The sequence below is a fragment of the Triticum aestivum genome, chromosome 1B (assembly GCF_018294505.1).
Source record: "Triticum aestivum cultivar Chinese Spring chromosome 1B, IWGSC CS RefSeq v2.1, whole genome shotgun sequence".
NCBI classification, from domain to species: domain Eukaryota; kingdom Viridiplantae; phylum Streptophyta; class Magnoliopsida; order Poales; family Poaceae; genus Triticum; species Triticum aestivum.
The window spans coordinates 440445442-440517530 of NC_057795.1; the positions used below are offsets into that span (position 1 = coordinate 440445442).

The 72089-nt window shown below is 45.1% G+C and overlaps 2 protein-coding genes and 1 long non-coding RNA gene across 3 annotated transcripts; 2 read left to right on the forward strand and 1 right to left on the reverse strand.

Annotated features, from left to right (window-relative positions):
• Window positions 1-39851: 39851 nt before the first annotated feature.
• On the forward strand, window positions 39852-40894 carry LOC123129829 (NDR1/HIN1-like protein 1). Its single transcript, XM_044549835.1, has one exon. The coding sequence runs from the start codon at window positions 39952-39954 to the stop codon at window positions 40711-40713; it is 762 nt and encodes a 253-aa protein (XP_044405770.1). The 5' UTR covers window positions 39852-39951; the 3' UTR covers window positions 40714-40894.
• Window positions 40895-41467: 573 nt separating this feature from the next.
• On the reverse strand, window positions 41468-43985 carry LOC123129840 (uncharacterized). The gene is made up of 3 exons (XR_006463681.1): window positions 43459-43985; window positions 42901-42965; window positions 41468-41865 (listed from the first exon to the last, which is right to left on the reverse strand). It is a non-coding gene; the product is annotated as an uncharacterized lncRNA (long non-coding RNA).
• An 11230-nt stretch (window positions 43986-55215) lies between these two features.
• Window positions 55216-57633, forward strand: LOC123092345 (uncharacterized). Its single transcript, XM_044514115.1, has 2 exons — window positions 55216-56416; window positions 57045-57633. The coding sequence occupies exons 1-2, from the start codon at window positions 55232-55234 to the stop codon at window positions 57390-57392; spliced, it is 1533 nt and encodes a 510-aa protein (XP_044370050.1). The 5' UTR covers window positions 55216-55231; the 3' UTR covers window positions 57393-57633.
• The last annotated feature ends 14456 nt before the right edge of the window (window positions 57634-72089 follow it).

Consider the following 72089-nt stretch of genomic DNA (forward strand, 5'->3'; position numbering starts at 1 on the left):
CTAAAAATTCCTGAACGTTCGGGATTTATCATTTGCGTCCCAAAACTAATGAGATCGCCTTACGAAACAAAAATTATACTCCTCCTAAAAGCCACGGCGCTCGCAGGAGCGCTTGTGGCGCGCCACGAGTACCCTCATGCACGGCCGTTTCCCAGCGCACCGACACAACGTCTCTTCCTCAGCCTCGCAACTCGCGAGGTGCTGATTGGCGGCTTGCCGGCGAGCGAGCGCGACCTCACCGGTGTGGTGAAGCGTGCACCCGGTCCATGTACCGCCAAGCGTAAATGAGGTGCTTGCGCCCGACTGCACTCAGGGCGTCGGCACGGGCGTCCTCCACCACCCTCACGGCCCTCGCACGAGCCTTCTGCCAAAGAACCAATTGCTTGACTCTCTCGGACGCGACATAGATCTCCCAGAAAGCTTGTTGCACGGTGCGCTTCTCTTTCTCGGCCTTCTTCTCTGCCTCTATTTTGGCGCGCTCTGCTGGAGGCAAAGCCTCCCACAAGGCGACATCCATTTCTTTCCAAAGCTCCTCAAGGCTGGGGGGCTCGGCGGGCGGTGCGACATTCTCCTTGTAGCGAGGAGCCGATGCGTCCTCCGACGTGCGTGCTAGCGAGATTGGGAATGCCGACGCGTCCACCTCGACGCGTCGCGGTGAGGAGCGGAATGCTGATGCGTCCTCCTCGACTAGTGGCGGCGAGGAACAGAACATCGACGCGTCGCGTCGTGGCGAGGAGCAGAACGCCGACGCATCCTCCTCGGCTAGTGGCGGCGAGGAACGGAACGGCGACGCATCACGTAGCAGTGAGGAGCGGAACGCCGACGCTTCCTCCTCGACTAGTGGCGGCGAGGAACAGAACGGCGACGCGTGACCGTCCGCGTGGTGCAGCAAGGGGCTCCTAGGGCTTTGGAGGGGTGATGCCATGGTGGTCGACATGAGAGGAAGGGGGAGGAGATAGCGATGAACGTGAATGTGAGGGGGAGGAGATAGCGATGTCGTGGGAGGCGCAGTATTTATAGCGAGCAATGGCACACCTACGTAAGATATGGACTGAGCTGCACTGACTTAACTACAGGTCTAGTTGCATCACTGACATGTGGGCCAAAACACTACTGGGCCCTTATGTCAGTGACCCAATGCACCTGAAGTTAAGTAAAAGCTACGTGGGCATATTTGTGGGAGTAAATTACGGGGGAGCGAAGGGTTGGAAATATTGCTGGTCACAACGGATTGGACGAGTGTGGGGGAGAAGAGTCATGCATGCAGATTTTTTCACACGGGGTGGAGTGGTGCGACCGCCGGAGGGAGAAGGATAGTTTGGTAGGCATATTGTTTCCACACATGGAGAGGAAAAGATTTGGAGACGAACGGGCTTCCTGCAGGTATGGGGAATGGTGCATACTAAGTCACCTTGCATGCCGGGCTAGGTATAGTCTCAAGTCATTAAAAACATACATGCCCCACACATGTTCATATTTCAAGGTGCACTAAATTATTGCATGCGATGATTAAGGCTGGCCATCATGGTGGTATCTATCTGGTATCATGCACACGGGAATAGCAAACATGCTGATGTGGCAAAGAATTAAAGAAGACAGGGGGGTTAGAGTAACTAGTGTTCATGAATGCATTGGTTAACACATTTTTTGTGAAGAACGACATCATTAGTTGAGTACTTTTGCAGACTTCAAAAACTATTCAACCGCCTCTACTATATTGCTAAGAGTAGGTGAAATTTTTGAGTCGAGCCCTTTAAACTAGAAGGGAGGTAGTGGTACTCTAATAGCTAGGTGTGTAAGTCATCTTACAAAAACCAAATAATCTCAAAACACGTAGGTGCAGTGCATTAACTTCTACCTCGTTTCTTGTTTCTTGACAAATCAACCAATAAGAGATGAGGGTGTGCATGCTTTTAATGACCTAAGACTATCAAACATGACATGCAGTGGTTAGTTCATTGCATGCAATACTATTTAATTAGAAAATAAACATTAATGTCTCTCGTTTTCCCCTCCTCCTTGGTCTCGGTGCACAGCCTAAGATGACTTACTCACCTAGACGGAGGGAGTATCAACATTCACAATGTCAAATCAATATTTTTACACTCATTATAAAACGTAGTTCTTATACTCATTATAATCAGTATTGTAGATATTGATATTTTTAGTATAAATTTGGTCGTGGGATTTCATTGATGCCTGTCAAAGCATGGAGGAAGCGGAGCTTAGGGCTTGCATTGTCGGTCTCTACATAGGTATTTCTCTTCATAATCCTGTAATTTTAGAGACTGATTGCGCTTTTGTGGTAGCGTCTCTTGCATCGGGGGACTATGACAGGTCTGCTATGCGTGACCTGAAGATGAAAGCGTTGAGCATCTCGAAGTTGATCAACAATCTTCAATTGTCAAAGATTAGCCGTGTGTGGTGAATATTGTATCGAATGAGTGTACTGGTGTGGCTGGTTAATTAATATAAGGTGGTGTTCAAAAAAAGTATATATTTGGTCAAACACTTTGCAAACGGTTGACGGGAGTAAAAAGGACCAGAGGGAGTATCATGCATGCGGAATAGGCAAAAAAATTTGCTCATTTATAGCCGGTCGAAGTCTCAAAGGGCACGACCGCGCGAGGGAGGCGAAGGTCGTGGGAGGCGCAACGGTTTACAGAATTAAGTGAAGTTACATCCACGCGCCGGCATGGCATGCAAACAGGCAGAAGCTATACCGTCAGGCCTACGATATGGGTCTAGTAGACATGACATCTAGTGGGTCCCGCATAGTTCCCGAGAACTCTTTGGGGGCTTGGAGCCATTTATCCACCGGGCAAGCCAGCAACCCCACACTGTTCGCACGCCCTACTCGTCCCCGTCTTCTACCTCACAACAGTTCGCTCCCAGTCGTCCCGTCCTTTCACATTAGTTCGCTCCCAGTTTTTGCGGGGTACAACAGTTCAACTTCTCCTAACCCTCCTCCAAAATCCATGGCCTCCCAAATCTCCATGGTCGCCGCTGAGTACCAGGTTAGAGCCATCACCGGCGATCAGTTCATCATCATCTACACACGTGGATCCGCGACGGTGAAAGCATGGCTTGCTCGCTTCCTACGCATGTTCAACAGTTCAACGGATGAGTGGGTCGCTGGGCTAGATGTTGAGTACACCACAGTCCTGGGACGAGAGAAGGATCTAAAGGAAGAAGAGAGGAAGAAGCCCGCCGTGATCCAGGTTTGCGTACATAACGTTTGCTTGGTCTACCACATATGCCATGCCGACGTTGAGTGCCAGGATTTTAAGAACTTCCTCAAGGACAAAAGAGTGAAATTCGTTACTGTAGGCTTTAAGAACGACAGGGATGTCCTGCGTCGGATAGGTCTCGTTGTAGGCCAGCCCTTCGATCTCCAGAAGGCAAGCCTGGTGTCCTCCTCTCAACCTTCAATGCTGACCCTGGCAGCAGCCATGATTGATCCTTCGTACGCTAAACTGAAGAAACCTCATCACGAGTTTCATCATGCATGGGAGTCGAAGACATTAGATGAAGATCACATCCTGTACGCAGCAATGGATGCCTACCTTTGTTTAAATATCTACATGGGTTGGATGAAGAAGCAGAGCCCAGTGTCCGGTTCAAGCAAAGAAGCGTCGGCGAAGAGGAAGAGGAAGAGGGACGAGGACGAAGTCGAGGACGTGGACTCGGACTCCGAGTAGGTGGCAGTGCCGTCGCTCATGCTGGTTCTACTGCAGTGTCAAGCGGACTAGTTGCTTAGTTTATTTTCAAGGGTGTGTTGTGCTGAGGCCCCAGCAGAACTATGTTTATGTTCTTTCTCGTTATTTGAACTCTTTAGTACGTAGAGTAGTACTAGTACTATGTCTTACTACTGTTCTTCTTGCAGTTGGTACTACTGCTCGTACCTTCGTGTTCCTACTGTACTTAATACGTTCGTCCTAGTAGTGTAATTTGGGTCAGTCGATTTGTGAAAGAAGTTCGGCGGAGCCAAGGAAGAAGACGGCAGAAGAGGTGGAAGAAGCCCTTCTAGCCATCCATGTTGCATCAAACGGCTCACATGAGTCGACTGACCCAAATTGCTCCTTCAGATTGGAGGATCCACGTGGCATTCAAGGTCTCGAAGGTAGATTCCGCGTCCGCACCCGGTTTGCGGGCTCGACGCGCGCGCGACCGGCTTCCGCCGCGACAGCCACCATGCGCGCCTCCTCCGCGCGGGCGGAGACGACAATGACACGCTAGTTCCTCCTTGCCGGCGTGCTGGAGCACGCGCTCGTCCTCCTCTTCATACGTTGCGTGCATAGACGCGGCTCCACCAGCTGCTCGCGTGCTTGGCAGCGCGGCGGCATGGCGACGAGGGACTACAGACGACGTGAGCGGGCAAGCCTTCGGCTTCATGGCACAGGGCTGGCAGCGACACGGCGGTGATGGGCGAGAAATTGTTGTCCGGAGTAGGTGGGCACCGGCATGCGCAACGCCGGCGGCGGCATATTGATGAGTGCGCGTATGGGAGCTTACTTTAGTTTTATTTGAGGTTGGTCAAACTTAAAAGAAAACCGTACTAGTACACGTAAACATTAGACTTAGGCAGCGCTTTTATTAAAAAAAATTGAAGTTAGTACCACAGCCACGATACGGAATCCTGTACAAGCGCGTGAACCACAGCCGCGCGGTCGATCGAACGGTGCGTCGTCGTGTCGCGCTCGAAGGACATCCACCAAACCTTTTTGTGTGTGTGAAAACAATCCTCGAATATTACTCAACTTTTTTTCCTGGGAAAGTTCTTGACGCTGCAATATTTCCATATATTTGAATTTAGCTCCAGTTTGTGTTTATTTGGATTTGGACGTTCTAGGTGCGCCCTAGTTTTTTCAATACTTATTTTGTGTGTGTGACTGTGAGAGAACGTGTGTATGTGTCCATATGTGTGTTGTGGCGGAAGGGCGATGTGGAGAGGGTGTGCGTGTGATACAGACATAGAGAGGTGTGAATATGCAAATGATCATGCATGAGTGAGACATAGACAGATGCCGATACGTTGTGTATACATGAGAGAACAGTCTTCTAGTTTACTTGTGTGTGTGTGTGTGAGAGAGAGAGAGAGATAGAGAGAGAGACGAGCATCTGTAACACAACAACTATCTCTCTCGATTCGTCCGTCCCTCGCACGATCGCATGCAACATATGCATCCACGCGCACATTTTGACACCCTCACTCGGCCCCTGCCCACCTCAAGGCCCGCACAATCTCTTCATGAATACCCGTTTCTCTCCTTAGGTTTGTTTTCGCTCAATATCTGACACACACACACACAAACACACACACACACACACACACACACACACTCCCCCGAGCACACAATTCATCCCCATCCAAGGTTATACGGCGACCCTGCCCACCTCAAGGCCCGCACAATCTCTTCGTGAATACCCATTTCTCTCCTTAGGTTTATTTTCGCTCAATATCTGACACACACACACACGCGCACACACACACACACATGCGCGCGCACAGCACAACACACACACACACTCCCCCGAGCACACAATTCATCCCCATCCAAGGTTATACGGCGACCACTATCGCTTGTGCTTCTTTGCACCCCAACATGCACAACACCTCAATCTTCAAAGAGGGCATCGAGCAGATCGAAGACGGCGACCACACCGCGCTAGAGAATGCGGGGTCATTTGGAAGCAGGGTGATGTGACGACGGCTGACTGACTCCTCCCCCACCCTCTCTCTCTCTCTTGCACAAAATTACCAATCCCTCTCTCCCCCGCACAAAATTGTCAATCCCTCAACCCATGAGATCCTTCCCCTCTCGTCCATGTTTTTCCAGCTCTCTCATCAAACATGTTGTCTCTTCTCCTTCCACGTATACAGAATCACGTATATTACATGTCTCCATCTTTCTCACAGACCTAACTTCTTCCTCTCTCTTTCTCTTTCTCTCTCTCTTTCTTGTTATGTTTGTCTCCTACTCTTTCGTCCACATACATACAATCTTTCCCGCCCTATCTTCTCCATCTTCAAAAGCTCTCTCTGCACGTTTCATTCACACAACGGGATATGCCAAAATGTTGCTTCTATAATGGATGATGTAGAGTTTTGTTTGTTTTTGTTGCATCCTACAAAGTAATAACGATGAAATGCATTTAGATTCTCATTTGACTGGGATTATGTGAGTTTGAGCATGTTGTGAAGTACTATAGACCTTGTATACATCTTGGGATTCGACAATGATTGTAACTATTGAATTGTATAGACCATTAATCGAAGTCATAGCCTATATATTTTCACAATTTCAACAAATGATTAGTTCACTACAAACTAAGAAAACAAATGTGTACTCCCTCCGTTTTTATTTTAGTCCGCGTATTAGCATTGGTCAAAGTCAAGTTTTGTAAACTCTCAGAAAGCTTATAACAAAAAATATTAACATATACAATAACAAATAAATACCATTAGATTCATTATTGAATGTACTTCCACATCATACATATTTGTTATGGTAAATGTTTATATTTTTATATAAACTTGGTCAAACTTTAGGAAGTTTGACTTCGGTCAAACCTAATATGCAGAGTTTACTACTACTACTCGCTAGTTGCTTAGCCGAATCACTCAACACGCCACACGGGGAGTCCAGTGTCACAAAATTTTGAGGTCGGCGGGAAAATCTCCCGCGACCCTGATTCGAGGAGTGGGAAGTTACCATCATAGCCTTCGGAACAGGCCTACAGACGACGCTTGGTAGGGGGCTGTTTTCGTAACTTCAGGTTCACCCTACCCAGCCAGCCCCACCCCGGCACCCAGAGTAGTACACCTGAATACTCCCCATTTTCTATCCCCACCGCAAAATAGACTTCTCCATGGCACCGCAGCCTTCGTGCTCCTCCCCTTTACATCGGCGCACTCGTCCACCGCAACGCATCTGCCTCATCGACGACCTCGTACGCCGCACTGGAGCCGGTCCACCGTCATCGTCGTAGACGGAGCCTCTTCCCCGGCATCGTCTTCCACGGTCTCGGATCTGCTTCCCGGAAGCCGACGCCAAGCGCAGAAGTACCACCGTCGTGGACAATGAACTGACTCCCGTTGCCGACCATGACTCACAGAGGTCGCCGCGACCATCGTTCTCCTCCTCGATTGGTAATGTGTGTATTGAATCACTTAGCAGTACATGTGTAGTTCCAATTTTGTTCATACCTACCCTTCAATTTTCCTGGGTGCTATTGTTCCCGTAAAAGTAATTGGTTATAGCCTCCATTGTCCAACAGAATATCAGCTTGTAATTGTGCGTCGCTCCTGTATCGCGCTGTGCTTGGGTAGGTTTTTCATCTGCAACCAGCAGTGTGGCAAATGATGGAAAGGTTTTTAGAACTAGCAAGATGCCCATGCGTTGCACGCATCAAGATGCATTTGTATGAGTAGTTTATCTTGTGGGAGAAAAGGATGAACGAGGGAAGGCCTTATTTGCAAATCTGGAGAGGGGTATGGGTATCTTTTTTATCTATCTATGCTGAGAACTATCCTCTACTCTCTAGTATCTACTTCTCGATCTCAGCACTGTAAACACTTTTTTAAAGCGCCGCGCGTTGCGATTCTGTTGGAGATGCTCTAACATGGCAGACGAGTGCTTTAATGTTGCCCACAAGATGAGCGAGTATTACTAGTAGTATTTTTCTTGCCATGTTGAGATTTTAAAACCACGAGTGTGAACATGCAGAGGAGCAGTGAAGACCAAACACGGGATATTCGGGACATCTTCAAGGAGCGTCGCAAGTTAAAGAGGAGCTGCACCGAACCTGTAAAATGAGCTTTGGTAAGTAACACCCTTTCAATTACTTTCGTTTAGCCTCGTGTTCTTCGATGTGTATATGTTGTAGTTTCTGTTTCTCTTAAGCGTGGTGTTCTTCGATGTGTAATAAGAAGAGTCTTAATCGTCCTAATGCTTTCGTTTTTAACTTGATGTAGGAAGTGGGTGTTCTCACCTTGTAGTCTGTTTTTATATTTCTTTTCCTTTTGAATTCACTTCTCCGAGTTCTGTTTATCTGGCTTCTACTAAATGGATCTAGGTTTCTCTGAGTATTGATCTAAAAAAGAAGTAACTTCATGTCAGGATGCAGTTCCTGCGAGGAGGGAAGTATGGTCAACCTCGAGATCATGTTTCCAAAATGAAGCTGGATTACACACAAGGTGCCAGTTCCCTAATGATGCTGGATTAGACACAAGGTGCAAATTCCCAGATGATGCTGGATTACACACAAGCCAGGTGGAGTCGTCAGCTGTTCGTGTCCTCGTGGCATTAGTAAAGGCTGAAAGAAAGCGTGCAGCAGCCCTTGAGAATGTAGCTGAGTTCCTGAAGAAGCGAAAAGAGCAATCAGATGCTCTCTTCACCCAAGCCAAAGAAGAGATGGAAGAAGCCAGAAATAAGCTAGCAGAGGCAGAGCAGGCTAGGCGTCTCCTGCTATCTAAAACTGTTGTCAATACAAAATTTCCTTCATAATAGCTAGGTTCAAATGTTTATCCAGTCAGCATGCCTGTTGTGATGTCTGTGCATCTACTGATGTGGCACAAAATGTTTTTTTGGGTCATGTAATAACAACAATTACTTTCCAAACAATAACAGACGAAGCATTGGACATGGTATAGTTCACGCACAAGCCCGACATTCCAAGTTCAACTTCCACATCAAACCCATGTTCACAGATATCTGCACATTCATACATAATGTCCACAACCATGATTCACTTCAAAGCCAAAAAAATGTGAGGAGAGTTATAAATAAAGAAAAACCTCTACTAGTTCCTGCTACCAGTGCGAGCACAACAAGTCAAGACCATGCGTAAATTAATTATATTTTAGTCATTCTTTGTGTTCTAAAATGCCTGCCGGCTCGCGGAAGGACGTGTTGCCGGCACACGCGCGGATTCAATGAAGGCAGGCGGGGCAGTCTTAAGCTGGTTGCACGCGGCGAGGAGGCGTGCTCAGCCGGGCCTGCAGCGAGTGCGGCCCTCTTGGCCGGCGCGCCGGTTCAATGCCTGCGCTATGAGAGGTCGCGTCCGTGTCAGAGCAATCACTCCCTCCAGTCCTTTTTTCTTTGGGTATAGCAAAATCTCGTTTTCCATTCACATTTTACAAGTAAAATTCATGGACAAACTTTGACCCAAAGTGCGATGGGGACTAGTAAACTAGAATGGAGGTAGTAATTTTTTTAATCAAAGAAGGGTTTCCCCTTCCGATTACTGAAAACCAGCATCTAAATCTAAACCATAGTATTTGCCCTAGAACTACCAGGTTCAACATCTCGTAACATAAACCCATACAACCATACGCCAAGGAGGTACGTAGTACTATGAATTCCATTTTCGCTCCATACCAATCATTCCAAAAACTACTTACTACTTATAACGTGCCATTGAAAATCGGAACTCTTAACCCCGCTAAAAAACAATATTTTAAACGTGGCTACTCGATCTGTGGCAACTGGCGAGCCACCGCGCTCCAAGTCATTCACCTGTGGTCCCGACCATCAACTCCTACAAAGGTGCTCCACCACGTACCCGGTACCCACGAATGCAGCAATCATGCACCTAGGGTTTTAGGGTTTATTTGTTAGCATCGCCTTTACGTAACACTCATGTATATGTACTCCACCGTTTATCTGGTGTCCAAAAAATTATAATAACTACTAGCAATGTGCGAATGCATTGCCACACGATCAAAGTAGATTAATACATATTCACCGATTTGATAGAAAAAAAAGTCTAGTTTTGAAATACGTATATCACTAAAAATATGTTATGTTTCACTCAAAATATATTCATTTGGCAGTTTTGATGAGATAAGGGAGGAATGTTGTTGGTTTCAAGATTCGAGAAGTGGTATATGTCTAATTTCTACTCTTACTAGCAAGATGCCCGTGCGTTGCATGGAACATCAAGATCTTGTGGGAGAAAAGGATGAACGAGGGAAGGCCTTATCTGCAAATGTGGTGAAGAGTGTGGGTAAATTGCCATATTTTCCTTCCTATCCGTCAGATATAAATCGGACGACCTACATTGCAGGATGGCAGGCCCACCATCATCACCAACTCTATTTTTTATCCCTACTCTTATAAAAAGCATTGTCGGTGATGATCGTGTGGCCGTCCGATCTATATCTGACGGATAGGAAGGAAACTATGGCAATTTTCCAAAAAGATACCCACACCCCTCTCCACATTTGCAAATAAGGTCTTCCCTCGTTCATCCTTTTCCCCCACAAGATAAACTACTCATACAAATGCATCTTGATGTTCCGTGCAACGCATGGGCATCTTGCTAGTTGTTGCAAAAAGCCCATGTGTGTGTGAGAGAGAGGGAGAGTGGAGGAGGATGGAGTGCATGTGTGACAAAGACACAAGTAGTGTGTGTGCGATAGGTATCAGCTTAAAATGAGGCGATAGTGTGTGTGTGCACGATCGAGAGGGCGTGTCTCAAGAAGGGAAGAAAAAGCTACATAGATACAAGGAGCGGGAGAGAGACATGTATGCGATGGTGGAAGCATGAGTGTGCGGGTGTATAAACCTATCTAGAGGCTAGCTAGTCGATAAATGTTTGTGAGAGAAATACGAGTCGGGGTGCGAAAGCAAGAGTTTTGTGTGTGTGAGAGAGAGAGACGGTAGTCGGGAAGGGGAGTGGAAGCAGGAGTTGTGTGTGTGTGTCTGTGAGAGAGAGAGAGAGAGGAGACGGTAGTCGGGGTTGTCTGATCGGTGTCAGTCTGGGATGGAGACGAAAAGGAGACCGCAACAAATGTTGTGTCTACAGGAGAGAGAGAGAGAGTAATTTTAGTGGTATGAGTCATATGTAGAGACATATAGGGTGTGTGAGAGAATCCCATAGAGAGAAAGACAAAGTGAAAGACGAGTGGAGACTGTGTGTGTGGCGGTGAAAAAGAAAGCTTAGGTACCGAGTGATACCAGAGAACAGTAGAGACGTGAGAGATAATGAAAACCGTGTAATGTATAATGATACGGAGAGTGTGACACTTCTCAAGGGAGACGTCGAGAGACCATGTTTGCGAGGATAGGAGAAACATGAAGTGAGCGTGCGGGTGAGCTGGAGAAAAGAGAGTGATAGCTACCTGAAGGAGCATGCATGCGAGAGAGATGGGCGTGAAAGGAGTGAACAAAAAAGGGATTCAAATATTTGAATTCGAGATGATGATACATGTAATCCATACTCGAACCAAAATTGATCTATCAAACATGCATACTCATATGAGTTCACGCACATCTATGTTATTTAATATGTAGATATTACTGATCCATACATTTTAGTAGAACATAATTTGGTTAAATTTTTTTGAATTCAACCTTAAGATTTCGAGATCGTTGTATTTGTAAATCATATTATACATATAAAGGAGCAGAATTCTTTGTTGTGCTTTTGAAAGTATATATAAAAAATGATGTATATAGTATGTAATTCCAATTGAAAATGGATCCCGCCCGGAAAAAATAGTAGAATACAAACGGGATTCGAATTGAGTTGGCACGGTAAACGTGCACTGTGCAAAATTTGAACGAAGCGGGGAAAGTCGCAGTAACCGCCCGAAACCAAAATCTGTGAGATGGAAATCACTACTGCCTATCCCTGCCACGCAAAGCCTATCTGCTGGATATCTATAGGTTTCGATAGGGGTAGGTTTGTAATTTCACCCAAACATGACGTAACCGCCTCTCACCCGGATTCATACATGGTGGGCCCCAAAACATAGTGTGCCCTCGGCCGAAATCGACTCCCTCCCCGATTCATATTCATACACGGTGGGCGCCAAAAACAAACTCTCGTCGGCAAATATTTGGTGTATGCAAGATTACCGTCCTATCCCCAACCGACTAATGTTGTTGTGATGTAGTAGAAATTTGAAACAGGGGCTAAGTTTGTAAATTTCCTCGCATTTGAGACAAGCACGCCCTGAATACATGGTTCCCCCCTTCCTCTCTACCTCCCTTTTCCCCATTCGTACTCCGTGGGCGCCAAAACACCCTCTCCACCCCACCCTCCTCCGTCCGCCGCTGTCCGCCACCCCATCCACCGCCGTCCTCCTCCACCATGCCAGAGCTGATACCCCGACACCTCCATCCATTACAAGAGATCGACCTCCCTCATCCATGCCTTCGGACCGGGATCCTTGCATCCCGTCCTCTCGCTTCATCCCCGCCGTCGTCCACCTTGTCGGCGCCCCTCCTACGACCATCTTGTCCACCGCGCCCTGCCGCCACCGTCTGCCCTCCTAGATCTGCTTCCACGCCACCGACAGCCATCGCTACCGCAGCACCGTCAAATTCTCAGCAAATGCATACACGGTGCTGCACCTGAGGCGGTACTCTTTTATATCTGCTCAACTTATTTATCGCAGCAAGAAAATAGATCGCCACTGCTTTACTCTGATTTCTTGTCTTGGTTGCGAAGTTGCCTTTGTCCGGTTTGCACCTTTAGATCTGCCATGGCACGCTCAACACTATACACCCAATGCTTATGGTTTTCCCCTTTTATATTCCACACTAGTTAAATCACAGTAGACTAAATTTGAAAATTGGGTCAGTCAGTTTTTCAGAGCTCGCCGGAGTTTGTCGGTGCAATCCAAGGGGCTTGGGTGGTTGTGGGGCCTCGCCGAACAAAGAAAACTCTACGCGGGTGGGGGTGGGGGTGGCGGAGGAACACAGGCGGTGGGGGCCGGTGGTCCGGCCGGCGGCCCGTGTGGTGTTCTGTATGGGAAGAATCAAAGATGAGGAAGAAGAAGGGTTAGGAGACGTAGGATCTTCATCCAACCGCCTGAAATGGTCGAGAGACAGCTGGGAGTTGCATTCTTAATGCGCTCTGGTTCATCATGTGTGGGCACTGCGCAACCAACATTTTATTATCCAAAATCTTCTTGCTCTTCTTTACCATGTTTGATAGTGCTGGCATGTACGTGATCGATAGGCTTTCAATTACTAGCGGCAATACAACACCGTATTTTCAAGCCAGTTCCACTTTCCCGATTTATATATCGTGGTTATGGTGTACCCCTGTTATGTACACTATGATCTGCCTAGTTGTTCTGTGCTCTTGTTATCATGGTTTGGCAATAAACTATCTATACGGTATATTATGAACCTATCATCTGCCAGCTATCCTTACTTCTGGAGCCTATTTTTTTGTGTACTTGTGCCAGATTATATAAATGCACGCACGATATTATAGCACACATGAGCTCTCTCATCAGAATCCAGTGATAGCACATAAGTGTTTACAGGGGCGCCCCTATATTAGAATATCATCTGCATTACAAAGATAATCTCACAACTATTTATGTTTTCATGGTTCTCAGATATTATACGCAATTACAGTGAATATCAGAATCCGCGCATCAGAAGAATATTGTGGAACACTGCAATGACTTACAAAATTGGCACCAAGGCATTGAGTGCCATTCTGGAAGCAATGAAACTCGTATGCTCCTCACCTATTGATTCTTGTTTAGAATATCATCCTAATGACTATTCTAACCTCGAGGAGTCAAAGGCAGATGGCATGTCCTGTTCACCCATCAAGGTGCCTGTTCTAATTTGGCAAGGTTTTATTGATTGCGCGTATCTTGCATATGTTGTCTTGCATTTCTTCTACTTTGTTGCACCACCATCTGCTTAGTTTACTCATCATATAACTCGAGATGCCATGCCCATCCATTATCAATACATATTCCATTTGTCGTCATACCATGTTTTTCCACTCAAATGTTGTTCTTGTGCATCAGACATCAAAAAGGAAGAGGGTGATTGCCAAACCTGAAGGAGCACGAGCGTAGTCATTGAAAAACGTGGTGGTGCTGGAGAAATCAGACAGCGCCCCACTTATATTGGATGTACAACCAGTGACACAAAACATAGGACCGACTCCAGCAGACTATACCCATACTTCACTGGCCACACCACTATCCCCACCACATAGGACCTGCACTCCAGCAAAAGGTATACCGATTTCATTTGCCATAGCACCGGCCATACCACAGAAAAATCCCACTCCAGCAAAAACTACAGTAAGTCCACCGGCCGAAGACCTATCCCAACTGCAGAGACGGCCAATTCCTGTAGATTGGAACCCCATTCCATTTATTCCCAGTTTAAAAGACAATGCTTTCAATGTTGTTAGGGACTACATGCATATATTCCCATCATGGGAAGATTATAGCGAAGACAAACACCATTTTCACATCTTCCTGTCCAACTTACGTGTAAGTGCTATTATTCATGGTTATTATTTTCCTGTTTTCTGCTGATCGAACACATCAATGATTTACATTACATTGTTGTAACTAGGTGAGGGTCAATCTGGATAGTCATGACAAGCAAAGCTTGCTTGTGCTTTTCAAGGAAGCATTGCAGCAGTATCGGTGTTACCTGAGGAAATCACACTTTGATGGCAAGTCTATAAACGAATTTCCGGTGAAGTCTGTTGTGCTAAATTTAGAAGACATTGAATGGAAAAACCTTGTTATGCACTGGTCTCATTCCCAGGATGAGGTACTGTCTATGAAATCACATGACAATTTGAACTTCTACTTTTCCGCATGTGCCTTACGGATCTTTTTTGCAGGAAATCAGCTCGAAGAAGAATTCCAGTTTGAAAAGAACGACAGGATATTGCAAATATGCTGCCCGCTGCTTTGCTCCTGTTAGTACATGTTGTCCTGTATCACTATACTTGCATACATACCTGGTTCATTATGTGACAGCAGTATGCATGATAGCTTGCTTATCAATTGTTCGCTCCAAATTATTTGATCTGTATGAATGGTTAAATTAGTGTAGAATATATCCAATGCCAATGAAGTTTTTTAGCTCTGCATTGTTCTTGTAAGTACATGTTGTCCTTTATCAGTGTACTTATATTGACAGGTAGGTGTTCATGTACCATCACTCTGCAGCTTATTTTCCTTTGCCCTCCATTTTCTACACATCAGATCTATATTTACTCTTACCATAAGGTTGGTACTGAAGAAGTTTAGCTGTGCATTGCTCTTGGCTGTGCCTTTTGCCTATATCGCTGCACATACATTTATAGCTACTTGGTTATATAGCATCACTCTTCATCTTATCTTAAATATTCTCCATTTTTTCGTATATTATCACATCTATATTTACTCTTAACAAAATGTAGAATAAAGGCAATGCTTATGAAGAAGATTCTGTGCTAAACTTCTTGAATTCCCCCCCCCCATCAGCATGGACAAGGGCTTTATAGAGCCTGTCTTCACCAGTAATGTAAGTTTGTCCTTCTCAAGCCTTCAAACTTTGTTGTGTATATTTGGTTAGGCATGACTGCAACAGCTGTTTATTTTTGGTGTTTGCATCAAATTGCATGTTTAAAGTTTATTATGTAGTTCATAAACAAAAGTTTGTCCTTCTCAATTTAAGTTTTCAGTTGTACAACCAAGTTCCTTCTTCATACCATGTAAATTAAACTATTCAGAGCAAGTGATCTTCTTTTGCACTGCATGTATGCTTCTGTTCCTCATCCGTAATCCAGTGGTGTGGTGAACCTACCCACTACAACACAATGTCATATTCTGCAATGTCTTAACTATGAACAATGTCATATCATTCTACTATTATTTAAACCGTCTCTTTATTTGCCAATCTGAAATGGGATAAATTGACAGCACACTAACCATTGATACTTATGAGTTCTTGATCTGTAATCCAGTGGTGTCGTGAAGCTGCCAACTCCTTCACAATGTCATTTCCTGCCATGTCTTGACCTGAACAATACCATATTGTGTTAATGCAATTTTAAAATGTGTCACTTTATTCATCAGTAAGAAATGTGATGAATTGTCAGCACTGATACTTTTATGTGCGAAGCCTATCATCTGTCTGCTTGTTTATCTTTCAGAGTGAGGAAGATATAAGTGTTGAACAAGCGCAGTCTCATCATCTTGCTCAGCTGCTTGCGCTGCAGCTCCCCAGCAGGGCTAACCTTTCTTGAACTCTATTGAAGTGATGTCGGTTTTGTATATTATTTTGTCAGTGTGTTTATTTGCACTGGTGGCGATCTTTGATGCCCAGTGTATGTAATATGTTGTCTACTTGTGCTTTATTATCGTAGTGGCGAACTTTGATGCCCAGTGGATGTAATATGCCATAATTTCTTTATGGTATAGTCTAGGTTTTTTCTTATTCACGATGCTACAGTTATTTTATTGTATATATGTCCTGTCTTCGCAGTAAACCGGCCAAACCGTAAAATTACGGTACATAATTGGGCCGTCATGCAATCACGATGTATGATCCGCATCATGGGCCCGGTCAAACTGGCCCACTAGTAGATTCGGGCCTTTAATAGGCCGAGTAACCCCTGGTCCTCTTTTTGCAAGAAAACTCAATGGGCTTTTAGGAGGCTGGGCCTGCAACGTGCCGAATAGCTCACGGGCCGGCGGCAGCCCGAAATGGACCCCGGCCCATGATTGTGCGAATCAATTCACGGGCTTTTAACAGGCCAAAGTTGTCACGGTCATTGTTTGGCCCAATCAGATATCGACTCGAGCAGGCCGGATGCAAACCGGGCCGTAGTTAGGCCCAACTATATGACAGGCTTTTAACAAGCCGAAATTAATATAGGGCCGAAATGTTAAATGGGCCCTTAATAGGACAAAACTAATATCAGGCCGGATTACTAAATGGGCCTTTAGCAAGTGGGCCCAAAAGCATAGCGTCCAGTCAACGGGCCGAATCTGATATGGGCCATAATTGAGCCCAAAGCCTCTTAAAGGGCCGGACCTGATCTGGGCCGTGATTTGGCCCAGAAAGTGGGAGGCTTTTAACGGGAGGGATCTTATATGGGCCATTATTAGGCCCGGAATGTGGCAGGCCATTAATGGACTGGATCAATTATCGGTCGGCATTTGGCCCAAAACATGGCAGTTAGTTAATGGGTCGGCCTACTAGGGTCCTCAAAATCTTGTGGGCCTACAGCTGGGCCGACCCATTAATATCGGCGCAATCTCGTGGGCCTTTAGCTGGGCCGGCCAATTATGATTCGCAAGAATATTGTGGGCCTTTACCTGGGCCGGCCCATTATGGCACACAAAAATCTTGTGGGCCTTTACCTGGGCCGGCCTATTATGTCCCGTGAAATCTTGTGGGCCTTTAGCTGGGCCATCCCATTATAGTCTGCAAAATCTTGTGGGCCTTTAACTGGGCCAGCCCATTAAGGGCCGCAAAATCTTGTGGGCCATTAGTTGGGCCGGCCCATTTAAACTTGTTGGGTCGTGCCATGTGTCGACGTATCATAGGCGCCTTCTGTCCAGTGAGTGGATGACATCTGTCCCAACGATGAGCCGACACGTGTTTCCTCTAGCCAATGATGATTTTACACGTGGAAAATCCCCATTGGTCGGGGCTGTTAACGGGTTATCGGATCCAAAACCCGACCCGATAGCTTAACGACGTTCCGTTACGGTGGATGCCACGTGTCGGTCACCCTTAACGAAAGCACTTTTGTGACGCACGATTTATCGTCATGGAAGTGGACACTTCCGTGATGATAATTTTGGTAATGTCATGGAACACTCCTACGACAGCACAGGTATGACTATCTTGATTATGTCATAAATTTGTCATGGATGTACATGCATGACAAAAAACGCGATCTACTGTGACAAACACGTATCATCACGGAAGTGTTCTTTTTTGTAGTGCCATTCTCGGCGCAGCCGCTTGGACTGTTGAGCGGACTCGAAATAGAACAAGGGCGTTGCCAATAGCGGGAGGGTTCCCTTGCGTGCAGGTTATCCATACAAGGAGCAAAATCATTCGAGGAAGATAACCCTATATAAAGGAAGTTGCTCAAGGTTTTGCATGACTTAGCTTTTTGTCGCCACGCGGATGGTTGTTGCGGCTGTAGACGACACCGCTCGCCTGGCTGATGGCACCAGACTGATGGAGATGACTTTGACCTTCTCTGCCGCCAGCGTCTGCACTGTCACTTTCCTGCACTAGTGTGGACAGACTGGCTCCAGACGAGCCGACCGCTGGGGCCTTCTTCTTCTTCGGATCCATCATGACGAAGGAGTCGATGTGCTAACTTCTAGACCAGATTTTCACAACCTCACGCCCCCTACCTGGCTCGCCAAAGATGTTGGGGAAAACGACACCTATGGGATCCCAAGGAATCCCTTCTACGGTTGGCGGGGGTGAAGAGCTGCGCAAAGAGCAGGTCCATACGATCAACGCGAGGGGATTTTTACCTAGGTTCGGGCTGCAAACGATGCGTAATACCCTAGTCCTGCTTGTCTGTGTTTATTTGGTGTTCTTATGTTCTTGGACTAGCTACTATGCGTGCATAGTTCCAAAAGTCCGAATCCTTCCACAGTATGCCTCGGGCCTTCTTTTATATGTCAAAGGGCTCGTCATAGTGGCACATAGAAGGTGGAAAGTATATAAAGTATACAGGTCTATCACCTGGAATCATAGGACAAATGCATTTAATGCGCCGCCTACATGTCCTCTTGCTTTATCAGGGTCGGCAACAAAGCTCACCCCGTCCGTCGCGGCCTCGCCTTGTTTCGACGCACGTCCAAGCTGATAAGGCATGCAGCACCATGCTGGATGGCTGGTTGTTGTGCTGGTGCAGTGGCAGGGTCTTCATGAAGATCTGCATGCCACGACGCACGTGCTTGAATGGTTGGCCTAGAAGCCGCATGCTGCCACATAGGCGCTTGCCCAGTTGACGAGCTGGTTGCCGCGTTGGAACGGCCACAGGGCAACAGAGCTTTGGTAGGTGTGGGCCTGGCTGCGGCCCTGCAGATGCCCCCGGCAAGGGTCTTGCCGGGGTCTCGTACGCGTCCCCGGCAATGGTCCTGCCAGGGGTCTTCGGCTCTCCCCAGCAAGGATCTCGCCGGGGGGTCTTCGTCTTTTGGTTCTTATCTAGTTTTGTAGGCCTCTGCCCACAAAGATCTGCATGCCACCACGCAGGTGCCTCCAGAGTCTTGGTTCCGATGTTGACGATGGTGTCAAAACTCTTAGGCTCGAGGGTGGTGGCTTTGCTGGTGTTGGGCAAGTTACCCCGGCAAGGCTTTTGCCAGGGCTACGTAGGCCGCCCTGACAAGGGTGTTGCCAGGGGAAACCCGTCTTGTCGCTTTGCTCTTCATGCCTCTGGCTTGAGTGCTGCTTTGGCAGTTTCGTAATTTTCCTTGCTCTGCCCCGCCAAGCATGGCCGCAGGTGTGGCTATGACTGCCCGTGCACAAGTAAAGGGGTACAAAAAGGCCCCTAATTTTGTACACCGACACTAATTGAAGGAGGATGCATCATTAATTGGTCGTTCAACATTTCGGGAACCGCTACCCTCTCCCTCGTCTGCATTAAAGCCGTATCTGGAACTGCACCACCCGTTGTCAAATCGAATTGTACTGCACCGCCCGCTGCACGCCCGGCTAAACACGCCTTCTCGCCTCCATCTATGCCTAGTTACTGAATTTTAGTTGCAAAAATTAGATACTGCTAGCATTTTTTAGCTTCATATTTTGACAAATCGCAGTGTTACAAGGTTGACAAATGGCAATGTTACTAGATTAACAAATGTCAATTTTTTCAGTTTGACAAATGGCAACATACCCAATATGACAGATGCAAATCTTACCAAATTGTTTGTAAGAGGTAGCACATGGGTCATCCAACAGAACCGTTTGCGTTCAAGAGATGCACAAATCCCGCTCTCACTTTGCATACGGGTGTTCTATCTAAAACGTTTGTGATCAAGAGCCATTATAACCAAGACACGTGGCGTCACGTGAATGGTTAACAGAACGCACACGGTTTGAATTATACAAACGTTTGAGATATTAAAGTGGCAGCTATTTTTTCAAAATGCCTTCGTTGGCTGTTATTCGAGTGCGCCTTCTCTCAAATGGACACGAAAAATACCACAGCATGTCGGGGGCCATTCCATGATAGCATGCCAAGTTTCATGAATTTTAGACGAGTTTTGTATTTACTAGAATTTAAAAACAAAGTATCTCAACGCTTTGCCATCAATCAACGGTGCCCTGGTGTTTGAAATTCATTCACATTTCTTGCATTGTACCTAAGCATGCACCCAAGTACAAAGATTTGATTTTTCAACCAATTTATATGCACTGGAGCATGTGCATGTATTCCAAATTTGAATTATGCACATAAATGCATTAAAAACTCAGTTAATGCATAAAAATGTCCAAATGAACCCCGAAAAATCACAAAAATTGACACAACACTCCTGTTGTTCTATGTTGACACGAGAAAAAAAATTGAAAGCAATAAGAGGCAATGGATATCGTTTCGTCCACAAAGGTGGGACGTTCCCTACCGAAACCATCATGATTGTTGTGAGAAGCTCTGGTTTGTGAGAAGCATATACCCAAACCTTCCCCAAATGGGACAAAAATTTACCATGGCATGTTGATGCCGCTCCATGATAGCATGCCAAGTTTCATGAATTTCAAACGAGTATTGGATTTACTAGAATTTAAAAACCAGGTATCTCAATGTTTGCGGTCGAGTGACGGTGGCAGGGTGTTTGACATCCATTCCCATTTCTTGCATGGGACCTAAGCATGCACCCAAGGACAAAGATTTGTTTTTTCAACCAATTTATATGCACTGGAGCATGTGCATGTTTTGAATTATGCACATAAATGCATTGAAAACTCAGTTAATGCATAAAAATGTCCAAACGAAGCCTTAATAATTCCAATTCTTTTACGATACACATATAGTTGCATGTTCACTGCAGATAAAAGGTCTAGCAATTCAAACACCGTCCATTGCCGTTGTGACCCCATTATGTAATTCAAATCAAGACGAAAAATCAAGTAGATCCCACACAGTTTATTATAACCAACCGTGTGAGATGCAGCATAAAATATCTTGGAGCACCGCCAAAGTATAGTACACATACGGCTTATGCGAGAAGGTGCGACCGCTACAGTCCACAGCCTGCTCTAAATAAGGGACCGTGTCTGATGACACTTTGCGCGCCCATTTTTTCGCTGAAGCGATTCCAAATTTTCGGCTTCCGCAAAAATATCTACCTTCCCGCCCCTCCCCCTCACCAAGAGCCACATTTCCCCTATTTCCGCCTTCCTTTCCAAGTTCAAACCTTCACTCCTTGCTTGCAGCATCGCCTCCTCACTGGCAACCCTCCTTCACGCTGCTCAGCCTCGCCTATCCAAGCAGGTAATCCACACCTGACCCCCATCCTCCTCCTCCTTCCACATCCCACGTGATCTGACCGCCGGCGCGAGCGCGACACCTTCCACCCAAATCACCGACCCCTCCACCAAATAAGCGCCGCCCTAAGCCATGGTGCACACAGTATAGCCAGGATCTCAAGGAGCATTTGGCAGCGGAGAAGCAAATCGTGGCCGCATGCACGAATGAGGTCGCGATGGCTGCCATTCGTGCGGACCCCCAGATCTTGGAGGAGCACCTCACCATCGAGGCCACCGTCCACGCCTCGCGCGCCGATGCCATGATGCGGTTGGCTGCTTTAAATGACAGTTCGTGGTGTTTTCTCAAGGCCACCATCGGTGCCTTCAACGAAGACTACGAGGTGTTTTCTTAGCGTGCACATGCTTACCTCATCTCGAGAGCCAGCAGGTTGGTGCTCGGAGTGGCTCAGGCAACTCACCACTACGAAGAGGGCACCCACGATGCGGAGGCCTCGCCCTCTTCCATGTCCAAGGAGCCAATCATCAGCGATATCTCCGACAATGAGGAGTAGCTTGTCTTATTAGCTCACTATAAGGACTCATGTTCAGTTTGCTAGCTACTGCCTTTCATTAACAAATTCTAGTGGATTGTGCTACCTACTTTTACCATGCAATCTTCTGCTCTAGAGTATATGTTCCATATGTCGTGCAATGTGGTGTTCAGTTAACTATTTGGTTCAATTCTGCAAATGTGATGTTCAATTCTTCAGGGTGCAATTTTCCAAGTTGTCAAGCATGCTTGGTTTGGTTAACTGTCTGATCTTCTATTAGGAGTATGTTATATTGTGCAATGTGGTGCTCAGTTAAGGTTTGGTTCATTTGTTGTGATGTTTAGTTAACTGGTTGGTTCAATTCTGCAATGTGATGTTCAATTGTTGTGGGTGCATTCTGTATTGTATACCATGTGAGAAATAAATCGAATTTGGTTGTACTAAATACATGAGAAACAAATACAATTGCTATATTTCCAAGTTGTTAAGCATGCTTGGTTTCGTTAACTGTCTGATCTTCTATTAGGAGTATGTTATATTGTGCAATGTGATGCTCAGTTAACGTTTGGTTCATTTGTTGTGGTGTTTAGTTAACTGCTTGGTTCAATTCTGCAATGCGATGTTCAATTGTTGTGGCTGCATTCTACTATTGTATACCATGTGAGAAATAAATCAAATTTGGCTGTACTAATTACATGAGAAACAAATACAATTGCTATATTTCCAAGTTGTTAAGCGTGCTTGGTTTGGTTAACTGTTTGATCTTCTATTAGGAGTATGTTATATTGTGCAATGTGGTGCTCAGTTAACGTTTGGTTCATTTGTTGTGGTGTTTAGTTAACTGCTTGGTTCAATTCTGCAATGCGATGTTCAATTGTTGTGGTTGCATTCTGTTATTGTATACCATGTGAGGAATAAATCGAATTTGGCTGCACTTAATACATGAGAAACATATACATACAAGTGCTATATTTCCTAGTTCTTAATCATGCTTGGTTTGGATAAATGGGTTTTCCATGTGGCTTGAATTAATCTGATGAATCTGTAATGTGCTTATTTATCATCAACATATTTTACTCATAACATGCGAACCCTTACTTAACCTGATGACTAACTACCTTATATGTGTTGCAGAAATAATGGGAAGCACTGGGGTTTACAAGATGGTACTAACTATTATACCTTGCCTTTTTTTATTCATTTGCCCCATTTCCAATATAGAGAAGATATTTATGCACATCCTTGTTTTCAGGCCTTTCCAAAGCAGTTCACTGATGATTACCTCTCAAATCACCTCTGTGGTCAAGAGGCGAGGAAAGTTTTCATACAACACCCACAGTTCAATATTGAAGTGTTCTTGAAGAGGTCGAAGGATGGACGGTCAATCATCCATAGGCACTAGCCTAAAGTTGCAAATACCTTCAACATGAATGAAGGCTCAATATTCGCCTTCCGCTTCAGCAGTTTTCCAAATGAGATGCATATGTCTATGTACCGTCTATGATGTTAATTTTGGAAGGTTCTAGATGTTGCATGTGAAACTTGGTGCTGGTGCAGTTGTGTAATGGGGTAGCTGAGTGCTGAAGCTATATCATGTTGTACTCGGATGTATTTCAATTATGAAATCCTGCTTCCTTAATATGGAAATGAAATATATTATGTGCTTCATATGAATGTCTGAAAGTGCAACTATCCCTAGGTGGTTTTGGTAATTCCTAACAACATATAGCTCATTGGGCTAATACTATTCCAAGGAAAATATTTCAGGAAAGCTCAATGAATGGCATGGCATGGATGAGGAAAGTGGATCCCTCAAAATATTTTAGTGATCCAAGATCACATTGAGTCTATAGGAAAAGCCAATACTATCAAGGAGGGATGAGGTGTTGCTTAAGGAGTTTCTTGCTCCACAGTGCTTAGTGATATGCTCCAAAAACCTTCAACTACTTTCTCATATCCACATATGACCCAAACCAAAAGTCAAACTCGGCCCCACCGATTCTTTCTATCTGGTGCCACCGAGTTTAGATGTCATAGCCACTGCCACAAACCCTAGGCAAATCGGTTTCACCTATAGGGATCTCGGTCTCACCGAGATGGGATTGTAATCTCTCGGTTTCCCTTTGTAACGTTTCGGTCTAATCGAAGTGAGCGATCGGTCCCACCGAGATTGCAATGTAAACTCTCTGTTTCCTTTTTGTAACATTTCGGTCTCACCGAAATGAGCGAATCGGTCCCACCGAGTTTACCTGACCAACTCTCTGGTTAGCTTATTACCAAAATCGGTCTCACCGAGTTTATGTAATCGGTCTCACCAAGATTACGTTATGCCCTAACCCTAACCATATCGGTCCTACTGAGTTGCATGTCGGTCCCACCTAAAACCCTAACGGTCACTAGGTTTACTGAATTGGTCTGACCGAGTTTGTTGATTCGGTCCCACCTAGATTGGTAAATTGTGTGTAACGGTTAGATTTTGTGTGGAGGCTATATATACCCCTCCACCTCCTCTTCATTCGTGGAGAGAGCCATCAGAACAAACCTACACTTCCAACTTACCATTTCTGAGGGAGAACCACCTACTCATGTGTTGAGGCCAAGATATTCCATTCCTACCATATGAATCTTGATCTCTAGCCTTCCCCAAGTTGCTTTCCACTCAAATCTTCTTTCCACCAAATCCAAATCCTGTGAGAGAGAGTTGAGTGTTGGGGAGACTATCATTTGAAGCACAAGAGCAAGGAGTTCATCATCAACGCACCATTTGTTACTTCTTGGAGAGTGGTGTCTCCTAGATTGGCTAGGTGTCACTTGGGAGCCTCCGACAAGATTGTGGAGTTGAACCAAGGAGTTTGTAAGGGCAAGGAGATCGCCTACTTCGTGAAGATCTACCGCTAGTGAGGCAAGTCCTTCGTGGGCGACGGCCATGGTGGGATAGACAAGGTTGCTTCTTCGTGGACCCTTCTTGGGTGGAGACCTCCGTGGACTCGCAGTCGTTACCCTTCGTGGGTTGAAGTCTCCATCAACGTGGATGTATGATAGCACCACCTATCGGAACCACGACAAAAACATCCGTGTCTCCAATTGTGTTTGAATTCTCCAAACCCTTCCTCTTTACATTCTTACAAGTTGCATGCTTTACTTTCCGCTGCCCATATACTCTTTGCATGCCTGCTTGAATTGTGTGTAGATTGCTTGACTTGTGCAAGAATAGCTAAAATCTGCTAAAGACTAAAATTGGGAAAAGGTTAAGTTTTTAATAGGTCAAGTAGTCTAATCACCCCCCCCCTCTAGACATACTTCAAGATCCTACAAGTGGTACCAGAGTTTTAGTCTCCATTTTCTTTGATTTCCATAGCTTTTGGTGGTCATAGCCTTGGTTTCACAACCTAGGAGAGTATGGCGTCTAGCGAGGGAAATTATCACCGTAGAGGTCCTTACTTTGATGGCACTAATTTTGCTAGTTGGAAGCATAAGATGAAAATGCATATTCTCGGGCATAACCCCGTCGTTTCAGCTATTGTTTGTATTGGCTTGCAAGGTGAATTCTTTGATGGGAGAGAACCAAACCGTGAAGCTAGCGCGGATGAGTTGAAGATGCTGCAATACAACGCTCAAGCTTGTGATATCCTCTTCAATGGATTGTGCCCCGAAGAATTCAACAAAATCAGCCGTCTTGAGAATGCAAAGGAAATTTGGGATACTTTGATTGATATGCATGAAGGTACTGACTCCGTCAAGGAATCCAAATTGGATGTGCTCCAAAGTCAACTTGACAAATTCAAAATGAAGGATGGTGAAGGTGTCGCTGAAATGTACTCTAGGCTTGCTCTTATCACAAATGAGATTGCGAGCTTAGTAAGTGAAGAGATGACCAACAGATTCATCATCAAGAAGATCCTCAGAGCATTGGATGGAAAATATGATACCGTGTGCACATTGATTCAAATGATGCCAAACTACAAGAATCTCAAGCCAACAGAAGTAATTGGAAGAATTGTTGCTCATGAGATGTCACTCAAGGACAAAGAGGAACTTCACAACAAGTCAAGTGGTGCTTACAAAGCCTCATGTGAAGCCCCTACATCATCAAGTGGGAAACAAACCTTCAATGAAGAATTGAGCTTAATGGTGAAGAACTTCAACAAATTCTACAAGAGTAGAAGCAAAGAAAGAAGCTCCAAGTCAAGGTCCTACAATGACAAAAGATCTTCTAGTCGAGAGCGCAATTGCTACAATTGTGGGAGACCCGGACACTATTCCAATGAGTGTACGACACCCTACAAAAGAAGAGAAGATTCTCCCAAGAGAAGAAGTAGAAGAGAAGAATCACCGCCAAGAGAGAGAAGGAGTAGAGATGATCGTTATGAACGAAGAACATCCCGGAGAAGCAAGGATTTAGAAAGGAAGGACAAGTCATCAAGGAGCTACACAAAACGAAGACATCAAGCTCATGTTGGTGAATGGGTATCCGGTTCAGACTCTGAACATCACTCCGAGAGAAGTTATCACTCCGACTCCGAACATACTCAAGATGAAGGTGTTGCCGGTCTAGCACTTGTGTCAACCAACTCCTACGACATATTTGATTCACCAAATGAAGGACTTGGAAGATGCTTCATGGCTAAAGGCCCTAAGGTAACACACCCCGAGTATGTTGATTTCAATAGTGATGAAGATGACTTGTTAGGTGATGATGATTTACTTGTTGACAACTCTAGTGATGAATACTATGATGAAACGTCAATTAATCATGCTAAAACGAATGACAATGATAAGGAGAAGATTGAGCTTCTAACTAAAGAACTAAACACTCTTAAGTTAGCTCATGAAACTATCTTTGAAGATCATCGAGAACTTTTAAGGGCTCATGAGAAGTTACGCTTTGAAAAGCTCAACCTTGAGCAAGAGCATGAGTTCTTAAAAGCAATCAATGATGATCTTCGCAAGAAAAGTTCTTCTTATATTGCCAAGCGTTTACTCTTATCTACTTACATGCCTCAAGTCAAGTCTAGTAACAAAAACAAGAAGGATTCTTCCTCTAGTAGTAACAATCATCATGCTAAATCTAATATTGTTGCTTCTAGTAGTTCTCTTGATTCCACTAATGATTCTCTTAGCCAAGTTACACTTGAGCACGAAAATAGCTTATTGAAGGGAATTATACAGAAAGGTGTGTACAAGAGCCTTGACGGGAGTAAGCAATTTGAGGAAATTGTACGCAAGCAAGGAAGGCACCGGAAGAACCAAGGTGTTGGTTTTGAACGAAAGTTCAATGCCAATGGAGTTGAGTGGGAAGAAGATCAATACCCCAAGACGAAGTTTGTTCCTCAACAAGAGAAGTATGATCCTACTTCCTTTAAGGGGACACAAGCTCAAGATGATCTTCCACCACAAGACCACAAGCAAAAAGGCAAGGACAAGCTTCAAGAGGAAATTTATGCATTTGAAGAAGCTCCTAAGGCCTTCGTCAAGTGGGTTCCCAAGACTACGTCAAGTTCTACTTCATCAAGTTTGACTACAACACCAAGGATTCCCATCAAGATGATGTGGATACCGAAGAAGATGAACTAGAGAGTTCTTGAGGGTGACTCCGCCAACATTCTTCACTCATATCATTTTGGCAAGGACAAGTGCAATCAACTTCCACATCTTGCACTAGTTCAAGGAGTCACAAACCCTCTTGTTGGTAAGACAAGGGACAAGGTAACCTAATGCTTTCATGGGCATCATCTTGTGTGTGCATCATTCTATGTCTATGGATATCCTTGTTTGTTCCTTGTGGGACTAACCCGTATAGGTATTGAAAGTGCAACTCACTCCAAAGGATTGCTCCAAATGATCTTCGTCAACATTGAGCATCCACATCTTCAACACCTACATGAAGTCATCATCGACAAAACCCAAGGTTAGTTCATCCCTCTAAGGGGGGATCTCACATCCAGGGGGAGCTTAACTCTAAGAATTGAGTCAAAGCAACTCTAATGGTGTGAACACATTAATGCTTTATGTAAAAGTGGTAACCCCACTTGAGCTTAAACGATGAGTATGACCTATGATCAAATGTTCTCATTTGACTCCTAAGTCAATATACTCTTATATAGATGACCTAGTCATCGCCAATTGTTTGATAGATGCTAGAATTGGTTGTGCATGCTTTGGCACATATTTCATTTGCCATTTTATTGTGTGAGCATGTTGGTTGCATATTTAACTCATTCAAGGACATCCACTTGTTGATTTGATTGTTTGGTTTCTTTTATTTTTGCCAAGTGGATGAACAAGAATGCCTAAGAACCTTCTTTAGCTATCTATGCTTTTCTTGTCTCAAACTCTATTCATGCTACATCACAAAATTTGATCAAGTCAGATTCGAACCACTCTGTGTGAGGAGCACTCGGAGTCCCTGATTCGTCATGGACTTAAACTTCCAAAACTTCTTTGTGCGTTTCGGTCTGACCGATTCCTCCATTTCGGTCATACCGAGATCACTCAGTCGATCTAGGTTTTCAATCTCGGTGCAACCGATTTGAACTTTTCGGTCTCACCGAGTTGCAGTAACTGTCAACAGTTATGCATCTCGGTGCCACCGAGTTGTTCCACTCAGTCACACCGACAGGGTCGGGCTATATATACTCACGGGCAAAAAATTGGAAAACTTTCTCCAAAACCCCTTCGCCCGCGCGTAGCTCGCTCTGCCACCTGGGTCTCCGGATCGTCGACTTCGTCGCCAGCCACCTCCTGTCGCTGGTCTCCGCCGCCATCAACGGAATTCAACCCCACCAGTCCCGCCGTAGCGAGTTCATCACCAAGCTAGGGTATGGACTCGATCACAGTGCTATCCCCATCCAATTCCTAGCACATTGTGTTCATAATGATTCTTGCCATGATTCAAACGACTCTATCCACTCAAAACAATCGTTAGAATAGATGCGATTTGGAAATTTAGGGTTAGGTTTCCGCCGAAACCATCTCGGACCCACCGAGTTGTAAAACTCGGTTCCACCGATTCGGCTAAGGCCATTGCACAAGTGATTCTCGGTCTGACCGAGAATTGCAAATCGGTGTGACCGAGTTTAGAACTTTGTGAAACCTTAGCAGTCTCGGTGCCACCGAACTGTGACTCGTTTTGACCGAGTTCACTAGTTTAGGTTCCAAAAGCTGCTTCGGTATCACCGAGTTTGCAAATCGGTTGATCCGAAATGCTTTCTGTGGAAAACTAAAACTAAGTTTTTGAGTCTTTTTTTTGCAAAAACCTCTGTATTTTGTGATGCTCATCCACTCTATCTCATCTATAACTATTCACAGGGTCAGCAGTTAGTGTTTGCAGTATGTCAGACCAAAGTGATAGCCAGAACAAGTCATAAGAGCAGATTCACATGAGTGAGGGCACTAGTCCCTCTAGCACTTCAGATGAAGGCAGTAGGAGCACTCCAAGCAATTTGCCCAAAGCTGCCACGAGGGCTAGAAAGAAGAAGACCTCAGAATCTGAGGATGAAGACTATGTGGCAGCTGAGGATGAAGCCACTTCTAAAAAGAAAGTGCTCAGAAAGGAGTATGGCACAACTGCAACTATCAAGCCTAGCATGAAGATCAAGGTGCCTGCTAAGAGGACTCCCATGTCCAAAGCCAGAGCCTCCACTCAAGACCCAGAGACATCTAATCCCAAAGAGGCTGCTGCAGAAGGGAAGAAGAGGAAGGAAAGGGTCAAGAAGACCATGGCCAGAGTTGTTGGACAACCTTCCATGATGGAAGAGGAGGAGGAAGAAGAGGTTTCTGCACGAGCACCTAAGGCTCCAAAGCTGATGGGTGATGCTATAAGGTCAGGGGTTGCATCATCAAAGCCCAAAGAAGCACCCAAATCTGCCTCCAAGCCAAAGACATCACCTAAGAGGAATACCAAGAGCATACCAACTGCTGAGAAGAAGAAGGCCCCAATGCCTGAAGTGGTTGCTGAAGAAGAAGAGGAAGGACAAGTTCTGAGGAAGCTGAAACCCAAGATCCCATACCACAATGATGCTGACCCAGTGGCTGAGAACATGAAGTTGAGAAAGGATGCAGGGCTTAGACAATCGAGATTGTCTGATCCATATGCAATCAGGAGAAGGACTGCTGTTGATTACAGGTTCCACACTAAGGAACAACAGGATTTCTATGAGATTGTGCTATTGGACAAGAAGCCAATTGTTTGTGATATGAGGTGGGTGGATTGGAAATTCATCAAGGAGAATGAGGAACACTATCCTGGAGTGTATGACAGCTTTAGTGCTTGTGGAGTTGCAGACTTTGTGGGACAGAAACTCACAAAGTGGAATGAGGAGCTTATAATGCAATTCTACTCCACAGCACATTTCTATCCAGATGGCAGGATAGTATGGATGTCTGAAGGTACAAGGTACCAATCAACTATTGAGGAATGGGCAAATCTGATCAATGCCCCTAAGGAGAGTGAAGATGACTTGGATGTCTATGCCAAGAAGAAGAAGGATCACAATTCCATGGCACACATGTACAAGGAGATCCCGGATAAAGCTCTTGAGACTCATCAGTTTGGATCTGTACACTTTCTTCTGTCAGGACTGCCAACGATCAACTGGATCCTTAGGCACATCCTCTTGCCCATGTCACGTGACCACAACATGATCAGAGGCCATGCTATCAACTTGCTTCACATATTTGATGTGCCTCAGAAGTTTAAGGTCATGAGCCTCATAGTTGAGACTATCAAGAGGACAGCAGCAGACCAGAAGAGAAGTTGTGGGTATGCCCCACAAATCCAGGAGCTGATCAACTTGAAGATGGGCACAGGCACATATCAGTTGGATAAGGAACATTTTCCTATCTATCCAGACTTTGAGGACAATGAAGTTGTGATGAATGAGGATGAACCATCATCAGTGCAAGCACAGGAGAAGAAGGAGAAGGCCAGGACAGAGAAAGCTACCAAGATGCCAACCATGGAAGAGGCATCTTAGTACTTTTTGAAGAGCAAAAAAGATCAACTAGGCTACTTGATTGCATCCACTCTGAGGATTGAGAAAGGGCTGGCCACCTTGACTCAAAACTAGGAGAGCCTGGAGAGGATCATGGAGCAGAAGTTCTATGACTTGGATGTTAAAGTTACTAAGATCCAATCTGTTGTTGAGCGGCTTCAGGATGACATGCAGGAGAGGAAGGGCGGGACAACCACAGATGCATTTGCCAGAGTGCCTCGAGCTCAGAGATCAGCTGCAGTGCCAGTGACAGACACCAGATCCACTTCATCTGCACTAGCTACAGGTCCTACAGCTCCAGTGCAACCAGCTTCAGAACCTACACCTCCAGCTCCATCCACATCAACTGAAGTCTTCGTCCAAGGAGCCATCTCTACACCACCACACCAAGACCAAGCCTGAGAGCCGATCTAGCACTATGCATTTTCTATGAACTTTTTGGTAACTTGTTGGCAAAGGGGGAGAAAAATTTATAGGTCATAGGCTGCGAGAGAGAGAGAGAGTTTGCTTTTGTTCTCTCTTGTTTTGGTGGTTGAACTCTATTTTCTTTTGCTTGCTTGAGATACTATGTTATTGCCTGTGTGAGACATTGATGATCATGTGTTTGATCATAAGCTACACTTATGCTTGTTGGATGACATTATCCCTTTTATCTCTATATGATCATTCACTTTGCTTGGTGATGAGTGCATGTATTCAATCTTTACTATTTTGAGCACTCCACCAAGATGTATGTGACATGGAAGAGTAACCCATGAGCCTAATTCCTTGTGCATTTGCAGTCCAAAGCAAATCTTAAATCTATTCACAAATTTAGGGGGAGCTCTTGCTTATCACATACTTCTCAAAGCGACGATGTTTTTCAATCTTATTATCATCTGTCGAAGCTTTGATCCATATGTTGTCATCAATTACAAAAAAGGGGGAGATTGAAAGTGCAACATATAGCTCATTGGGCTAATACTATTCCAAGACAAATATTTCAGGAAAGCTCAATGAATGGCATGGCATGGATGAGGAAAGTGGATCCCTCAAAATAATAAGGACAATAGGATTAGCTCAAGCTCAAAAGATCAAGACTCTGCATTTTATATTTTAGTGATCCAAGATCACATTGAGTCTATAGGAAAAGCCAATACTATCAAGGAGGGATGAGGTGTTGCTTAATGAGTTTCTTGCTCCACAGTGCTTAGTGTTATGCTCCAAAAACCCTCAACTACTTTCTCATATCCACATATGACCCAAACCAAAAGTCAAACTCGTCCCCACCAATTCTTTCTATCCGGCGCCACCGAGTTTAGATGTCATAGCCACTGCCACGAACCCTAGGCAAATCGGTTTCACCGATAGGGATCTCGGTCTCACCGAGATGGGATTGTAATCTCTCTGTTTCCCTTCATAACGTTTCAGTCTAACCGAAGTGAGCGATCGGTCCCACCGAGATTGCAATGTAAACTCTTTGTTTCCTTTTTGTAACATTTCGGTCTCACCGAAATGAGCGAATCGGTCCCACCGAGTTTACCTGACCAACTCTCTGGTTAGCTTATTACCAAAATCGGTCTCACCGAGTTTGTGTAATCGGTCTCACCAAGATTATGTTATGCCCTAACCCTAACCATATCGGTCCTACCGAGTTGCATGTTAGTCCCATCGAAAACCCTAACAGTCACTAGGTTTACTGAATCGGTCTGACCGAGTTTGTTGATTCGGTCCCACCGAGATTGGTAAATTGTGTGTAACGGTTAGATTTTGTGTGGAGGCTATATATACCCCTCCACCTCCTCTTCATTCGTGGAGAGAGCCATCAGAACAAACCTACACTTCCAACTTACCATTTCTGAGAGAGAACCACCTACTCATGTGTTGAGGCCAAGATATTCCATTCCTACCATATGAATCTTGATCTCTAGCCTTCCCCAAGTTGCTTTCCACTCAAATCTTCTTTCCACCAAATCCAAATCCTGTGAGAGAGAGTTAAGTGTTGGGGAGACTGTCATTTGAAGCACAAGAGCAATGAGTTCATCATCAACGCACCATTTGTTACTTCTTGGAGAGTGGTGTCTCCTAGATTGGCTAGGTGTCACTTGGGAGCCTCCGACAAGATTGTGGAGTTGAACCAAGGAGTTTGTAAGGGCAAGGAGATCGCCTACTTCGTGAAGATCTACCGCTAGTGAGGCAAGTCCTTCGTGGGCGACGGCCATGGTGGGATAGACAAGGTTGCTTCTTCGTGGACCCTTCTTGGGTGGAGCCCTCCGTGGACTCGCGCAGTCGTTACCCTTCGTGGGTTTAAGTCTCCATCAACGTGGATGTACGATAGCACCACCTATCGGAACCACGACAAAAACATCCGTGTCTCCAATTGTGTTTGAATTCTCCAAACCCTTCCCCTTTACATTCTTGCAAGTTGCATGCTTTAATTTCCGCTGCCCATATACTCTTTTCATGCTTTCTTGAATTGTGTGTAGATTGCTTGACTTGTGCAAGAATAGCTAAAATCTGCTAAAGACTAAAATTGGGAAAAGGTTAAGTTTTTAATAGGTCAAGTAGTCTAATCACCCCCCCCCCTCTAGACATACTTCAAGATCCTATAATGTCAATTACATTATTAAATGGATTGTTAATAATAGGGCACTTAGCCTGCTAATTGGCCAATTAGCCTGCTAATTGGGTTTCCCTGTTACAAACGGTTATTGAGAAAACACCGTGGGCGATGACCTCAGGCAATGCACACAGTTTCTAGGAATAAACCATGTTGGATCAATGAACAATCACACACGACATTCTCTTGAAAACTGTTTACGTTACGCCACCTTACGCAAATGTTTTCCTTGGAGTGCCTATATGGGATGTATGTACAAATAGAAAGTTTAGTGGGGACTGACTGTGTGGGATGTACTTACGACCAGAAATGATTTTGCCTGTGTAGTTGTATTTTTAGCACTACTGTACGTATAATCGTATTTGGTCACTCGTCGGTCTCACATGACCTCATTTTGTCGAGCGTGTGTGCCAGGAGGGCATATCCCCGGCGGTTTCTGGGTCGTGTCGGAAGGACCCCCTATCGCAGTCACTCACTAGGTGATGGTTCCGAACGCCGTCGCTGAAAGGGGTTAAAAACCATTTGTATAGCATCGACATGTACCAGTGCATGATCAAGTAACAAACTATTCACATGCTAAAGTATAGAGCATAAAGTTTCTTGAAAACTAACAAACTATGTTCTCAATCATCAAAGGATTGCAATTCATCTTACTTTCAGGAAGGGTCTATGTAAGAGCTTGGATTTAGCAAATTCCACATACTCAACTATCAAATAGTCTTTCATGATTGCTAACACTCAAAACATATTTTTAGAAAAAATAGCAACCATCAAACACAAAGAAAGATAGGGGCTTAATGTTTCGCCTCCCAACTTATTTATCATATAGATAATTGTCAACAATAACAATTCATGGTTAAATATATTTGAATGGCCATATATGCTTGGATCTTTCCCCATCACATGATACTTGCCAACTAGAGAACAATTGAGGTTGAAATGAGAAGGAATACTATTGACTCTTGCATAAAACTAAATACGTAAAAGTAAAAAAGATAGGCCCTTTGCAGAGGGAAGCAGAGGTTGTCATGCACTTTTTATTTTTGAATGTGCAAACCCTTAATGCAAAGGAACGTCACATTATATTTCCTTTGTGATAGCAACCTTTATTATGCAGTTCATCACTTTTATTTCTTACCATTGCAAGTTCGTACAAGACTTATTTTCCCTTACAATAAAATATTATACATATTCAGGAGCAATGTATTGCTTTTTTGCACCGATGACAACTTACTTGAAGAATCTTATTCAATCCATAGGTAGATATGGTGAACACTTAAGGCAAGAAACTAGGATTAAGAGTTTTTGGATGCACAAGTAGTATCTCTACTTAGTACAAATTTTTGGCTAGCAAAAGATCTTAAGCAAGCACCACATGTTGGAGGATCCCTAACAATATAGCTTCTATACAAATATACCCAAACATAACTCATTACGTTGTCTTTCTTGTCCAACTTCAACTAATTTGCTCAAGTTTGAAAATAATTAATGGGGCTCGCAATCATAAAAGATGTCCAAGATAGTATATTTATATGTGAAATCTGCCTTCCTTTCTTTCATGAATTGTTCAAGCGAGCAACATTGTGTTTGCTAACTTTCAATAAATTTTACCACCTATACTTCTTATATGTGAAGTCATTACTCCCCATGGGATAAGCATATGAAACATATATAATTTTGTATTTATGATATTCAATTTTCATTCAACCATTTACTCATAGGATATAAGTGAAGCACGAGAGTAAATGACAAACTACTCCAAAAAGATATGAGTGAAGATCAATGAGTAGTCAAATAATTAAATAGTTATGTGAAGACTCTCTCTCATTAAAAAATAGATCTTAAGTATTTTATTCAAACAACAATCAAAACAAAATAAAATGACATTCCAAGGATAGCACATATCATGTGAAGAAGCAAAAACTTACTCTCAACCAAAACTGACCGATCATTGTTGAACAAGAAAGGTGGGATGCTAACCAGGCAACCCCTAAGCTTAGATGTTTGAGACTTCTTGAAATATTAACTAGGGATGCCTTGGGCATCCCCAAGCTTGAGCTTTTGTCTCTCCTTAATTTCTCTCATATCACCATTTCCCTCAAAAACTTCATCCCCACAAAACTCAACAAGAACTCGTGAGATAAGTTAGTAAAAATCAATGCAAAACTTTACCATTCTCAACTGTAGAAAATCACTAAAATTATAATTTGACTTTGCATATTAAATGCCTCTCAATATTTAATACTCCCATCCTCAAATAGAATCATTAAACAAGCAAGCATATGCAAATAATGCAATTGTAACAGCAATATGTCAAAACAGGACAGTCTATAAAGGATGCAATAATGTTCATACTTCCCTAACTCCAAAAACTCTGAAAAAATACCACACTGTAAAAAAATTGTTATAGCTCACTGTGAAAAATTTTCAAGATTTTATCATGTTCTGAATATTCACAAATATTCAAAGCATAACAATAAACTTTTTGTTTTCAAACAGCAACATACAAACTTGCAAAATAAGCATGGTCAGGGCTATACTTGACATTTTTATTGAAATAAAAGATGCAAAACATTCAAAAATTCTTTTCTGAGCCCGGGCTCATCTGCACCCACGCTGAATAAAAAATTCAAAACAAATACTAGAAAATTCAAGAAAATCCATTTTTTCCCATGGTAGACAATTTGGTGCGTGAGGTCCGACCCAATTTTCATATAATTTGCACAACTTAGCAACTCTCGGGAAAAAAGACAAATTCGGGGTCTGTAAAACAGTTTACTGTTCACGTACTATTTTGACCCGATTTGTCTTTTTTGCTGAGAGTTACTCATATGTCCAAATGAGCTAATATTTAGAGCGAGCCTCACGCAATAAATTGTCTACCATGGGAATAAATTTGGATTTTTTTGAAATTTTCTAGTATTTTTTTGATTTTTTTCTAATCGGGTGCACATGAGCCTGGGCACCGAATCGATGCACTCCAAAACATTACTCTAAATAACAGAAAGCAAATACTAATAAAATAAAATGAAGCTCCAAGAAAAACTCATATCATGTGACGAATAAAAATATAGCTCCAAATGAGGTTACCGATAATGTTGGTGACAAAAGAGGGGATGCCTTCCGGGGCATCCCCAAGCATAGTTGCTTGGGTATTCCTTGAATACTACCTTGGGATGCCTTGGGAATCCCTAAGCTTAGGGTCATGCCACTCCTTATTCTTCGCATATCGATATCTCACCCAAAACTTGAAAACTTCAATCACACGAAATTTAACGGAACTTCGTGAGATAGGTTAGTATAGTAAAACAAATCATTCACTTGGGTACTTTCAAAGACAAGATTCATAATTGTTTCCACATTATGCCTACTGTATTCCATAATTTCCATAAATTATATTAAGCAATATAAGCCATAAAACAAGCAAACTATGCATTGAAAACAGAATCTGTCAAAAACATAACAGTATGTAATGATCTGAATATTAGCCAAATTTATTTAGCTCCAAAAATTATGAAAAAATAGGAAAACATGGGAAATTTATATATAAATCATGTGTAGGAAAACTCAGAATTTTTGGACACTACAGTAAATTATCAAAATTCCTGTACTGCACGTAAAAGTTTCTATTTTTGCACAGAATCCAGTAAACCATCATCCACACCATCCCAAAGGCTTTACTTGGCACTTTATTGGCCGTCTCCCGTATCCATGTTGGCGGACAAGTCCGGACCATTCCGTGGAGAAACAATGTGTCTGTTTTGAGAGTCGGCACTAGAGATGCCCTAACCCTTGAATGTGAATAGTCAAATTCAAAGATCAAGACCTTGAACTTGGTGAAATGAACTAGAATTTTCAAGAACGAACTTTGAAGTTATGGTTCTCCACGTGTCAATTCAAAATCACGGTACAATTTTTCTAAACGGGACACTTATATTTAGAATTTTTAGAAGTCAACTGTTGAACTTGTTATTTCTTAAGGACATGTAAAATTTTAGATTATAAACTTTTGCAAAGGCTCTGGTTAAAGCCTAATCATCAAAGTAGATATCTCACACTATTACTTTTAAAACGGTGTAATTTTGGATGAGAATTGCGTGGTCTTTCGATATGGTTGACAATATGAAGGTAGGAACCATAGCCACCACAAGTCCCCTCGTACTCACCGACTGATTTCGTCGGTCTCCCTCGCCTTCGCAGACTGTTTCGGCGTCAGGAAGCTAGGAGGATCATGGATCTTCACACTCACAGGGAATTTTGCTTTGATGTGTTAGTTCTTAGTGTGTCTGTGCCGTTTGTTTTCGCAGTGGAGACATCACTTTGGTGAAATAAGTACCTCCATCCTCAACCTCATTGAGTGGCAATGGTTCCGACATTGCCGTGGGGTGCGTGAGGATTGTGTTTCTTCAGATCTGATCGGTCGGATTATGGGGCGAAGGGGTGTCAACCACAGTCTTTCTCCCTCGGTTCACCGTGGTGCATGTGCCATCGTCAGTATGAGTTCTTAATTTCCAACATTTTTTTCCTTTTTGGATATTTGCAATGAGTTTTTTTGCATTTAAAGATTCCCAACCCTCCCCCACCTAAAAATACTAGTAGAACGGTTGTGCGTTGCTAAGGGCTATAATACATATAAATGAAACAAATGATTAGAGTCGTATCTATGGTCCAAGCTCATTTCTCTCCATACACCCGGGTGAGTTCGGACATCAAACGGGCATCCATCAGGCGCCTCAAAATTCAACAGCCTGGACAGTTGGGACTTTCCCTAATCCAGACCATATGTGGGAGAGAAATGTGTTTGTATGGACTATCCACCATGTTATCTCCAATATGCGGTCCGAACACAAAAACCCCACCCCACGGCGCACCCTTCCCTTTTCCTGCCATACCCCACCCCCTACCACTCGGTTTCCGCCGTAGCAGGACATTTCTCGCCGGAACCCTCTCCTTTAAAACTGGATAACACCCTCCTTACCTTCACCACATGGCGCCCTCTCTCCATCACACCATACTCCCCATGAGCCGCAAAGGAGGAGTCCTCCACCACCGCCCCGCTCTCCACCCCGATCACTCCCCCTGTGTTCATGTCGATCCATCACCGCCATCAAGTGGGAGGAGGTGTGCGCCGCCCATGATGCCCCCCTCCCCGGGCCAAGAGGGAAGATCTGATGTCTTCTGAGCGAATGCCACGTTGTACCATATAGTTGAATATCGTGCATTACCACAAAACAAAAATATGATGTCCATTGTTGGGAATGAAACCGATACGCCATCATGTCCATTATTAACTCTTGAAGCAACCAACCTATGGTGACATATCGTGCGTTGAAACGAGAACATAAATATTTCAATGGTTCAACATAATAGTATGCCACATGTTCTTTTAGAATCCTAAGCCCTCGGTCCTCTTTTCTGCTTTGTGCAGCCGACATTTCAATCCAATTCCCTACATACACTTAATTTAGTGTACATTTATATATACATTAATAGTTTGAAGTATTTTGAGCAAGTAAAGAATGGCATTTTAGCAGCAACAAAATCTCTTGGTCCTAATTAGAAACCATCCATCACAGTAATTATTTATCCTTTTTTTTGCATTGGTGTTGGTGCTTAGATTGATTTTCTATGTTGGCCGTGAATAGGGCATGAATAATCATATATTTTCTGAACCACACAATGCCAACATGTATGATCTTGTATACCAATAAGGACTCACAACAACAAGCGCCAACCATGACAAGCACTATCACTATCAAACTCATCTTATCGTTTTCTGCATTTCGAGAGGGGAACAATTTAGACATAGAATGGAAAACTTAAGCATAATAAGTTTTTAGCAATTCTCTTCACCTGCAGAATAACTCGGTTTCTATTTCTTACCGTGCATAATACACGTCATGAATTTGTCGTCATATAGAAATACTCCCTCTATTCCCTTTTACATGCCACCCTCGTTTTGTGTTATTTAACTTTCTCACTATTTTTTATTGTACCATGGGAGACTTTGCTGAAATACTAACCCAATGATATATATTTTGTGAAATATAAGTATATAACCCATGGTAAAATATCATTTTTGAAAAGTATATGCGTCATGCATTGAGGGACGAAGAAGCCATGGGGTGTGTGTGAGGATTGTACTTCTTCAGATCTGATCGGTCGGATTACGGGGCGAAGGGGTGTCAATCACGGTGCTTCCGCCTCGGTTCACCGTGGTGCACGTGCCATTTTCAGTATGCGTTCTTAATTTCCAACATTTTTTTTCCTTTTGAACATTTGCAATGAGTTTCTTGCATTTAAAGATTCCCACCCCTCTCCCACCTAAAAATATCTAGCGAAGACTGGTCACCGATTTTGCTTGCGGGCGCGCACAGCTGGAGCGTGGAGTGCCGCTCCATCCAAATACCACCGATCGGACACCCGGCTTTCCGCGCGAGCGCATGCATCAGCAGATAGGCTGACGCGCGCGCACACACAACGGAACACAGCAGCTTGTGATATCTATCCAACCTCTCGTACACGCACCTGCTGATAAACGCCTCGTCCGAGAGCCCAAAGGTAGCTATAGCTTCACCGAATCGAACATGGGAGAACACCACCTCCCGCCGGAGCCAACCGACCACCACAAAGGCGGAAAGGCCGTCCACGCCGACGACCTGAAGCCCGCCCGCCGCCGCCGCTACGGCTACTACGGCAGCACGGGCTCCGGGGCCCTGAGCACCATCTGCTCCGTCCTTCTGCTTCTGATCCTCCTCGCCGGCGTCATCGCGCTCGTGCTCTACCTCGTGTACCGCCCCAACAGCCCGGCCTTCACCGTCACCAACATCGCCGTCTACTCGCTCTCCAACGTCACCGGCCCCTCCGCGGGCCTGCCGGCCGCGGGTGCCCGGGCGCCGAACTCTGTGGCGGCGTCGTTCCAGTGCGCCCTCGTCATCCGCAACCCCAACGGGCGGTCGTCCGCGCGGTACGACCGGCTGACGGCGTACGTGGTGTACCGCGGGGAGGCCATCACGGCGCCGGCGGAGATGCCGCCGCTGGTGCAGGACCCGGACAGCGCGGTGGTAGTGGCGCCCGTGATCGGGGGCGGCGGGGCGGCCCCCGTGCCCGTGTCGCCGGAGGCCGCGGCGGCCCTGGCCAACGACGTGTCCTACGGCGTGGTGTCGCTGCGGGTGGTGCTGCTCGGCCGCGTGCGGTTCGTGTCCGGGCCGTTTCGGAGCGGGTGGCGCTCCATGTACGCGCGCTGCGACATGCTCGTCGGCGTTCGGAAGGCCCCGGGCAACGTCGGCGCCGCCGCTGTTCCCGAGGCGCCGCTGTTCGGCAACCCCTCCTGCAACGTCGATATATGATATACCGGCACGGCAGCCCCCGCCTGCGGCGTCGTTACATTGCATCAGACAAACAACTTGGCCGTGTGTCCGCGTCCGCGTGCCCTCTTCACCCGTGGTGTTTTGTGTGTCGAACTGTACCCCAATAACATGCAATGTTTTACGTTCATGAAGATTTCAATTCGTCCACTGTGAACGACCACGAGCAGGAGTTGTACATCACCTGCAAACATTTACGAGTTCCAATGGTGGCTGAACTCATCGGCATCGGCGGTTTGGAGTTTCCTTCTTTCATCGGAGGCATTATGGCTTTCTTTTTTGAGTTTTTCTTTTTTAAACAAAGCAAAAGACTTCCATTTTCATTGATTAAGAAAAATGTTTAGACATAAGCCGCGAGCGGCAAAAAGAAAAAGTCCACTCTCGCGACATAAAAATACAAAGCTGCTTGGCTCCTGCCAAACTCCAAAGATGGGTCTCCTTTATTATTTTTGCAATAACAATGGAAGTTGGTGCGGAGACATTTTAAAAAATCCTTGCGTTGTGCTCCTTCCAAATTTCTCATGAGACAAGCATTAGGCAATTTTCTTCCTGCGGTCACCTCCACCATCCAGGCCTCATTTGGTTGTTGGGTAGGAAAATACCAGGGAAATAAACCCCTAGAGGGAGATTTCCCTGTTCTCATGAGATCCCTCCCCCCACGTGGGAGATGTTCCACTGCCCCAGGTGCCCAATTGGCAACAAGGGGGAGGGAAGGAAATCCCTCAAACAACACAGATAACAAACACAGCTCAAATAAGATCACCTGATAATGTATTGTAGCAATTAAGATCCAAGGGCTCTGATCCACAAATAATTCAAAAAAAATACAAAATTTCAAAATTCCTATAAACTGGAATTTTAAGAAATATTACAACTGATAACCATCAATTCACCAAGGTTCAAATATCAGCCGGGCCATATTTCATTGCGATCGTGTGTTGGCCTAAACTATTTTCATGTGCCATCATCGTTCAAGTTTGTGCACGACAAAATGTATTGAATTATCAATTGCCATGTCCGAGGCAGAGATACTTTCGAACAAGATGAACTGCAAGGCGCAGATCACTAGCCCTACTCAGGTCTTTTCTCTCCTCCGCATCAACATCAGGTACCAACAGCTTCATGTTGATTGAACTACGAAAAAAGTTAGCAACAGTTCACAACTTCAATAGACTATTTTTAAGTATAAGCAGATTAAGATGAAATAGTATCATACATCATATGATATGTGCAGCGTGCATAAAAAAAATCTAGACTACATTGCTTGCAAAGAGAATATAATTTCTTCAAGCTTCTTTGAACATCTACGAAGTAATCGGATTCAGAATGTCCTAAGAACCAGAATGCCACTTGCAGTCACTAAAAAAATGAGACCAACCCAAGGGCTAACCCTCATTGGCATTTATTTATAGGAGAAACTCCGCGAGCACCACGCGTCTAAGCCGGGGACTTGAACTCAGGTGGGCTGGCAGCAACCTCAGCTGCCCAGCCAACGGATCGACGCCCCGTCCTCCACTTGCAGTCACTACAAAGTACTCATATTTAATAAGGGGATAAAGCAAAAAAGAATCATATTTTATGATCCAGCAGGTGCTTGTGTGTGTCATCCTATGACATGTAAAAACATTGGACAAGATTGTGACCGAAGGAGGCAAGAAAAATTATCACAAGCCGGTATTGAAAAGCACAACCGGAGTACCAAATTACTAATAAGAACCAGTAGATAGAGCAGACTACGTACATGATCCTACATATATTACAACAGATATTTCAGTTCTACGTACAGGATCCTACTCTCCCAAACACGCACTAGATAGAGCAGACTAAACCATGCATCTAGAATCCTACTCTCCCAGTGAAAAGCAAAAGTAGAACTGTACTACAATGTTCCTTGTTCTACATATAGGATGGCAAGTTCTAGTTCCTCCTTTATATTTCAGTTCTTTGCGCACGAGGGAAGAACTACTATTGACCAATGCAAATAAAACTTGTGTAAAGCAACATCAACGAATTACAAGTACATCATATTAAAGCAACATCAATGGTTGACAATCCATATACAATTTCAACTAATAAGAACCAGTAGCAAAAGATTCATCATGTAAAGGGTAGCACAACTCAGAAAGTAAACATCACCTACCACATCAATGAATTTAAGCTTTATCATACCTTTCTTTTTCTTCTCAATGACCGATAAAGACAACAACGTCAAGATGCTATAGTGAGTTGAAAGCCTGCAACACGGCAACAGTGCTCGAGTTACTATTTCTATCTAAAAAAGATGCAGAATGGTTGCTCACAAATGTCACCTACTCACATGAACTTGATTCATACAACTATATTGATCTGCTTGCATCTAAATCTAATTAATAATTGGTCTTCTGTGCCTCCTATAACATATGAAATCTGATGTCAAACTATTGAAAATACCATGGACAAATACATAGCTATGAAATTGAACCAACTGACCCACAGGTCTGGTGCATACAGGTGCAAAGTTTTATCAAATATATGAGCAACTACAGGCATCAAGCTTCAGACTAGTTTTCACAATTTGTATGGGCAGCGTAGTATGCTACATAGAAACAACTCATAGGCAGCACACAAGAAAATACAACTGGTACATACACAAGAAAAATACAAACTCTTATGCAACTAGTGGTTCAACATCAGGGGCGGCGAAGGCATGAACTGAAGAAATATATGGGGGAGGAGGAGGGGACTAACCCTTGATCAGATGAGATAGAATACGTCCGCGGAACTGACGCCGTCGCCATCGCCGTCGCCGAAGGGGACTGGAGCTTCGAGGCGGAGGTTGGATCCGGGGAAGGAGAACGGTGACGACCGTGGTCCGTCGCCGTCGCTGGAGGGGCGGAGTTGGATCCTTAACACCGGAGGGAGAGGGTCGGGAGAGTCACTTCTGTCGCCGGCGGAGGAGCTCGGAGGCGGTCGGGGGCCCTGGATCTTGCTCAATGACGCTGGAGTTCGCTCGCCTCTGTCGAGCCATGGATTTCCTCCCCGACCTCTCGGGTCGTGGCTTTCCTCCCCGAGGAAAGGACGTGGATCGGGCAGGGTTAGCCTCGAGTGGTGCGGTCCAAATGACGCAATGGATCTCCTTGGGCCAACTCGGCCCGTGGTTCTCCAACCCCGGGAAACAGCGGGGATCCCCCGGGATCCCTTGAAACCAAACAAGGCTTTATCGTCTTGAGCCACCAATCTCTAACGAATCTTCATGACGCCGAATCATTGGTGAGGAGTCAAGGATGCCAAGCTAAGTGCAGATTTCTGTCCAAATCCGGATAGTGAACCTACATTAGAATAGGAAGTGAGCAGCAGATTCTTGCACTTGCTTCCAGAGAGGGCACAAATTGCACTTTGGCAAACATCGGCGCAATAAATGATCGTTTGTCCAAACACGATTTTGGAAGATCGACCAAGCAAAAAATTGTGCACAGGGGCCCATATCTTTCAGATTGCAACATTCACTGGACAAAAGGAGAGACATGCAAATTGCGCCATATAAGCTGAGGAGGCGGAGTGCTCGCCACTATTGGTGAACTTCCAAGTCATGGTGTCTTGGGTACCCTATTTGAGGGTTACATCAACAAGCATCTCGCAAATTGCTGAATATAGGCCAAAGTTAGCCCCTGTCAAGTGTCAATTTGGCGGACCCAATCTTTGGCACAATGCCTTTAGGCCGGAGGCCATCCATGTTGGAAATATGCCCTAGAGGCAATAATAAATTAGTTATTATTATTATATTTCCTTGTTCATGATAATCGTTTATTATCCATGCTATAATTGTATTGATAGGAAACTCAGATACATGTGTGGGTACATAGACAACACCATGTCCCTAGTAAGCTTAGCTCATTGATCAATAGATGGTTACGGTTTCCTGACCATGGACATTGGATGTCGTTGATAACAGGATCACATCATTAGGAGAATGATGTGATGGACAAGACCCAATCCTAAGCCTAGCACAAAGATCGTAGTTCGTATGCTAAAGCTTTTCTAATGTCAAGTATCATTTCCTTAGACCATGAGATTGTGCAACTCCCGGATACCGTAGGAATGCTTTGGGTATACCAAACGTCACAACGTAACTGGGTGGCTATAAAGGTGCACTACAGGTATCTCCGAAAGTGTCTGTTGGGTTGGCACGAATTGAGACTGGGATTTGTCACTCCGTGTAAACGGAGAGGTATCTCTGGGCCCACTCGGTAGGACATCATCATAATGTACACAATGTGACCAAGGGGTTGATCGCGGTATGATGTGTTACGGAACGAGTAAAGAGACTTGCCGGTAACGAGATTGAACAAGGTATCGGCATACCAACGATCGAATCTCGGGCAAGTACAATACCGTTAGACAAAGGGAATTGTATACGGGATTGATTGAGTCCTTGACATCGTGGTTCATCCAATGAGATCATCGTGGAACATGTGGGAGCCAACATGGGTATCCAGATCCCGCTGTTGGTTATTGACCGGAGAACGTATCGGTCATGTCTACATGGTTCCCGAACCCGTAGGGTCTACACACTTAAGGTTCGATGACGCTAGGGTTATAAAGGAAGTTTGTATGTGGTTACCAAATGTTGTTCGGAGTCCCAGATGAGATCCCGGATGTCACGAGGAGTTCCAGAATGGTCCGTAGGTAAAGATTTATATATGGGAAGTCCTGTTTTGGTCACCGGAAAAGTTCCGGGTGCTATCGGTAATGTACCGGGACCACCGGGAGGGTCCCGGGGGGTCCACCAAGTGGGGCCACAATCCCCAGAGGGCTGCATGGGCCAAGTGTGGGAGGGGACCAGCCCCAGGTGGGCTGGTGCGCCCCCCCACCAAGGCCCAAGGCGCCTAGGGCTTGGGGGAAACCCTAAAGGGTGGCGCCTCCCTTGCCTTGGGGGGCAAGGCAACCCCCCTGGCCGCCGCCCCCTTCTCAGATTGGATCTGAGGGGGCCGGCCCCCCTCTCCCTTGCCCCTATATATATGTGGGGGGTGGGAGGGCAGCCGCACCACAAGTTCTGGCGCAACCCTTCCCCTCTCCCAAGTACTCCTCCTCTCCCGCGGTGCTTGGCGAAGCCCTACAGGATTGTCACGCTCCTCCACCACCACCACGCCGTTGTGCTGCTGCTGGATGGAGTCTTCCTCAACCTCTCCCTCTCTCATTTCTGGATCAAGGCATGGGAGACGTCACCGGGTTGTACGTGTGTTGAACGCGGAGGTGCCGTCCGTTCGGCACTAGGATCTCCGGTGATTTGGATCACGACGAGTACGACTCCTTCAACCCCATTCTCTTGAACGCTTCCGCTTAGCGATGTACAAGGGTATGTAGATGCACTCTCATTCCCCTCGTTGCTGGTTTCTTCATAGATAGATCTTGGTGACACGTAGGAAAATTTTGAATTTCTGCTACGTTCCCCAACAGTGGCATCATGAGCTAGGTCTATTGCGTAGATTCTTTGCATGAGTAGAACACAAAGTAGTTGTGGGCGTTGATTTTGTTCAATATGCTTACCGTTACTAGTCCAATCTTGTTTTGACGGTATTGTGGGATGAAGCGGCCCGGACCGACCTTACACGTACACTTACGTGAGACAGGTTCCACCGACTGACATGCACTTGGTGCATAAGGTGGCTAGCGGGTGCCAGTCTCTCCCACTTTAGTCGGAACGGATTCGATGAAAAGGGTCCTTATGAAGGGTAAATAGCAATTGGCATATCACGTTGTGGTTTTGCGTAGGTAAGAAACGTTCTTGCTAGAAACCCATAGCAGCCACATAAAACATGCAAACAACAATTAGAGGACGTCTAACTTGTTTTTGCAGGGTATGCTATGTGATTTGATATGGCCAAGAAGAATGTGATGAATATATGTGATGTATGAGATTGATCATGTTCTTGTAATAGTAATCACGACTTGCATGTCGATGAGTATGACAACCGGCAGGAGCCATAGGAGTTGTCTTAATTTATTGTATGACCTGCGTGTCATTAAACAACGCCATGTAATTACTTTACTTTATTGCTAACCGGTAGCCATAGTAGTAGAAGTAATAAGTTGGTGAGACAACTTCATGAAGACACGATGATGGAGATCATGATGATGGAGATCATGGTGTCATGCCGGCGACGGTGATGATCATGGAGCCCCGAAGATGGAGATCAAAAGGAGCAAAATGATATTGGCCATATCATGTCACTATGTGATTGCATGTGATGTGTATCATGTTTATGCATCTTATTTGCTTAGAACGACGGTAGTAAATAAGATGATCCCTCATTAAAATTTCAAGAAAGTGTTCCCCCTAACTGTGCACCGTTGCGAAAGTTCGTCGTTTCGAAGCACCACGTGATGATCGGGTGTGATAGATTCTTACGTTCACATACAATGGGTGTAAGCCAGATTTACACACGCGAAACACTTAGGTTGACTTGACGAGCCTAGCATGTACATACATGGCCTCGGAACACAAGAGACCAAAAGGTCGAGCATGAGTCGTATAGTAGACACAATCAACATGAAGATGTTCACCGATGATGACTAGTCCGTCTCACGTGATGATCGGACACGGCCTAGTTGACTCGGATCATGTAATCACTTAGATGACTAGAGGGATGTCTATCTGAGTGGGAGTTCATAAGATGAACTTAATTATCCTGAACATAGTCAAAAGATCTTTGCAAATTATGTCATAAGCTCGCGCTTTAGTTCCACTGTTTAGATATGTTCCTAGAGAAAATATAGTTGAAAGTTGACAGTAGCAATTATGCGGACAGTAGAAAGCTTATGTCCTTAATGCACCGCTCAGTGTGCTGAACCCCAAACGTCGTTTGTGGATGTTGCGAACATCGTACATACATGTTTAGATAACTACGTGATAGTTCAGTTAAATGGTTTAGAGTAGAGGCACCAAAGACGTTTTCGAAACGTCACGGAACATATGAGATGTTTTGAGGGCTGAAATTGGGATTTCAGACTTGTGCCCACGTCAAGAGGTATAAGACCTCCAACGATTTTTTTAGCCTGCAAACTAAGGGAGAAAAGCTCAATCGTTGAGCTTGTGCTCAGATTGTCTGAGTGCAACAATCACTTGAATCGAGTGAGAGTTGATCTTCCAGATGAGATAGTGATGTTTCTCCAAAGTCATTGCCACCAAGCTGCTAGAGCTTCGTGATGAACTATAACATATTAGGGATATATATGATGATCCTTGAGGTATTCACGATGTTTGACACCGCGAAAGTAGAAATCAAGAAGGAGCATCAATTGTTGATGGTTGGTGAAACCACTAGTTTTAAGAAGGGCAAGGACAAGAAGGGATACTTCACGAAACGGCAAATCAGCTGATGCTCTAATGAAGAAACCCAAGGTTGAACCCAAACCCGAGACTAAGTGCTTCTGTAATAAGGGGAACAGCCACTAGAGCAGAATTACCCTAGATACTTGGTAGATGAGAAGGCTGGCAAGGTCAATAGAAGTATATTGGATATACATTAAGTTATTGTGTACTTTACTAGTACTCCTAGTAGCACCAGGGTATTAGATACCGGTTCGGTTGCTAAGTGTTAGTAACTCGAAATAAAAGGCTACGGAATAACGGAGACTAGCTATAGGTGAGCTGACGATATGTGTTGGAAGTGTTTCCAAGTTTGATGTGATCAAACATCGCACACTCCCTCTACCATCAAGATTGGTATTAAACCTGAATAATTGTTTTTGGTGTTTGCGTTGAGCATAGACATGATTGGATTATGTCTATCGCGATATGGTTATTTATTTAAGGAGAATAATGGTTACTCTATTTTGAATAATACCTTCAATGGTCTTGCACCTAAAGGAATGGTTTATTGAATCTCGATCGTAGTGATACACATTTACATGCCAAAATATATAAGATAGTAATGATAGTACCACTTACTCGTGGCACTGCCATGTAAGTCATATTGGTGTAAAACGCATGAAGAAGCTCCATGTTGATGGATCTTTGGACTCACTCATTTTTGAAAAGTTTGAGACATGTGAACCATGTATATTGGTGTATACGCATGAAGAAACTCCATGTAGATGGATCGTTTGGACTCACTTGATTATGAATCACTTGAGATATGCAAATCATACCACATGGGCAAGATGACTGAAAAGCCTCGTTTTTCAGTAAGATGGAACAAGATAGCAACTTGTTGGAAGTAACACATTTTGATGTGTGCAGTCCAATGAGTGCTAAGGCATGCAGTGAATATCGTTATGTTCTTACTTCACAGATGATTTGAGTAGATGTTGAGTATATTTACTTGATGAAACACAAGTCTGAATTATTGAATGGTTCAAGTAATTTCAGAGTGAAGTTGAAGATCATTGTGACAAGAGGATAAAATGTCTATGATATGATCATAGAGATGAGTATCTAAGTTACAAGCTTTGGCACGCAATTAAGACATTGTGGAAATGTTTTCACAATTAATACCGCCTGGAACACCATAGTGTGATGGTGTGTCCGAACATCATAGTTGCACCCTATTGGATATGGTGCGTACCATGATGTCTCTTGTCGAATTACCACTATCGTTCATGGGTTAGGCATTAGAGACAACCGCACTCACTTTATAGGGCACCACGTAATTCCGTTGAGATGACACCATTTGAACTATGGTTTGGAGAAACCTAAGTTGACGTTTCTTAAAAGTTTGGGGCTGTGACGCTTATGTGAAAAAGTTTCAAGTTGATAAGCTCGAACCCAAAGCGGATAAAATGCATCTTCATAGGACACCCAAAATAGTTGGGTATACCTCCTAATTCAGATCCAAAAGCAATAGGGATTGTTTCTTGAATCGGGTCCTTCCTCGAGGAAAAGTTTGTCTCGGAAAGTTGAGTGGGAGGATGGTGGAGACTTGATGAGGTTATTGAACCATCACTTCAACCAGTGTGTAGCAGGGCACAGGAAGTTGTTCCTGTTGCACCTACACCAATTGAATTAGAAGCTTATGATAGTGATCATGAAGTTTTGGATCAAGTCACTGTCGTACCTCGTAGGGTGACAAGGATGCGTACTACTTCGGAGTGGTACGGTGATCCTGTCTTGAAGGTCATGTTGCTAGACAACAATGAACCTACGAGCTATGGAGAAGCGATGGTGGGCCCATATTCCGACAAATGGTTAGAAGCCATGAAATCCGAGATAGGATCCATGTATCATAACAAAGCATGGACTTTGGTGGACTTGCCCGATGATCGGCAAGCCATTGAGATAAATGGATCTTTAAGAAGAAGACGGACATGGACGGTAATGTCATCATCTATGAAGCTCGACTTGTGGCGAAGAGTTTTTCACAAGTTCAAGGAGTTGACTACGATGAGGTTTTCTCATCCGTAGCGATGCTTAAGTCCGTCAGAATCATGTTAGCATTAGCTGCATTTATGAAATCTGGCAGATGGATGTCAAAACGAGTTTCCTTACCAGTTTTCGTAAGGAAAGGTTGTATGTGATACAATCAGAAAGGTTTTGTCGATCCTAAGGATGCTAAAAGGTATGCTAGCTCCAGCGATCCTTCCATGGACTGGAGTAAGCATCTCGGAGTTGGAATATACACTTTGATAAGATGATCAAAGATTTTAGGTTTATACAAAGTTTATGAGAAACTTGTATTTCCAAAGAAGTGAGTGGGAGCACTATAGAATTTCTGATGAGTATATGTTGTTGACATATTGATGATCAGAAATGATGTAGAATTTTCTGTAATGCATATAGGGTTATTTGAAAAGTGTTTTTCAAGTGAAAACCTGGAACATTGAGCATCAAGATCTATGAGGATAGATCAAAAACCGCTTAATGGTACTTTCAAATGAGCATATACCTTGACATGATCTTGAAGGTGTTCAAGATGGATCAGTCAAAGAAGGAGTTCTTGCCTGAGATGTAAGGTATGAAGTTAAGACTTAAAGCTCGACCACGGCAGAAAAGAGAGAAAGGACGAAGGTCATCCCCTATGCTTTAGACGTAGGCTCTACAGTATGCTATGCTAAGTACCGCACCTGATGTGTGCCTTGCCACATGTCTGGCAAGAGGGTACAAAAGTGATCAAGGAGTGGATCACCAGATAGCGGTCAAAATTATCCTTGGAGTAAATAAGGGCATGTTTCTCGATTATGGAGGTGATAAAGAGTTCGACGTAAAGGGTTACGTCGATGCAAGCTTTAACACCTATCCGAATGACTCTGAGTAGCAAACCGGATACGTATAGTGGAGCAACCATTTGGAATAGCTCCAAGTGGAGAGTGGTAGCAGCATTTACAATATGACCTAGAGATTTGCAAAGTACAGACGGATCTGAATGTTGCAGACCCGTTGACTAAAACCTCTCTCATAAGCAAAACATGATCAAACCCCAGAACTCATTGAGTCTTAATCACATGATGATGTGAACTAGTTTAGTGACACTAGTAAACTCTTTGGATGTTGGTCACATGGCGATGTGACCTGTGAGTGTTAATCACATGGCGATGTGAACTAGATTATTGACTCTAGTGCAAGTGGGAGACTGTTGGAAATATGCCCTAGAGGCAATAATAAATTAGTTATTATTATTATACTTCCTTGTTCATGATAATTGTTTATTATCCATGCTATAATTGTATTGATAGGAAACTCAGATACATGTGTGGGTACATAGACAACACCATGTCCCTAGTAAGCCTCTAGTTGACTAGCTCGTTGATCAATAGATGGTTACGGTTTCCTGACCATGGACATTGGATGTCGTTGATAACGGGATCACATCATTAGGAGAATGATGTGATGGACAAGACCCAATCCTAAGCCTAGCACAAAGATCGTAGTTCGTATGCTAAAGCTTTTCTAATGTCAAGTATCATTTCCTTATCCATGAGATTGTGCAACTCCCGGGTACCGTAGGAATGCTTTGGGTGTACCAAACGTCACAACGTAACTGGGTGGCTATAAAGGTGCACTACAGGTATCTTCGAAAGTGTCTGTTGGGTTGGCACGAATCGAGACTGGGATTTGTCACTCCGTGTAAATGGAGAGGTATCTCTGGGCCCACTCGGTAGGACATCAAAGAGACTTGCCGGTAACGAGATTGAACAAGGTATCGGCATACCAACGATCGAATCTCGGGCAAGTACAATACCGTTAGACAAAGGGAATTGTATACGGTATTGATTGAGTCCTTGACATCGTGGTTCATCCGATGATATCATCGTGGAACATGTGGGAGCCAACATGGGTATCCAGATCCCGCTGTTGGTTATTGACCGGAGAACGTCTCGGTCATGTCTGCATGGTTCCCGAACCCGTAGGGTCTACACACTTAAGGTTCGATGACGCTAGGGTTATAAAGGAAGTTTGTATGTGGTTACCGAATGTTGTTCGGAGTCCCGGATGAGATCCCGGACGTCACGAGGAGTTCCGAAATGGTCTGGAGGTAAAGATTTATATATGGGAAGTCCTGTTTTGGTCACCGAAAAGTTCCGGGTGTTATCGGTAATGTACCGGGACAACCGGGAGGGTCCCGGGGGGTCCACCAAGTGGGGCCACAATCCCCAGAGGGCTGCATGGGCCAAGTGTGGGAGGGGACCAGCCCCAGGTGGGCTGGTGCGCCCCCCCACCAAGGCCCAAGGCGCCTAGGGCTTGGGGGAAACCTTAAAGGGGGGCGCCTCCCTTGCCTTGGGGGGCAAGGCAACCCCCCTGGCCGCCGCCCCCTCCTCAGATTGGATCTGAAGGGGGCGGCCCCCCTCTTCCATGCCCCTATATATATGTGGGGGGTGGGAGGGCAGCCGCACCACAAGTTCTGGCGCAGCCCTTCCCCTCTCCCAAGTACTCCTCCTCTCCCGCGGTGCTTGGCGAAGCCCTGCAAGATTGCCACGCTCCTCCACCACCACCACGCCGTTGTGCTGCTGCTGGATGGAGTCTTTCTCAACCTCTCCCTCTCTCCTTGCTGGATCAAGGCATGGGAGACGTCACCGTGTTGTACGTGTGTTGAACGCGGAGGTGCCGTCCGTTCGGCACTAGGATCTCCGGTGATTTGGATCACGACGTGTACGACTCCTTCAACCCCGTTCTCTTGAACGCTTCCGCTTAGCGATGTACAAGGGTATGTAGATGCACTCTCCTTCCCCTCGTTGCTGGTTTCTCCATAGATAGATCTTGGTGACACGTAGGAAAATTTTGAATTTCTGCTACGTTCCCCAACAGTCCAACCATGGAGATTCCCAGAACTTAGCTTTATTTTCATATCCGGTGCACACCCGCATGGCAGCAGCAAAGGTATCTTTGTCGTTGCTAGTGCAAGGCGTTCCTGAGCCAGACCAAGTCTTAAGTGGATCATCCCATTCGATCCAAAGTCAACGCAAGCGCATGGCGCTCACAAAATTTTGGAGGTTGAGCACTCCCAGGCCACCATAAATCTTGGGCTTACAGACGAGATCTCAATTAACCTTACACTTTTTGTCGATCATCTTATCACAACCCGCCCAAAGATAGGCACGTTGCAGGCTTGAGCTTTAAGGAGGACACAAGAAACACACCGACTATGAGAGCCCACGGTATCACCCGAAGCCGATGAGCACGAAGCTCTGCTATGGAAAAATGGCACCATGCGTTGATAGATTGCAACATGTCCAAGTGTGTGGGGGGCATTATCGGATGATGATCTTGTAGAACATCTTATTGCATGCAGGCAAGCTGATATGAGATTATGGCTAATGGAGCTAATGAAGTTCATTCACATATCGGTCGCACTCTGGGCAGTATGGTGGGTGTGCGTCAAAACTCGAAAGGTAATTCATGAACGCATTTTTCACTTACCACTAAACACGTTTAATTTAGTTCAAAGGTTTTTTAGAGCTAATTCAGAGGTTTTATGGCCGAGTAGCATACCCGGATCAGCAGCAGCTTCTCCTATTGCAGCTCAAAGACAAGTTAGCCGAACTTGGAAAGCTCCAGGCCAGGGTTGTATATGAAACTCAACGATTGATGCTGCAGTTTTGAGGACAAGCCAGAGGATCTTGTGCAGTCATATGTCGGGACGATCAGTTTTTTTTCTTGGAGCTTCAGTAGTGGTGACCTAGAATATAGTTAGGAAGACATTTTAGAGGCGATGGACTTCAGAGAGGCGTTGGATTTGGCACCTGACTTGTATTTGAGAAGAATTCATATAACAACCGACTCGGATGCTACTGTAAATCATCTCAAGAGTGCATACAGAGGGATAAGTGCCATCATTTGGGAGATAAAGATGAAGATGGAAGACTTTTCTGAAGTTTTTCTTTTGGAAAAAACTTTTGATCTATTCATTATCTGTTAAGGCAGCACAAAGAGCAATATAAATAAAAATTACATCCAGGTCTATAGACCACCTAGCGACGACTACAGGCACTGGAGTGAATCGAAAGCGCGCCTCGTCATCGTGCCTCCCTCACCAGAGCTAGGAAACCTTGTTGTAGTAGACCGTCGAAAACTCGTCGGGCCAAGGCCCAATAGGACTAGAGCACCATAACAGCAGCCGCCGTTGGTGAAGTGAAGCGTAGATTAAAAGGATCCAACCTGGAGACACATGAACAAAGGCGAACAAAGGTCGGATCCAAGTGGATCACTGAAGGAAAGCGCCGACCGAATCCCACGAGATCCATTGAAGACACACCTTCACACGCCCTCCGATGGTGCTAGACGCCACGAGAACATAGGCTAGTCGGGGATAACCTTATTTCAACTGTAGGGCTTCGTTGTCATCTAGTTTTCCTAATCATGACACAAACACACACAAAAACACCTAAAAAGGAAGCAGGAGCCCTCCCGTCGGCAAGTGCCAAGATCCATCATGCCTCCATGGCCCTAAGACCACAGAAGACAAAGCCGATCTGTAGTGGCACCAACAGGAGGCGTGAAATCCCTCTACCTCGCGCGAGACGCAAGAGACGAAGGGGTACGAAAATTCCGAAGGTACTTTCGATCATGAGAGAAAGAGCATATATGGAGGCTCATGACCTTGCTAAAGATTATGTTACCCTTACCTTGGGGCGACATTTGTGGCTCTTAGATCTCCTAATTTTTTTTTGCGGAAGATCCCCCTAATTTTATTTGCATGTCACGCGACGTTTTAGTTGAATAAAGTTCATTCTAAAAAGAAGAATGTTCTAATTTGTCTAAAAAAAGTTCTAAAAATTGCTAGCAGGAAAAAGGGAGATGGTAGAGCTGGCGAACTGTCGCCACGAGGGAGAATTTGCCAGCGACCCCTCTAGCTGGCACACGATATGGATCCAACGGTGCAGTTTTGGATGACTTTTTCACACTAAAATTAAACAAATGCCATGGAAGTTTTGCAAACAAAGCCACCCAGGTTTTCAAAAAGCGCCGATACTGTGAGGCGAACGTTTGCAAATGCCACGTCCGGTGGCGAACGTTCGCCAGATATGCCCATCCAAGAAAAAGAACCCAGTACCAGGGCTTCTCCCACATTCCCCACAGTCCACAGCCATGGGCTCCCAGTCCCAACAGCCACCCTCGCCGCCGCCGCCGCCCGAGCCGACCAGCATTAGCTCTTTGACCGACGACCTCCTCCGTGAGATCTTCCTCCGCCTACCGGACCTCCCGACCCTTGTCCGCGCGGCTTTCACCTGCCGCCCCTTCCTCTGCCTGGTCCGCTCCTCCCCGGCCTTCCGCCGCCGCTTCCGCGAGCTCCACGCGCCGCCTCTCCTCGCCCTCTTGCTCACACCCTACATGCACGCCGTCATCCCTTCCGCCAGCCGCAGCCCCGACCCAGACACCACTGCCTTCTTCGCTGATTTACTCAGAGACGGCGACGCCTCCGAGTGGGGGACTTCCCAAATTCCCTACTCCGACGGGTACGTTGCCTTCGTCAACCGGAGCACCGATCAGACTGCCTCCTACAGCCCCCTGAATATTGGAGCGCCGGCGCGGGCCCTGAATATCTACCCCAAGACGCCCCGCGAAGGCATCGATGCCTGGCTCGAGTTCTACACGCTCCCTCCTGACCAAGAGGACCAGAGGCCATCCCGTGTGGTCTGTGTCCGTCACGATCGCTCATGGGCGTGCGCGCGTGTGGCCGTCTTCTCATCTCACGCCATGAAGTGGCAGATCTTCCCTGAGTCCGGGGGGTTTGCTGCATGGGGGCGCCCGATTCCTAAGCTCGCCAATGGGTTCATCTGTTGGTTACAGAGCAAAAACTGCATTCTCGCTCTCAACACCGTCACCTTTCAGTTCTCCCGAATGTATCTGCCACCGCCCTTGATAGCGCTATACATATTCTACAGCTTTGAGCTTGGTCAAACCAAGGATGGGAACCTGTATATCGTACATGTGAAGGAATTCACGCTTTCTGTTTGGCTCTGGACGCCCGATGATGAGGGCATCGAGAGATTTATGCTGCACAAGATGTCTCAATTGCACACAGTTGTTAAGGAGATCACTAAGCGTTCAGTCCTGGATAATGCTGACATTGGAGAGCATATGAACGTCACTGATGGGTTTGTGTACCTGTGTGTTATCTATGACAGGGATATGAAATCTTCTTCTGTGTGGTTCCTATCCTTTTGCCTGGAAACAGCAGAGGTGAAGTTGCTCTTCGAGAAAACACGTGGTATGCATTGGCCTGCTGATCCATACATCATGGCCTGGCCTCCTTCCTTGATGCACGACAAGGTGAGTCCATGCTTATGTATGAAGATGCCGGTAAAGTTTCCTCATATGAAAGCAATTGCCTTACTTGTGAGCATTGGGTTATTGTATTGCTGTGAAAATCAGCTATTGACTTTTAGTTTTCATGCAGTAACACGTCTGACTTTATCAATTACTCCCTGCGTTCCCAAATATTTGTCTTTCTAGGCATTTCAAATGGACACAACATACCGATGTATGTAGACTTATTTTAGAGTGTAGATTCACTCATTTTGCTCCGTATGTAGTCACTTGTTGAAATCTCTAGAAAGACAAATATTTGGGAACGGAGGGAGTAGGATGCAATGTTTTCAGTTTTCATCATCAGGTTTAAACTCAAAAGGATATTTAGCATCAGGGTTTGTGCAGATTATATAATACAAGAAGCGCTGCGTTGCTGTTATTTGAGACTGCAAATCTTTCTCCCCTGAAAATCTCCTTTACACTTACGTTATAATGCTAATCACTATGAGATGGCAGTGGTGTAGCAGTATCTTCACTTTCATTGCTTATGTAAAAACCAGATAAACTGATACGTATCATTAGAATCTATTGTCTTGCACAAAATTATCTATAGAACACTCTTACATGCACGAATACTCTAATGCCACAGGGGGATTCAGAAACTGAAGTTGCCAGGGACACTGTTGGAGATGATGGTCCTGTGGGCACGGAAGAAGCTTCCCCTGTCCTCTTCACGGCATTGCAGTCATTCAAAGAAGCTTTGATTGATGATGACAACGTAAAATTTGTGGAGATGGATGCCTTCTTACTTGATGATGAGATTAGCTCCCTTTTGAACAAAATCTCTACTTTAGAAGCAGGATTAGCAGCTGGGAGAGACTGTGTGTTGAGAAGAGGTGCTCATTCCAATATCTACGGGGAAGGGATGGAAAGGAGTTGGTGGGAAATGTGCAAGGGGATGTTGGGGAGAGTTTCTTCCCACTTCTTTGCCAATTGATCTTGATCTTGGTGCCTTTCTTCTCACAAGTTAAGCGTCAGTTGAAATGCATTGGTAGTTTAGTTTTCGGATTGTGCGAACACATTATGTGCTAGTTGACTACTATGTCTAATGAGTGTACCATCAGTACCTCCACTATCTAGTTTGCAAGAGACTTGTATAGTATGTTTAACATGCAGAGACCGACCATTCAGTGTCACCATCAATGTAAGTCATGAGCCTCATCCTGGTGGTTGTCATCCTTGTTCTGAATGATTGTATGAGGTATATTTTGCTTTGTAGTCTGCTTGAGTAACTGCCCACTTTTGATCCACTATTGATCTCCGGCCGATTAGTTTCACAACTACTTCCTCCGCAAACTAATATAAGAGCGTTTAGATTACTGAAATAGTGTTCTAAACGCTTTTATATTAGTTTACAGAGGAAGTACATTGTTACTTTGGTGGCTCAAGATGCCGGGAGTTCTTTTAGAAAAGGAAAATATTAAATATGAATGGTTACTTGATGATGTCTACACAAGTACACATAGAAGTCAATGCAACATAAAGATAGTAGATGATGGGTGGCTTTATCAGCATCTTGGCTCGAAGAAATGCGAAGAAACTCATCATTTTTGTTTTTATTTTATGGGGGAAGAAGCTCATCATTAAGTGCACGAAAGAGGTGTTGGCCGTCGCGCCAAGAGGCGATGCTAGTAGTCCGACAGCTCGCGTCCCTGCTCCGTGCTGCCGCTGCTGGATTGGTTCTCGTCGGGTTGGTCAACCGTTGCTCGTGGGTCAGCGTTGGCGGCTTCTCCTTTGGCAGCTCGGTCGCCTGGAGCTGGGCTATGTTTAGCCACTCCGCTGGTCGCCGGTGCGGCACCCATCGAGCCTGGGTGAAAGGGTAGTGGCCCTTTGCGACGGTGGAGACAACTCAAGTGTTGCCCAAGTTTGGCCATGGATGTAGCCGGCGCTCAACGCTTGCACGGCATGCCCCTCCTCCCAAGTACCTAGTTGGCTAGTTGGTGTGGGCGTAGTGGTGGTCATCGGCATCGATGCTCCATTGTTGCCATTGTGCTGTTCTGCTTAGCTCTATGTATCTTCTTTCCGCTTTGCATTGCTTTCTTCTTTTTGTAATGTGGTGCCCCTGTAATCCTGGCCGGTTGATGGCTTTGTTAATTCAAAGTCGGGCTAGGTTCGAGCTCTTCTCGGGCTCGGCCGGCGCCTTTTATCTAAAAAAGAGGTGATGCTAGATTGGTAGGATGAACTGTTAGGATGAACGGCTTTCACTCTTGGAGATCGGACGGTGGAAGATGGCGGCGGCGGATCTAAAGCGTGGCATGAGGTGCATGCTACGGGTCAGCCAGTCCGGGTGGTGCTCTCGGCTTGATGCGGGGCAGCTAGATAGTGCATGTTCATTCGGTTCGGACACATTATAAAGATTGTAGGTGTTGCTAGGCGGCTTTGGGTTGATCTATGTATTCATGTTGTCAGATTCTGTTGAATAATTATTAAAGATGATTGCATGCATTAATTGATGCAGAGGCCAGGGGTTATCCTTTTTTTCGCAAAAATCAGCTACCTCACTTGCAATGGCCGCCCCCATGTCATTTTGGAGCAGTTTAGTTGGTGTGTGTAGGGTATGTATGAGTGCAGAAATTTAGTCAATAGTTGCGTACTTTTTATCTCTCGAATTGAGGAGCTCTTCGAGCGCAGAAATTTTGTTTTGCAATAAAGAGTGCTCCGCTAGGGGAAATGCATTGGAGCGCGCGGGTGCCACACATCCTATATGAAAATAGCATTAAAAACTCAGAAAATTTTCAAAAGTTCTGAAATTTTGGGATTTGAAACTTGAGTGCCCATTGTACATCTGTGTTTATTTTTGTGGGAAATGGGTGCCCGTGGTATCCGCGGCGTAGGAATTACAGTCCGACATACGTTACATCCAGTTTCTTTTTCTACACATATGATTTTTTTTGTCTTTTTTACTGACATTAGCATCGGCATTCATTCCCCACGAAACTGAACACGTGTGTAGAACCGGCACCAAGGTTTCATATGTCAAAATTTCAAGATTTTTCAAATTTCTTAATATATTTTTAATGTTATATTCATATAGGATGTGTGGCACCTGAGAGCACAAATCATCTTCCGCTCCACTAGATGCTTAAAGTTACTTTTCTCTTTGTTGGGAGATGCTAAGTTACTTTGACGTTGTAGCTGAAGAAAATATGCCCTAGAGGCAATAATAAAGTTGTATTTTATATTTTTTTATTCATGATAAATGTTTATTATTCATGCTAGAATTGTATTAACCGGAAACTTGATACATGTGTGAATACATAGACAAAACATCATGTCCTTAGTATGTCTCTACTAGACTAGCTCGTTGATCAAAGATGGTTAAGTTTCCTAGCCATGGACATGAGTTGTCATTTGATAAACGGGATCACATCATTAGTGAAATGATGTGATGGACAAGACCCATCGTTAGCTTAGCATAATGATCATTCAGTTTTATTACTACTGCTTTCTTCGTGTCAAATATATATTCCTCCGACTATGAGATTATGCAACTCCCGGACACCGTAGGAATGCCTTTTGTGCTATCAAACATCACAACGTAACTGGGTGATTATAAAGATGCTCTACAGGTATCTCCAAAGGTGTTTGTTGGGTTGGCATAGATAGAGATTAGGATTTGTCACTCCGAGTATCGAAGAGGTATCTCTAGGCCCTCTCGGTAATGCACATCATATAAAGCCTTGCGAGCAATGTGACTAATGAGTTAGTTGCGGGATGGTGCACTACGGAACGATTAAAGAGACTTGCCGGTAACGAGATTGAACTAGGTATAAAGATACCGACGATCGAATCTCGGGCAAATAACATACCGATGACAAAGGGAATAATGTATGTTGAGATTGCGGTTCGACCGATAAAGATCTTCGTAGAATATATGGGAACCAATATGAGAATCCAGGTTCCACTATTGGTTATTGACCAGAGAGGTGTCTCGGTCATGTCTACATAGTTCTCGAACCCGTAGGGTCCGCACACTTAACGTTCGATGACAATATGTATTATATGAGTTGTGTGTTTTGGTGACCGAAGATTGTTCGGAGTCCCGGATGAGATCACAGACATGACGAGGAGTCTCAAAATGGTCGAGAGGTAAATATTGATATATTGGAAGATTATGTACGGACACTGGAATGGTTCCGAAGAGGTTCGGGGATTTTTTGGAGTACCGGGAGGTTACCGGAAGCCCCCGGGAAAGTTAATGAGCCTCATGGGCCATAGTGGAGAGGAGGAGGCAGGCCACAAAAGGTGGCGCCCCCCATGGCAGTCCGAATTGGACAAGGGGTTGGGGGTTGTAAGGGCATATTTATCCCTAAGATGTTTTGGTGATTGATGACAATCCTTTTGCGGACTAATCGTGTGCGTTGAGTTCTTTCAGAGATTCATCCTTTGGCACGAGACGGTGTAGCTCCTTCGTTTCTCTATTGGTGGACTAGTTTCGTAGGAGTCACCGTACTATCAAGAGGGGATCTGCTTTGGTAAGGCTAGGGTGGAATCAACACGTACACATCCTTATCACACACGATGTTTCTTTCCGCTTCATTGGAGCTACCTTTCCTATCTGTGCCTGCCCTGTCCTGTCCCAGCGGTAGTACCACGGTCCTCAGCAGTAGTACCGCCGAAGCACATCAAGCGGTAGTACCTCTCCCCGAGCGATAGTACCGCTTGCGGTCTTCGGCCGTAGTACCGCAGTGGTTCCGGGCTATTACCGCCTCGACTCGAGACCGCTGTTTTTCGTGTCGGGTTTTACGGTACTAGTAGCGGCAGTAGTGGCGGTAGTACCGCTCCAAGCGGTAGTACCGCCAATACTTCCGCGGTAGTACCGCTCTGGGGCTAGGACCCTGCATCCCTCGTCAGCGTGGCAGTACCGCTGGGAGGGAGCGGTAGTACCGTCCTGCCCAAGCGGTAGTACCGCTCTGTGCGTGGCTGTTTGGGGGGGGGGGGTAACGGTTGGATTGTTTCCCCCACTATATAAAGGTGTCATCTTCCCCATAGTTGACTCACCTCTTCCCCCAAAAGCTCCATTGTTGCTCCAAGCTCCATTTTCACCCGATCTCTCTCCCTAGCCAATCAAACTTGTTGATTTGCTCGGGATTGGTCGAGAAGGCCCCGATCTACACTTCCACCAAGAGAAATTTGATTCCCCCTCTAATCCCTAGCGGATCTTGTTACTCTTGGGTGTTTGAGCACCCTAGACGGTTGAGGTCACCTTGGAGCTATAGTCCATTGTGGTGAAGCTTCGTGGTGTCGTTGGGAGCCTCCAATTAAGTTGTGGAGATTGCCCCAATCTTGTTTGTAAAGGTTTGGTCGCCGCCTTCAAGGGCACCAATAGTGGATTCACGGCATCTCACATTGTGTGAGGGCGTGAGGAGAATACGGTGGCCCTAGTGGCTTCTTGGGGAGCATTGTGCCTCCACACCGCTCTAACGGAGACGTACTTCCCCTTAAAAAGGAAGGAACTTTGGTAACACATCCTCGTCTCCACCGGCTCCACTCTTGGTTATTTCGTGCCTTTACTTTTGCAAGCCTACTTGTGTTGTATCCCTTGCTTGCTTATTGTTGGAAATATGCCCTAGAGGCAATAATAAAATGGTTATTATTATATTTCTTTGTTCATGATAATTGTCTATTATTCATGCTATAACTGTGTTATCCGGAAATCGTAATACACGTGTGAATACATAGACCATAACATGTCCCTAGTAAGCCTCTAGTTGACTAGCTCGTTGATCAACAGATAGTCATGGTTTCCTGACTATGGGCATTGGATGTCATTGATAACGGGATCACATCATTAGGAGAATGATGTGATGGACAAGACCCAATCCTAAGCATAGCTCAAAGATCGTGTAGTTCGTTTAGCTAGAGCTTTTCCAAATGTCAAGTATCATTTCCTTAGACCATGAGATTGTGCAACTCCCGGATACCGTAGGAGTGCTTTGGGTGTGCCAAACGTCACAACGTAACTGGGTGACTATAAAGGTGCACTACGGGTATCTCCGAAAGTGTCTGTTGGGTTGGCACGACTCGAGACTGGGATTTGTCACTCCGTATGACGGAGAGGTATCTCTGGGCCCACTAGGTAATGCATCATCATAATGAGCTCAATGTGACCAAGTGTCTGGTCACGGGATCATGCATTACGGTATGAGTAAAGTGACTTGCCGGTAACGAGATTAAACGAGGTATTGGGATACCGATGATCGAGTCTCGGGCAAGTAACGTACCGATTGACAGAGGGAATTGTATACGGGGTTGATTGAATCCTCGACATCGTGGTTCATCCGATGAGATCATCGAGGAGTATGTGGGAGCCAACATGGGTATCCAGATCCCGCTGTTGGTTATTGACTGGAGAGGCGTCTCGGTCATGTCTGCATGTCTCCCGAACCCGTAGGGTCTACACACTTAAGGTTCGGTGACGCTAGGGTTGTAGAGATATGAGTATGCAGTAACCCGAAAGTTGTTCGGAGTACCGGATGAGATCCCGGACGTCACGAGGAGTTCCAGAATGGTCCGGAGGTGAAGAATTATATATAGGAAGTGCAGTTTCGGCCATCGGGAAAGTTTCGGGGGTCACCGGTATTGTACCGGGACCACCGGAAGGGTCCCGGGGGTCCACCTGTTGGGTAACGTAGTAATTTCAAAAAAATTCCTACGTACACGCAAGATCATGGTGATGGCATAGCAACGAGAGGGGAGAGTGTTGTCCACGTACCCTCGTAGACCGTAAGCGGAAGCGTTATGACAACGCGGTTGATGTAGTTGTACGTCTTCACGATCCGACCGATCCAAGTACTGAACGTACGGCACCTCCGAGTTCAGCACACGTTCAGCTCGATGACGATCCCCGGACTCTGATCCAGCAAAGTATCGGGGATGAGTTCCGTCAGCACGACGGCGTGGTGACGATGATGATGCTCTACCGGCGCAGGGCTTCGCCTAAACTCCGCGACGATATGACCGAGGTGGAATATGGTGGAGGGGGGCACCGCACACGGCTAAGGAACGATCCGTAGATCAACTTGTGTGTTCTAGGGTGCCCCCCTGCCCCCGTATATAAAGGAGCAAGGGGGAGGCCGGCCGGCCCTAGGGGGCGCGCCAAAGAGGGGGGAGTCCTCCTCCTAGTGGGAGTAGGACTCCCCTTTCCTAGTCCCACTAGGAAGGAGGAAGGGGGAAGGAAAGAGAGGGAGAGGAAGAGGGAAAGGGGCGCCGCGCCCCCTCCCCTAGTCCAATTCGGACTCCTCAAGGGGGGGTGGCGCCACCTCCTGGGCTGCTGCCCTCTCTCTCCCTCAGGCCCACCAACGCCCATTACTTCTCCCGGGGGGGGGGGTTCCGGTAACCCTCCGGCACTCCGGTTTACTCCGAAATCACCCGGAACACTTCCGGTGTCCGAATATAGTCGTCCAATATATCAATCTTTATGTCTCGACCATTTCGAGACTCCTCGTCACGTCCGTGATCACATCCAGGACTCCGAAAAAACTTCGGTACATCAAAACTTATAAACTCATAATAAAACTGTCATCGTAACGTTAAGCGTGCGGACCCTACGGGTTCGAGAACTATGTAGACATGACCTAGAACTGTTTCCGGTCAATAACCGATAGTGGAACCTGGATGTTCTCCTACATATTCTACGAAGATCTTTATCGGTCAAACCGCATAACAACATACGTTGTTCCCTTTGTCATCGGTATGTTACTTGCCCGAGATTCGATCGTCGGTATCCAATACCTAGTTCAATCTCGTTACCGGCAAGTCTCTTTACTCGTTCCGTAATACATCATTCCGTAACTAACTCATTAGTTACAATGCTTGCAAGGTTTAAGTGATGTGTATTACCGAGAGGGCCCAGAGATACCTCTCCGACAATCGGAGTGACAAAACCTAATCTCGAATTACGCCAACCCAACATGTACCTTTAGAGACACCTGAAGAGCACCTTTATAATCACCCAGTTACGTTGTGACGTTTGGTAGCACACAAGGTGTTCCTCTAGTAAACGGGAGTTGCATAATCTCATAGTTGTAGGAACTTTGTATAAGTCATGAAGAAAGCAATAGCAACATACTAAACGATCAAGTGCTAGGCTAACAGAATGGGTCAAGTCAATCACATCATTCTCCTAATGATGTGATCCCGTTAATCAAATGACAACACATGTCTATGGTTAGGAAACATAACCATCTTTGATTAATGAGCTAGTCAAGTAGAGGCATACTAGTGACATTATGTTTGTCTATGTATTCACACATGTATCATGTCTCCGGATAATACAATTCTAGCATGAATAATAAACATTTATCATGATATGAGGAAATAAATAATAACTTTATTATTACCTCTAGGGCATATTTCCTTCAGTCTCCCACTTGCACTAGAGTCAATAATCTAGATTACATAGTAATGATTCTAACACCCATGGAGTCTTGGTGTTGATCATGTTTTGCTCGTGGAAGAGGCTTAGTCAACGGGTCTGCAATATTCAGATCCTTATGTATCTTGTAAATATCTATGTCTCCCACCTGGACTTGGTCCCGGATGGAATTGAAGCGTCTCTTGATGTGCTTGGTCCTCTTGTGAAATCTGGATTCCTTTGCCAGGGCAATTGCACCAGTATTGTCACAGAAGATCTTCATTGGTCCCGATGCACTAGGTATGACACCTAGATCGGAAATGAACTCCTTCATCCAGACTCCTTCATTTGCTGCTTCCGAAGCAGCTTTGTACTCTGCTTCACATGTAGATCCCGCTACGACGCTTTGTTTAGAACTGCACCAACTTACAGCTCCACTGTTTAATATAAATACGTATCCGGTTTGCGATTTAGAATCGTCCGGATCAGTGTCAAAGCTTGCATCGACGTAACCTTTTATGATAAGCTCTTTGTCACCCCCATAAATGAGAAACATATCCTTAGTCCTTTTCAGGTATTTCAGAATATTCTTGACCGCTGTCCAGTGATCCACTCCTGGATTACTTTGGTACCTCTCTGCTAGACTAATAGCAAGGCACACATCAGGTCTGGTACACAGCATTGCATACATGATAGAGCCTATGGCTGAAGCATAGGGAACTCCTTTCATTTTCTCTCTATCTTCTGCAGTGGTCGGGCATTGAGTCTGACTCAATTTTATACCTTGTAATACAGGCAAGAACCCTTTCTTTGCCTGATCCATATTGAACTTTTTCAAAACTTTATCAAGGTATGTGCATTGTGAAAGTCCAATCAAGTGTCTTGATCTATCTCTATAGATCTTGATGCCCAATATGTAAGCAGCTTCACCGAGGTCTTTCATCGAAAAACTTTTATTCAAGTATCCTTTTATGCTATCCAGAAATTCTATATCATTTCCAATCAACAATATGTCGTCCACATATAATATTAGAAATTCTACAGAGCTCCCACTCACTTTCTTGTAAATACAGGCTTCTCCAAAAGTCTGTATAAAACCATATGCTTTGATCACACTATCAAAGCGTTTATTCCAACTCCGAGAGGCTTGCACCAGACCATAGATTGATCGCTGGAGCTTGCACATTTTATTAGCACCTTTTGGATCAACAAAACCTTCTGGTTGCATCATATACAACTCTTCTTCCAGAAATCCATTCAAGAATGCAGTTTTGACATCCATTTGCCAAATTTCATAATCATAAAATGCGGCAATTGCTAACATGATTCGGACAGACTTAAGCATCGCTACGGGTGAGAAAGTCTCATCGTAGTCAACCCCTTGAACTTGTCGAAAACCTTTTGCAACAGGTCGAGCTTTATAGACAGTTACATTACCATCAGCGTCAGTCTTCTTCTTAAAGATCCATTTATTCTCAATGGCTTGCCGATCATCGGGCAAGTCAACCAAAGTCCATACTTTGTTTTCATACATGGATCCCATCTCAGATTTCATGGCTTCTAGCCATTTTGTGGAATCTGGGCTCATCATCGCTTCCTCATAGTTCGTAGGTTCATCATGGTCAAGTAACATGACTTCCAGAATAGGATTACCGTACCACTCTGGTGCGGATCTTACTCTGGTAGACCTACGAGGTTCAGTAGAAACTTGATCTGAAGTTTCATGATCAATATCATTAGCTTCCTCACTAATTGGTGTAGGTGTCACAGAAACCGATTTCTATGATGAACTACTTTCCAATAAGGGAGCAGGTACAGTTACCTCATCAAGTTCTACTTTCCTCCCACTCACTTCTTTCGAGAGAAATTCCTTCTCTAGAAAGGATCCATTCTTAGCAACGAATATCTTGCCTTTGGATCTGTGATAGAAGGTGTACCCAACTGTCTCCTTTGGGTATCCTATGAAGACACATTTCTCCGATTTAGGTTCGAGCTTATCTGTTTGAAGTTTCTTCACATAAGCATCGCAGCCCCAAACTTTAAGAAACGACAACTTTGGTTTCTTGCCAAACCATAGTTCATAAGGCGTCATCTCAACGGATTTTGATGGTGCCCTATTCAACGTGAATGTGGCCGTCTCTAAAGCATAACCCCAGAACGATAGCGGTAAATCAGTAAGAGACATCATAGATCGCACCATATCTAGTAAAGTACGATTACGACGTTCGGACACACCATTTCTTTGTGGTGTTCCAGGTGGCGTGAGTTGCGAAACTATTCCGCATTGTTTCAAATGTAAACCAAACTCGTAACTCAAATATTCTCCTCCACGATCAGATCGTAGAAACTTTATTTTCTTGTTACGATGATTTTCCACTTCACTCTGAAATTCTTTGAACTTTTCAAATGTTTCAGACTTGTGTTTCATTAAGTAGATATACCCATATCTGCTTAAATCATCTGTGAAGGTGAGAAAATAACGATATCCGCCACGAGCTTCAACATTCATCGAACCACATACATCTGTATGTATGATTTCCAACAGATCTGTTGCTCTCTCCATAGTACCGGAGAACGGTGTTTTAGTCATCTTGCCCATGAGGCACGGTTCACAAGTACCAAGTGATTCATAATCAAGTGATTCCAAAAGTCCATCAGTATGGAGTTTCTTCATGCGCTTTATACCGATATGACCTAAACGGCAGTGCCACAAATAAGTTGCACTATCATTATCAACTCTGCATCTTTTGGCTTCTACATTATGAATATGTGTATCACTACTATCGAGATTCAATAAAAATATACCACTCTTCAAGGGTGCATGACCATAAAAGATATTACTCATATAAATAGAACAACCATTATTCTCTGATTTAAATGAATAACCGTCTCACATCAAACAAGACCCAGATATAATGTTCATGCTCAATGCTGGCACCAAATAACAATTATTCAGGTCTAAAACTAATCCCGAAGGTAGATGTAGAGGTAGCGTGCCGACCGCGATCACATCGAATTTGGAACCGTTTCCCACGCGCATCGTCACCTCGTCCTTGGCCAGTGCTCGCTTATTCCGTAGTCCCTGTTTCGAGTTGCAAATATTAGCAACAGAAGCAGTATCAAATACCCAGGTGCTACTGCGAGCTCTAGTAAGGTACACATCAATAACATGTATATCACATATACCTTTGTTCACCTTGCCATCCTTCTTATCCGCCAAATACTTGGGGCAGTTTCGCTTCCAGTGTCCAGTCTGCTTGCAGTAGAAGCACTCAGTTTCAGGCTTAGGTCCAGACTTGGGTTTCTTCTCTTGAGCAGCAACTTGCTTGCTGTTCTTCTTGAAGTTCCCCTTCTTCTTCCCTTTGCCCTTTTTCTTGAAACTAGTGGTCTTGTTGACCATCAACACTTGATGCTCCTTCTTGATTTCTACCTCCGCAGCTTTTAGCATTGGGAAGAGCTCGGGAATTGTCTTGTTCATCCCTTGCATATTATAGTTCATCACGAAGCTCTTGTAGCTTGGTGGTAGTGATTGGAGAATTCTGTCAATGACGTTATCATCCGGAAGATTAACTCCCAGTTGAATTAAGTGATTATTATACCCAGACATTTTGAGTATATGCTCACTGACAGAACTATTCTCCTCCATCTTGCAGCTGTAGAACTTATTGGATACTTCATATCTCTCAATCCGGGCATTTGCTTGAAATATTAACTTCAACTCCTGGAACATCTCATATGCTCCATGACGTTCAAAACGTCGTTGAAGACCCGGTTCTAAGCCATAAAGCATGGCACATTGAACTATCGAGTAGTCATCAGCTTTGCTCTGCCAGACGTTCTTAACGTCATCAGTTGCGTCAGCAGCAGGCCTGGCACCTAGCGGTGCTTCCAGGACGTAATTCTTCTGTGCAGCAATGAGGATAATCCTCAGGTTACGGACCCAGTCTGTGTAATTGCTACCATCATCTTTCAACTTTGCTTTCTCAAGGAACGCATTAAAATTCAACGGAACAACATCACGAGCCATCTATCTACAACAAACATAAACAAGCAAAATACTATCAGGTACTAAGTTCATGATAAATTTAAGTTCAATTAATCATATTACTTTAGAACTCCCACTTAGACAGACATCTCTCGAGTCATCTAAGTGATCACGTGATCCAAATCAACTAAACCGTAACCGATCATCACGTGAGACGGAGTAGTTTTCAATGGTGAACATCACTATGTTGATCATATCTACTATATGATTCACGCTCGACCTTTCGGTCTCCGTGTTCCGAGGCCATATCTGCATATGCTAGGCTCGTCGAGTTTAACCTGAGTATTCTGCGTGTGCAAAACTGGCTTGCACCCGTTGTAGATGGACGTAGAGCTTATCACACCCGATCATCACGTGGTGTCTGGGAACGACGAACTTTGGCAACGGTGCATACTCAGGGAGAACACTTCTTGTAATTTTTTAGTGAGAGATCATCTTAAAATTCTACCGTCAATCAAAGCAAGATAAGATGCATAAAGGATAAACATCACATGCAATCAATATAAGTGATATGATATGGCCATCATCATCTTGTGCTTGTGATCTCCATCTCCGAAGCACCGTCGTGATCACCATCGTCACCGGCGCGACACCTTGATCTCCATCGTAGCATCGTTGTCGTTACGCCATCTATTGCTTCTACGACTATCGCTACCGCTTAGTGATAAAGTAAAGCAATTACAGGGCGTTTGCATTTCATACAATAAAGCGACAACCATATGGCTCCTGCCAGTTGCCGATAACTTCGGTTACAAAACATGATCATCTCATACAATAAAATATAGCATCACGTCTTGACCATATCACATCACAACATGCCCTGCAAAAACAAGTTAGACGTCCTCTACTTTGTTGTTGCAAATTTTACGTGGCTGCTACGGGCTGAGCAAGAACCGTTCTTACCTACGCATCAAAACCACAACGATAGTTCGTCAAGTTAGTGCTGTTTTAACCTTCGCAAGGACCGGGCGTATCCACACTCGGTTCAACTAAAGTTGGAGAAACAGACACCCGCTAGTCACCTGTATGCAAAGCACGGCGGTAAAACCAGTCTCGCGTAAGCGTACGCGTAATGTTGGTCCGGGCCACTTCATCCAACAATACCGCTGAACCAAAGTATGACATGCTGGTAAGCAGTATGACTTGTATCGCCCACAACTCACTTGTGTTCTACTCGTGCATATAACATCAACGCATAAAACCTAGGCTCGGATGCCACTGTTGGGTAACGTAGTAATTTCAAAAAAATTCCTACGTACACGCAAGATCATGGTGATGGCATAGCAACCAGAGGGGAGAGTGTTGTCCACGTACCCTCGTAGACCGTAAGCGGAAGCGTTATGACAACGTGGTTGATGTAGTCATACGTCTTCACGATTCGACCGATCCAAGTACGGAATGTACAGCACCTCCAAGTTCAGCACACGTTCAGCTCGATGACGATCCCCGGACTCCGATCCAGCAAAGTGTCGGGGATGAGTTCCGTCAGCACGACGGCGTGGTGACGATGATGATGCTCTACCGGCGCAGGGCTTCGCCTAAACTCCGCGACGATATGACCGAGGTGGAATATGGTGGAGGGGGGCACCGCACACGGCTAAGGAACGATCCGTAGATCAACTTGTGTGTTCTAGGGTGCCCCCTGCCCCCGTATATAAAGGAGCAAGGGGGAGGCCGGCCGGCCCTAGTGGGCACGCCAAAGAGGGGGGAGTCCTCCTCCTAGTGGGAGTAGGACTCCCCTTTCCTAGTCCCACTAGGAAGGAGGAAGGGGGAAGGAAAGAGAGGGAGAGGGAGAGGGAGAGGGGGGCCGCGCCCCCTCCCCTAGTCCAATTCGAACTCCTCAAGGGGGGGCGCCACCTCTTGGGCTGTTGTCCTCTCTCTCCCTCAGGCCCACCAACGCCCATTACTTCTCCCGGGGGGGGGGGGTCCGGTAACCCTCCGGCACTCCGGTTTACTCCGAAATCACCCGGAACACTTCCGGTGTCCGAATATAGTCGTCCAATATATCAATCTTTATGTCTCGACCATTTCGAGACTCCTCGTCATGTCCGTGATCACATCCAGGACTCCGAGAAAACTTCAGTACATCAAAACTTATAAACTCATAATAAAACTGTCATCGTAACGTTAAGCGTGCGGACCCTACGGGTTCGAGAACTATGTAGACATGACCTAGAACTGTTTCCGGTCAATAACCGATAGTGGAACCTGGATGTTCATATTGGCTCCTACATATACTACGAAGATCTTTATCGGTCAAACCGCATAACAACATACGTTGTTCCCTTTGTCATCGGTATGTTACTTGCCCGAGATTCGATCGTCGGTATCCAATACCTAGTTCAATCTCGTTACCGGCAAGTCTCTTTACTCGTTCCGTAATACATCATTCCGTAACTAACTCATTAGTTACAATGCTTGCAAGGTTTAAGTGATGTGTATTACCGAGAGGGCCCAGAGATACCTCTCCGACAATCGGAGTGACAAAACCTAATCTCGAATTACGCCAACCCAACATGTACCTTTAGAGACACCTGAAGAGCACCTTTATAATCACCCAGTTACGTTGTGATGTTTGGTAGCACACAAGGTGTTCCTCTGGTAAACGGGAGTTGCATAATTTCATAGTTGTAGGAACTTTGTATAAGTCATGAAGAAAGCAATAGCAACATACTAAACGATCAAGTGCTAGGCTAACAGAATGGGTCAAGTCAATCACATCATTCTCCTAATGATGTGATCCCGTTAATCAAATGACAACACATGTCTATGGTTAGGAAACATAACCATCTTTGATTAATGAGCTAGTCAAGTAGAGGCATACTAGTGACATTATGTTTGTCTATGTATTCACACATGTATCATGTTTCCGGATAATACAATTCTAGCATGAATAATAAACATTTATCATGATATGAGGAAATAAATAATAACTTTATTATTGCCTCTAGGGCATATTTCCTTCACCACCGGGTGGGGCCACCTATCCCGGAGGGCCCCGTGGGCTGAAGTGGGAGGGGAACCAGCCCCTGGTGGGCTGGTGCACCCCCCCTTTGCCCCCCCTGCGCCTAGGGTTGGAAACCCTAGGGGTTGGGGGCGCCTCCACTTGCCTTGGGGGGCAAGCCTCCCCCTTGGCCGCCCCCCCCCCCCCTAAGAGATCCCATCTCCTAGGGCCGGCGCCCCCCAGGGGGCCTATATAAAGGTGGGGGAGGGAGGGCAGCCGCACCCATGCT

Excerpts from the sequence above, each read along its gene's own strand:
- LOC123129829 (XM_044549835.1), top strand. The coding sequence starts at position 39,952 with ATGGGAGAACACCACCTCCCGCCGGAGCCAACCGACCACCACAAAGGC.
- LOC123092345 (XM_044514115.1), top strand. The coding sequence starts at position 55,232 with ATGGGCTCCCAGTCCCAACAGCCACCCTCGCCGCCGCCGCCGCCCGAG. Across the intron at positions 56,417-57,044 it reads CTTCCTTGATGCACGACAAG|GGGGATTCAGAAACTGAAGT; the intron begins GTGAGTCCATGC and ends CTAATGCCACAG.